The 72,089-nt window shown below is 29.3% G+C and overlaps 2 protein-coding genes and 1 long non-coding RNA gene across 4 annotated transcripts; all 3 read right to left on the bottom strand.

Moving 5' to 3' along the window:
• Positions 1–2,859: 2,859 nt before the first annotated feature.
• On the bottom strand, positions 2,860–10,811 carry LOC107447789 (uncharacterized). The gene is made up of 4 exons (XR_006226685.3): positions 10,542–10,811; positions 5,762–5,863; positions 3,721–3,814; positions 2,860–3,111 (listed from the first exon to the last, which is right to left on the bottom strand). It is a non-coding gene; the product is annotated as an uncharacterized LOC107447789 (long non-coding RNA).
• An 18,788-nt stretch (positions 10,812–29,599) lies between these two features.
• LOC122271932 (uncharacterized) lies at positions 29,600–43,200 on the bottom strand. 2 transcript variants are annotated; one of them, XM_071178116.2, is made up of 7 exons: positions 42,977–43,200; positions 40,305–40,406; positions 38,742–38,843; positions 37,097–37,204; positions 33,995–34,112; positions 33,734–33,820; positions 29,600–29,887 (listed from the first exon to the last, which is right to left on the bottom strand). In XM_071178116.2, the coding sequence occupies exons 1-6, from the start codon at positions 43,098–43,100 to the stop codon at positions 33,766–33,768; spliced, it is 609 nt and encodes a 202-aa protein (XP_071034217.1). In that variant the 5' UTR covers positions 43,101–43,200; the 3' UTR covers positions 29,600–29,887; positions 33,734–33,765. The 2 variants fall into 2 exon arrangements, with proteins under 2 accessions (XP_071034217.1, XP_087011908.1); XM_087155782.1 differs by lacking the exon at positions 29,600–29,887 and adding an exon at positions 30,014–30,430.
• A 7,302-nt stretch (positions 43,201–50,502) lies between these two features.
• On the bottom strand, positions 50,503–61,672 carry LOC147814892 (uncharacterized). Its single transcript, XM_087155780.1, has 6 exons — positions 61,563–61,672; positions 59,399–59,506; positions 57,142–57,249; positions 55,382–55,493; positions 55,125–55,211; positions 50,503–51,244 (listed from the first exon to the last, which is right to left on the bottom strand). Exons 1-5 carry the CDS (start codon positions 61,597–61,599, stop codon positions 55,157–55,159), a joined length of 420 nt encoding a protein of 139 aa, XP_087011906.1. The 5' UTR covers positions 61,600–61,672; the 3' UTR covers positions 50,503–51,244; positions 55,125–55,156.
• Positions 61,673–72,089: the final 10,417 nt, after the last annotated feature.

The raw sequence follows: 72,089 nt of genomic DNA, 5'->3' as shown, positions 1-72,089 counted from the left end.
ATATCTCGCTCTTCCCCTACGCCAGTTTAACCCTACTGTATTTGTTGAAACGTACTATCTTTGGAAAAACCATGGTACCGGAGAGGGAAAAATTGTGTTGAGTGAGAAAAATCTGAGACGTCTGTTCTATTTATAAAGAATACAAATACTTATGACTCACTTAAAAAATGAGTCATGTTGTTTCACTATTTTTTTCAATAACTTAAGGTGTTGTACTGAAAATTTCGTTTAATATTAGAAACTTAGAAATAAATGAAAATTAAAAACATGATGTTATGGGTGTTTACTGTAAATTGCAGTAAGTGTAACTGACAACAAAAGTTACTTTATAATTAATTCTTTTTTGACTAATTTTTTTAATCGAAAGTCAAACGCATTTAAACTTTGCAATTATCACATCCATAACGATGAAATTTTGTTTAAACACAAAATAAATTTAAAAAAAAATTATAAAATTAAAAAAAAAAATTAAAGATAGCAACAAAAAATATCAAATTAGAAATTGAGTTTTATCAAATTCCTCGTCAGTGTGGTCTTGTAAATATTGGGCAACTATAAGTACCTTTAAATTTTGATTTAGGAATTTGTCCGAAATTGGGATATTAAACGATCTTTCATCGTGTTACATGGTTAGAATTCTAATCACATGTTTTAAGTTTCTTACTAAATAATTTAACGCTGCTCTTCATCTATCGACCTTGACTTTTGGGAATCATCCCACGTTCTGAAAAATTCTAATAATTTAGTTAATGATCTTTATAGCATTCTTTCATTTTCCATTGCTTGGAATTACTTTTAATTTAATTTCTGCATTTACTATAGATTTCCCACCCAATCCTCAACCCTTTTTTCTTATCTTCCTTATATTATTATCTGGTTCAAGTTTGTTACTTTCCTTCCACTGGTTTAACTTTTTATTTTTTCCTATATTGCAGCTTTTTTGTCTCATTTCCTATTCAACTGTCATTTTGCGTTTAGACACTGAGATAAGTTTAGAACTTCACTGAGATACCATAGTACTGTTCAAACTCATGATAACTAAGCTAGTTGTAACAGTTAACTTTCTTGTGCGCTGCAAGTAGAATTTTCGTCATCTCATCTCTAAAAGACTGAATATTCTATAATCACTCATTTTAATATATGTTTTTAGGTTCCTTGTCAAAAGTGAAGATAAAATTCTGCATGCAAAAAGGATTAAAAGATTGTGAGGGAAAAAAACATTTCCTAATTCTCGCAAATTAACACAACAGTAGGGGAGAGGGGGGCACATGTGAACAGGGGGCACATGTGAACATGGTATGTTTTACCAATATGATTTGAAATAAAAAATCTCGAAAAATTTTCAATTGATGGCAGTACTAGTCCTGCCTCTCTGAAAAACTTTCAGAACAATGAGTCATTTTGTTGGTCTATTCTGACAATTTCTTTGTATCAGCTGGTGTTGCATATATTATAATCGCCCGCTTCTTCAAGTGAAAGCATAATATAAATCAACCAATAAACTAAAATTAACTATTGCAGATCATTATATGAACATTCAGGTAAGTTTATGACAATTAATCTTTTTTTTTACTCAATTAAAAGTTCTTTATTTTTCAAGTTAGGTTTAAGAAGGATGATGGGGGCACTTGTGAACAAAACATCTGGGGCAGATGTGAACAGTTCACAAGTGCCCCTACATAGTATTAAGATTATTATTCTCATGATATTATCAGTTTAAAAAATATGTATGCATTTAAAATTGTCATTATTTAATTTTCCATAATTAATTTATTAATTTTTGCTTTAAAAAAAAATTTTTTTTATTAAATGGTTGATCGCGCATCACGCATATTAACTGATACACCTGAGAAAATAGAATTGCTAAAGCTACAAATGAAAAGATAGAAAAAATGAAAAAAAAAGCATGAAAGAGTATTAGAGAAGAAAGAAAAAGGCCCATTACAGCACCCGTGGAACATGAAGTTGCGGAAAACCAAATTACGGAAAAATTATTCTACAGCTGAAAAATTATTTTTTTATTGACAGTACTGTTGTACAATTTAAATTCACATAGTAAGCTACAACCACCTCAGTATAATGCATATCTATATCTGTTATATTAAGGATTTTTTTCTTTGAAATATGATGATTGCTTTGTGTTTTTAATCTTGTTCATATGTGCCCCAGGCCTGTTCACATGTGCCCCCAATAGGGGCACATGTGAACAATTGAAGTCATTTTTCTAAAATATTATAAAGTAAAGAAATATTTTATTGAAAAATCTCAAAAAATTCCACAAGTAAAAGAAAAGACTATTTAAACATATGGACTTTTTTACTATGAAAAATTGATGATATTTTTCGAAAAGTGAAGAAATAAAAAAATTTGTTCACATGTGCCCCCCTCTCCCCTATATATTTCATCAGCATGTAGGTACTTTTGGGGCTGATAATAGAAATTAAACCTGTTGTAATTCTACAAAAAAAAAACTAAAGGAGAAGTGAAAAGTGATTATTTGTTACATCTTGCAAGTTATTATATCTGTTAATCAAACTGGTTTTATTTAATATGTTTATCTCATCTTCCAAACTAGTGATTCCAAAGAATAGTATATCATTTTTGTTTCTTCCAGCGATTTTGCTTCATTCAATTGTTTTTTCATTTTTTCCTGAGAGTTTAGGATACTTTTTGAAAACAGAGCATTTTTTCTCTTTCCAATACCATTATTTTCCACTTTCATATTTTGCTTAAAAATTCTGAAACTTTAAACCATCGATTTTATTTCTGTGAACTACAATACAGCATCTAGTATTATAATAAAATATTTCAAATTTGTGTAATAAAGAGTAGCATAATATAATAAATAAAATTGCAACATTTCAACTAAGTGTATTTTATTGCTTTAAATGCATTTTATTACCTTGTACGTAATGAAAGAAGAAAAAAACATTTTTTACGAGAGCTGAAAAAATTACGAATTTCGAAAGAAGACCACATAAAAATTCAATAAATGCTCATTGTGTAATAAATATTCAATATCTTTGATGATTTTTAATTGTCCAGTAATCTTTTCAATGCAAACAATGTAATCTCTTCCATCAAAGCAATCTCTTCGTTTACTATTGCCTGCTAAAAAATAGAAAATGGAATTTGAAACATATTTGCAATATGATATATACTTTATAAAATACATATAATACTATTTTATACATCATTTATTTCTTTGTCTATTTATATGTTCTACCAAATTAAACAAAAAAGTATGTGGACATATTGAGAACTAAATTCGAATTAAAACCCTATAAATAATAGTTTTGATATGAACAAGTTTAAAATTTATTTCCACAAGTTAAACCTTCAATGACTTAGGACAAATGAGTTTCAGGAACATGATTCATTATGGCTCTAAAAATAATCCACTTTAACACGTTGAATACCGTGGGGGTCACCGGTTACCGGCGCTGAGTTTGATCGTAGCGCCACAGGGGTCACAGGTGACCGACAAAGGCAAGATTATTAGAAACACATAATTCGAGTAAATTTTTAATACTTTTAATTTTTTTATATTATTATCGTTACTAAAATTGTTTGAAGAAATTAATGCAATACATATTGAGAAAATCATTTTGGCCAGACGAACAGGATAAAAAAAAAATAAAAAATTAAATAAATAAAAAAAAAAAATTAAATGCTGTTATGAAGTTTATAATCTAGTACTACAGTTAAACTTATGAATACCTTTTGAAAACGAAGAATCCAAATCCTACAAGGGTGATAATGAAAAGTACAATTAGGATGATGCCGCCTGTTCTCCATCCAGCAGAAACAACAACTGGAAACAAAAAAGAAATTTTTAGTGAAATTACTCGTCATAAGATGATTTGAATTTTGAATATATATATATATATATATATATATATATATTGATATATATATATATATATATATATATATATATATATATATATATATATATATATATATATATATATATATATATATATATATATATATATATATATATATATATATATATATATATATATATATATATATATAGAATATATATATATATATATATATATATATATATATATATATATATATATATATATATATATATATATATATATATATATATATATATATATATATATTCTCTTACAATGCTCTTCATTTTTATAGTCCCTTAACGAACTAAATTACAGAGGCTTTGTGTTAAAGTTTCATGCATAATAATTTACACAGAACAATAAAACTATCAGAGTGCTGGGCCTATTTCAGGTTAATATTTTTTTTTCTAGCAGCAGGTACTGACTCTCGTTCTTTAGTCTCGGAAGATGCCGAAAGTGTTACTCATTTAACGTTACCCGGTTGGAACCTTTGTACCTAAGTCAAAGTCATACTTAAATCATATTCTTTGCCTAAGTCACGGAGGTAAGCAGCGTTTTCCACGCCACACTGCCATACATACCCATTCCTGGAGTGGGTCGCATTTACAAATTATACAATACAAAAAAAAAAAAACTCACGCAGAAACATCCATGACCTCAGTTGGGTTTGTACCCGCAATCATTGACTTAGCAATAAGGCAAGCTGACTGCTTGGTCACCTGGCTGACTACTTCAGACTATAAATAAATATACAGAAATTCGAAATATACGGATTAAAGGGGCCATTCTAATATTACGTAAGCACCTTATGGTGGAAGAGATTTGGTGATTTTCTTATTTTTGCTCGCAAGGGGGGGGAGTGTTATAAGCAATGTTTACGCATGGCATTAAAATGCCTTTATTTTCAAAATTTCCTCAATAAACAAAATAAAAAAAAGTAACGAAAAAGTTAGACATTAAAAAATTTCAAATCTGAAATAAATGTTAAGGAATAATGAAAGGAAAAATTTGAGAAAAATAATAAAATAAATAAATTCATCAAGGAGTTTTATAGGTCAGGAGATATGAACACAAAAAATTCATTAAGAATATTCCACTCAAAACGAAATTAAAATTTAAAATTGGTTTTACTCGAAGTTATATATTTTTATTTGAATTTAATCCAAAAACTACTACTGCAAATGTCAAAAATCAATGGTGTGGAAGCAACTGCCTAAGGTAATGGGAAAATGCTTGTGATTTGCTTACTTTTACTGACAAAGGGGGAAGGGTAGTCCAAAAATATCCTTTCCTTAATATACTTTCCTTGAACAGACCGTTATATATATAATATATACGGAAATGCTAAATATATGGATTATAGACATAATATCCTTTTTTTAAAAAATATGTATATTTTCCGAATTAAATTCTGAAAATATTTTTTTAAAATAAAATATTCTTTGCATGGTTTTTACTGTCTAAATGTCAGCTTTGTCTGACGCCATTTCTTTTCTCCTGCAGATAAAGTTGCCTTTGCAAAAACTATTTCTGAAAAAAAAAATTGCAATCGATAGCTTATCATACAAAAATATGAAATTTATAGAAATCTCAATTTTGAATTTTTTGTAGCTTACATTGATTTTTGAATTGCTCGGTAGTGTATTAAGAGAGCGTATATTTGGAAGAGAAAAAATTAATTGGAGTGTGTAAAACCAATTGTATTTTACATCGTTTTACAGAGTTATTTAGAAAGTCGAGGTTTACAAGTTGAGTCGAGGCTAGTGAGTAATTTTAAATAACTCACTAACTATTGACGAGTGAAATAGAATTTAAGATATATCACAACATATTCAAGCATTTGTCAAAATATTTAGAATAGACTATATTGCAAAAACTCCTCTTACCTTCGCATGTGTCTCCCTTTTGAGCTCTACCATCTTCGCAAAGACAAACTTTTTTTTCATTTACCTTGACACATGCTAAGGAGCCAGTTCCACAATCACAATCTGAAAGAAAAATAGATGAAACAAAAATTCAATGTATGTTAATTCATTTCTGAACTAATTTCGTATATAATTAAGGTTAAATATCGCGATCTCCTTTCGCCCGGGGAATAAGAACCCCGGTTTATCAAAAGGACAACTCAGCTTAGTGCCTTAACCACTGTGCCCTTTTGGCTTGACATACGCCTATAGTGATTCATTTTTTGGAGCAATCGGAGGCTTAACTTACACTTTAATTTCCAATGCATTTGCTAACGGTGAATATAATAAAACCAAATGCAAGTTGATAAGTTGATTTTCATAAATTATGAGACTTGCTGTTGTTATTGTTGTTCATTAACGTCGCACTGGAGCTGCACTATGGGCTATTGGCGACGGTCTGGGAAACATCCCTGAGGATGATCCGAAGACATACCATCACAATTTTGATCCTCTGCAGAGGGGATGGCACCCCCGCTTCGGTAGCCCGACGACCTGCACGCGAAGTCGAGTACTTTACGGTAGAACAGTTTAACGAGGACCAATACCGCACACCCTCGGTCCCTACGCAGGCTGATCCATGTGGTCACCCACCCGCACACTGACCGTAGCCAGAGATGCTTGACTTCGGTGATCTGCTGGGAACCGTGTCTTAACGATCAGTTCACTGCGGGACTATGAGACTTGCATGTAGAAAAAAATATAGTTTTGGATTTATAAAATTAGTACAAAAAACACTTATTTCAAAACTTTTAGACCAATCTTCTTAATATGAATTTCACTGGAATTGGCGTACAAATATGTGTTCAAGAATCTAAGAATCAGACGCGTGAAGATATAAAGTCAAAACTTTGTTTCTTAACTTTTGTAAAACATAGGACGTAATAGTTTTTTTATTCTATATAGCAATAGTAATGAGTAAATGGGTCTAAGAAGAAAACTGTATTTTTTATGCATAATTACTTAAACTTTCGAACCATTAATTTTACTGACTTACGTTTGATTTCATTTGATTTTGCGTGAAGAATACACTACTTTACAATAATTGAAGAGACATTTTCAATTTTCAACATTTTTCTAAATTTCTCAAGAAATACTTAGAGAATTTTTTCGTAACTTCAGAGGTGTTTAGTTTAAGAAAAACTTGTTTTGAATTAGGACGTACCAAATGACGAAGTTGATTTGGTTTATTATAAGAGTAATCAAGGACTCAAAGTTTGGTTTATCATAAGCAAATCTCATAATTACATTATGAATAAAATAATGAAATGGATGTACAGAATGACTTTAGAGTATAAGGAAAACACAGGATATTTTTTCAATTAAGAGAAAATTCCAGAAAGGAAATTCCGATCGTGAAGTTTGGTTTTCTGTGCGAAAGCAATTAATAAAATAAATAAATAAATATTAAAATTGTTCTAAATCTTATGTATAACGCCCTCTATTCAGCTGCACTGCCTGATCCAGAACATAATTTCAAATCATAAAATCTGATTTCATGTAAGAAAATCTTAGGGTCTTCTGTGTTCGAAAGTACACGCTATCTTTGACAGTAATGAAAAAGGTTCTTTTATTAAATTAATTTTTTATTTATTAATTTTTTATTTTATTAATTATTTTTTAAATTAAGGTATTTACCCGCTAACTCAATGGTAATGTTCTACCTAAAGGCTGTTTTTCGAAGGCTCCGTCGTAGTACGGAACAATAAATTTTTTGCAAATAATATGCTATTTTTATTAGTGCTGTGAGTTTGCAACTGTTACTCATGACTGTTAGGTCAAGTTTAGCGCCAGCGCTGTCTGCACTTATTTTGAAAATGGCACAAAATGTCAATACGGAGAAAAGACACAGTTTTGTGAAAATGAAAAGCATTTGTGGTCTAATTCTTTTATATTTAAAAACTTACTCCAATGCTGCATTACTTTGGCTCATAACAATTTGCAAAAACTGTGAATGCGGCAGTGATTTTGATGATTTTCATCTAGGTTGAAAAATGTCGCCAAATTGTCGATATTTAAAAAAGTTTATTTACATATTTAAGTTATTTGCCTGTTCTAAAGTCATGATAATTCTTCATGGCAAGATTCTATATTTAATTTAAAATCATCGCATTTTTTTTCAATTTTAAGGAGCTTAAACTATGGCTTTTTTATTTTCTTCGGTGACAGAGTTTCGAAAAACTAAATTAAAGAGATATGTAGAATATATGGAGCTAAAGAACATGTGCATAAGTATTTGAACATTTAACGAAAATACCCAACCGAATTAAGCAATATATCTGATCATACATTTAAGGATGAATGCCCTATTACTTTTTCATTTATAAAGGTACCATTTGCTTCCTTCTATTATGGAGCCTGTTTTTTTTGTAAAAAGAATTTCCCGGTAGACATAAGACCGGGTAGTATAAAATTACGAAAAAAAATTAATTTAAAATCATGCAGGCCACTTTAGAGCTTTTTTGACTTTTTCTAATTAACATAAAGCAAAAGTTCACTGGGCAGCCAATTTTGCAGGCTACTTGAGAAAATTTGTTCTAGTGAAGGCTAAGTTAAGGTTTTGAAGTGCGATTCTTTGTTTTGTAAATTTGATTTAGAGTTATTTCCCCACCGCTACATGCAAATGATTTCAAATTTCAAATGAAACTCCATTTTAAACCAGTCCTTTCGTGGCGAGGCTTTTAAAATTTTAACAAAATTAGCAAAAATTCTGGAAATTTCAATTTTTTACCCTTTGACGAAGAATAATTAACGGTTAGGAAATAGGCTATGAAACACCGGTGTCTCTTTCTGAGTTTAAGGCAAAATCTTCCTAACACTGTTCACTTCCAAATAGCAATTTTTGAAATTTGCAGCCATTTATTTCCTTAATTTACAAAATCAATAATTGGTAACTTTTTGAATATGAATGAATTTTTGAATATGAATTCAAAACTACTTTTTTTGGATTTTATATTTTAGTTCCAATATAAATCCGATAATGTAACAAAAGTACCTGTTAGATTAGTAACTATAAGAAATCAATTATTCATAAATTTTTGAATACGAATAAAAGAAAAATTTAAAACAATTTTTTTTGGATTTTAGATTTTAGTACCAATATAATTCCTATAAAGTAACAGATTTTTTCAGTGTTTGATTAGTAACTGTAAGAAATAAATTATTGTTAAATGTTTGAATATGAATGAAAAAACAACAACTCAAAACTACATTTTTTGGATAATATTTTAGTGCGAATATAACTGATATTCAAGCAGAATTTTTTTAAGTAAATATAGGACAGTATTTGATCATAAAAAAAAGTCAAAATCTATTTTTGCTTGTAATTAGAGAGTCATATATATATATATATATATATATATATATATATATATATATATATATATATATATATATATATATATATATATATATATATATATATATATATATATATATATATATATATATATATATATATATATATATATATAGCATAGTAAATAAACACAAAAAGGACAAAAAGAAAAAAAACTCAAAGAAAAACAATAAGTTTTATTATCATAAGTGCGCATAAACTGCAAGTAAATAGAGCTCATAAAATAAGTTCAAAATGTAGAGAAAATATATAAATAATAAAATTACAGAACAATGAGAAAAGGGGGGAAAATAATAATAAAAATAAAAACAATAAGAAACCGGAAAAAAATATCCGATTTAATTATAATCCGATTAATAATAATCCGAATTTATAAAAATCCGGAAAATAAAAGATGCAATCTTTTCATCAGCTCACACGATTATATCCGCAAAAAGGAGTGCTTTTTTTATACTGTATCAATATAGCCAAAGTAAAATATGTCAATACAATAGTGTGAGGAGCGCTCAACAAAATTTTTACAAAAAAATTATAACAAATAAAATAGAACACATTAAGTAAAAATATCACGTAAGAATAGAAAATGAAATATAAAGAACAAACAGAATAAAACATGAAACGAAATCTATAAAGCGAGTATCGAATTCAAATGAACTTACATGAACAGGAAATATTACAAGAATGATTTAAAGGTTTTATAGTTATTGAGAATGAAAAGCTGTTTCGTCTAAAAGTTTCAGAAATAGCGGTGGCGTCAATGGTAGTAATTTTTTACATGGAAAATAATAACGATTAATGAAAAAAGAAGGAAAATTATTAAAATAAAATATTCAAAAAAAAAGAAAGAAATTAAAAAAATATATACTAAAAAGCAAAAAAGATGAAAAGAAGATAATATCTCAGAGATTATATTTTTTCATTTTTTTGTTTTCCGGCTTCTTAATATATATACTTTTATTTTTTTAAATATTTTATTTTAATAATTTTTCTTCTTCTCTTTTCGTTAATCTTTATTATTTTCCATGATTCCTCTATATTTTTAACTTATTTTATGAGATCTACATACTTGCAGCTTATGTGCAGTAAGTAATACCTTTTAATTTTCTTAATTTAATCAGTTTTTCTCTTTTTCCTTATCTATCTATCTATCTATCTATCTATCTATCTATCTATCTATCTATATATATATATATATATATATATATATATATATATATATATATATATATATATATATATATATATATATATATATATATATATATATATATATAATTTTTGTTTTCAAAAAGCGTAGTAGTTAGCAGCCCTAAAGGCAAGAACAGAAATGATTTCTTTACTTACCGGAAAATATAGTGGGGCTGACTGGATCTAAATTCTGAAATCCCTCAGTGACGGCATTCACAGGAATTTCAGAAACATCAGAATTGATTCCAGATCTTGCAGAAACTAGTAAAAAGAGATTTACACCCAAAAGAAAAACGACGAGAAGACTGCAGGATGTCATGCTTCAATTTTCAAGAGCAACTCTTCAATGATAAATTTTAAGGGAATCTGTAGATATAGTTTTTGCAAGAGAACTCAGTTTATCAATTTTTTATTGCGGGAAAAATAAAATCATTGAATTCGCAGAAAAAAATAAAATAATTGATAAAGCGGTTTCCTTATCATCGCTATTGGTTCATTATTTAGCACAGGTGCAACAAATAGTTTCATATGATAAGAAACACACTGAAAATATTATTTCTTGTGGATTTAGAATCGCATTTAACCTTGGCATTAGTAATATTAATAAACAGGTTAATTGCTAATTTTATTATTTTTTTTCGTTGATGTTACATAGAAATTTTATTAATTCTTTATCGTTTTAATATTTAACTATACTCTCAAGCACAATTGTTTGAAAATACTTAAAAATACGTATTAATTCTATATACTTCCGCAATATAGTAACCCTCAGTATGGATGGTGTTTTCTACACTAGGGAGAGCAGCAGGCTCTTTACCGCCTATACTTCCGGGTTGCGTATTGACAAAACATACCGTAGATTGTAAAGGGGTTGGCGAAAATATCTATCGGCGTTGAAGGAGCGTCTCGCAAATCGCCAAACAGCTGTGTGCTTATGTTTTTGTTTTGTTTTCGGTATCACGTATCTATCATTCACCAAGTTATATATGGGTGTCACATTTCAGAGTTTCAAATAAGCTGATCTTCATTAGATTCTTCTGCATTAAATGAAATATAAAGCGTATTTTTTTGTTATAGCTCCGACATAATCGTTTGTATTTGTTAACATAATTGTGTTTATTAGCGTTTTTTAGAAGATCGTAATAAAACTAAGATAAAAAAAATTATATATTATTACCTCCATAGCCCCCTTCTGTATTTTCATAACTTTCATTAAATGTATACGCGTATTTCGAGTAGTGAACTTCTTTACCTACTCATCCACTTATTAAAATTAATAATTTCACAATAACCTCTAATCCTTAATAATGAAATGATTATTACAATAAAGTTTGTTTACTTAAAAGATTAAAAAAAAATTATTGTTCAGCAGTGACTTTGTTACTAATTCTATATTCATTAATTAAACTTAATGGTTCTGCTCGATAACCATTTACAATTTTTTTTAAATTTTATTTAATTTTCAGTTATTATGGAATTCCTTAAATATTTTTCGACGTAGAGGTTATTTAGCAATAATGCGAAAAGCTGAAATTTATAAATGTATAATATTTGTAAATGTTTAAGAGAATTATTAGCAGCTATTTTGTACTAATTTTTTTAGTTGAAATGTTCATTATACACAGTTTTATAAAAATAATCGTAAAATTCATTGAACGATGGATACATTGACATTTTAAAATTCAAGTAGAATTCAATAATCATTTCATTTTATAACTGTAAAACGGTAGATAAGTAACTTCGTTATCAAGTTTTACATGATACGAGAATATTATGCTATTGCTTTATAATGAAAGAACAACATTTTAAGTTCTAAACTTTTTGTGGAAAAGAAAAAAAAAACGAAATTTTTTTCCTGTCATCGGTGTTAGCGATTAGAGAGTGTTTTATCGTATAAATGTTAAGTCAGTACCGTTCCATTTTAAATAAAAATGCATTTTGTTCCGGAAAAAAAATTACTTGAATTTGTCAATAGAAATTCCCTAATTATTGTAGCAAGAACTTTTAAATTTCTAATCAAACTTTCCTCTATTATAATTTTGTGCAAATAATTATTATTAATAATATAAATGACTATTAAAAGGAATTAATTGAGAATGTTCAATTTTAATAAATTAACTGTTTACGCAATCAGATTAATAACTTTTTTCATAATTTACAAATGGAGAAAAAGTCTTTTACAGTTTAAAAGTAAAAAGAAAAATAAAGTTGAGATTAAATTTATAAAGTAAGCATAACTCGAAGGAGGTTGAAATAAGGGCATTAAAATCTAAATTTCAAAAGAAAAAAAAATCACCTTTTAGTGTACAGTGAGCAATAAACGAAAAATCTAAAACTAACTTTTGATCTAATGATCAGATGTTTACGTTCTAGGACTCAAACTTTAGATTTAGAATTTCCTTAATTCCCTACCACTATTGTAGATATTTACTTTTCACCTAACTTGTAAAATTGTACAGTTTAGAATTTCTTACAGAATCACTCAGACGAAGTGATTGTGTTTTATTTAAATATTATTTAGAAAGAATTTTTCTAAAAGTATTTCTTTTAAAGTTTTTATCAAACTTTTGTTTTTTATTTATCTATAGTTATTGAAAGTTAAGTTGATGATTTTTAAGTTGAAATGAATGCCGCCCTGCTTTGCATATTTCAAATATTATTTCTAAGGAAATGTATAACTTAACATTAAACACCCAGGACCTTACAATTGTAAATCAAACAATCACTACATTTATTTATTAAAAAACACTCTTATGACCTGATAATAAATTGATCTAAAACTTAAATGTGAGTTATATAACATATAATTTATTTAAACTCAGCACATACATCTAACCTCTGTTGTCGCCAATGTCTCAGTTTTAAAATATAGTTTTTCTTTTATAAATTTTCTGATATTTTCATATAAAGGATAGTATTAAGTTCGAGAATTAAAAATTTGTGCCCAAGAAAGTTGCTAAAAATTATAATTATTATTAATATATGACAGCAGGAAGTTTTTAATTGAAGGTTGAAATTTTTTTTAATTATGTTATTTTTTAATTATGTTATTTTTTAATTGTATTTTTAATTACCAAACTCATATAACAGTATTTAGGAATCTATAAATTTATGTTACGTATGATAGTTGCATTATAACCTGTACGCAATGCGTGTAAATAAAATATATTTTTAAAATCGTGCATTTTCTATTAATTGCATTTATTATTCTTATATTGAAAAGGTATCAAGTTATCTATGACCTCCATAATGAAGGAAGTATTTACCGACTTTTATATATATTAAGGAATTGAATCAATTTTTCACAAAGTTTAAAATCTCATCTCATTCCAAAAAAAAAGTTATTTCATAAAATTATGCAAAAAAGTAATTTAATATATATTTTTTTTATAATGAATGCTTCTAGTAATGAAACAAACGCTTTCAAACTTTATTTTAAAAATATTGATTATTTCGTTTACAAGAAACTATTACTTTAAAGCGTGATAACATTTTTGAATACTCTATTTTTTTTCTAGTAAATAATATGTCTTTGTTAATTTCTAAAAAAATAATCTTTATAAAAAAGCTTACATTATTCTTTTATAGAGAATATTGATTTCATAGAAAATATCACTAAAATAAAACAGGTTATGTTTTCTTACAATAAAAGTTAAATAGAATTAATTCTTCGAAATAGCGTTTCAATAAAACATAGTATTAAAATGTTACGTTATTTTTTGTGATTGGTTCATTAATAAATTATTTTCATTTCTTCGCAAACACAATTCTTGTAAAAAAAATTTAAAAATTGAATCTGTTTTATCAAAAAACTAGATCGTTTTATAAAAAATAAATGCGCTTAATAAAATATGAATACAGTGTATTTGTAAAGTGATCCTGACAATAAAAAGGTGTTATTTTCTTTTTTATTTTCTCTGCTAAAAGGAATTAATGAGTTATTTTTATTCATAATGGCTAGTCGAGGAGAAGAAGAAAATATCGAATTACACTGCTTAGGTTAATGTAATTTACGCGTAATCCATCGCCAACTCCACCTGCACTCGCCACGTTTACAATCTACGGTATGTTTTGTCAATACGCTTCCGGGTTACTGTGTCTGGTGTATTTTGAAGTCATTTGGCTCAGAACGGGATCATTGTGTTTTGAGATTCTTTTGAGTAGTAGTTCCTGCAAACGTTGTTTTCGTTTATTTACTACTTGTGTTTACAATGAATTTTAAGTCTAAATAACACATGCAATAAATAATAAAAATGTCGTTATAATAAAAAAAATAGTGAAAACACAGTACTCTTATATTATTTTATTAATGTTAAAATTATGAAGGGTATATAATTTTAACGGGTCGCATTCATTTCATCGACAATCACTTCATCGCCAGGCCATTTCATCGACATCACTTCATTGACAGACCCTTTCATCGACTAGGTCATTTCGTCGACAGGCCGTTTCCTCGACAGGGCCATTTCATCGACAGGGTCATTTCGTCGACAAGTCATTTCGTCGACAGGGTCATTTCGTCGACAGGTTTATTTCGTCGACGGGGACATATCTTTGCGAAGGTTATTACATCGACAACAGGGTCATTTCGTTGACATGGTCGTTTCATCGACAGGGTCATTTCGTCGACAGAGTCATTTCGTCGACAGGGTCATTTCATCGACAAGTCATTTCGTCGTCAGGATTATTTCGTCGACAGGGTCATTTCGTCAACAGGGTCGTTTCGTCGACAGGGTTATTTCGCCGACAGGGGTAATTTTGTCGACAATATTAAGAAAAGGTTATTTCGTTGGCAAAGTCATGCGTAATTTTGAAACTAGTTTTATGATTTTTTACATTAGACATTATGCCTCCTGCACTTCTTCGTAATTTAGTATATTTCTGCTGAAATTTTTTAAACCTAGCCTGATGCAAAATATTAATAGTGTGATGAAGTCGCCAGGAAAGAAGCATTTTATTTGAAATTTGCGTACTCTTTTATTCACACCACGTTGCAAAAATGAAACATTAATTGTATTTTACACGTTTAAGTTGCATATTACACAATTTTTTTCTAGTCATATTTAATACATTTATTTCTAAGATTAATTTTTAATGTACATTATTATAGATTATCATCGCAAAAGCAATTGTAATAACTATTGTGAATGATTCTTGATGTAGGGAGTGAAAGACGGGTGAAATTAGGAAGGAAAAAAAGACAGTATATAATGATTCTGTGAGATAATGAAACCATGTGGTCGATAGGTAATTTCAATGACAAGGTCTTTTCGTTAACTGGTAATTTCAGCTGCAAAAATTCTCTGCGTATAAAAAGAAAATTATACTTATATAATCCCCCTCCCCCTAGTGAGTAATACGCATTAATACATTTTAAAATCTTGTCAAACAAAAGTAAAGGAGCAAACTTGTACAATGATAACAATGGTGGTGATTACAAACAATTTAATCCGAAAAACACAAATTTTTTAGATAGTTAGCTAGTAAAATTACTTCTTGTTTTATAAAAAATTTATATATTCCCTGTGTTTATATATTTATTTTTTCAAGCTCAGTTGATTTTTTTTCATATGCAATCGTTAATTTTGTTACTATTGACATGTTAATAAAATTTCAATATTTATATATTTTCTCTTTAAAAATATCGATATAGGAAAATACAAACTATGAGTGGCTGTTACGAAGGTTGGTGAGCGAAGTGAGAAAGGTGAGGAAATTCCTAGTATTATAAAAATCTTGAAAAATTTGCATGTGGGGAAAAATAAAATGAAAATCCAACTTGGAAAACATGTTGGGAAATATTGTTGATCAAAAATTGTGTTCTGATCCTCTTCCTCGTGTCTTTGTCAGCTGTGCTGCTGAAGACGGAAGTTTCTGACAATTCTTGTGAAATTTAAATGAAATATTACTTGAAACAAAAATCTTGTTCTCACATTTCCAGTTTATTTTATTTCTTATTTAAATGATTATTTATAACGTTTTAATGTTTAATAGTTTAATATGTATTTTATCCTATGTCTTCCCCAAACATTTATAAGTTCTTTTACCTTATAAAATAAACTTCGTTAATGTACAAAAAAAAAGAAGAAAAAACTCGCAATGACTCCACATCCTCGGTATGCGATTCAATAGAAATGATGTAAGAAATGATTCCAAATCAGAGGAGGAGAAGTAACCTGTCTAATTGGTTTTTATGATTTAAAGCATTTGGGGAAAAACGATACTTATTAAAATATAACAGATAAATTGACTTTTGAGTTTATAATTGAGGAGAGTTATCCATATGCATCTGAATTTATTCTCATTAACGTTTAATTAAAATAAGATTAGCAAACTTATATTTTTACTCAAATATTAAAATGTTTTTCTTTTCGATTTGCCAGAGAATAAAACTTTATTTAAATTAATAAAATTTGCAATGAAAGTATAGATTTCAAAGAGTCTAGAGCACTAAGGAAAGTCCTTTAATTAAGTGTAATCGGAAATGGAAATGTTTTTAAACATTATGTTTGATATGTGTACTGAGAAAGAAAAAGAAATGTTAATTTTTCTCACCGAAACGAAAAAATGGAATTTTGAATGTTGATAGAAGTTTATTGGAAATTTTCTCCTTGTTGTTTTTGCGATGTGTGAAAATTTGTATATTTTTTTTTCCTCTTTTGTAGTCTACTGAACAAAGTTGATATTTTAAATATATATACATTTTTTATTTTCATTTTTTCTGCATTTTAGTTTTGAGCCTCGTGGCTTGTTCAGGCCGAAAATAATCAGAATTTTGATTGGCGATAAGTTGTACTAATATTGGTCAGAAAGCGTTTGAAAATTGTGTTTTCATCCTGTACAGAAAATCAGTCAAAAATTTGAGCAATTAAACTAGTCAGAAATTGGTCAAATTTTAGTTGCAAGATTTTTATTTTCTTTTTTGTAGAGTAAGAGTTATTTATTCTTGCGTTTAAATTCCAGGTTTGATTTTTTGTTCATTTTCTTTTAAACAAAATGTGTCTAATTTAAATCGTGCGAATAAAAAATGAATTAATTCGTCATTTATTTACTACTATTATTATTATTATTAAATTATACTATCAGTATTTAATTATAATAATAATAGTATAATTCAATAATAGTATAATTTTATAGTATTAGATTAGAATTTAATAATTAATACTATTATTAAATTCACTATTCATAGAAAAAACATACTTTGTGAAGAGCAAACATGCTTGCAACGTTGCGCTTGTGCTTCTAAACATTTTTGTTAAGGTGAGTAGCACTTTAAATATTGTAAGAGTCTACTACCGCCTCGGTAAATACCTAAACATCATGTTTGCGTTCCTATAGTTTCTCGAACACTCGAATAGTGGTAACTAAGACTAAGTTTGATTGTTCGAATAAGCATATTCCTGTCCTAATGTTAAAGATGCTGAATAAAAAATTTAAAATTGCAATTTAAGTGAACTTCAAGAAATTACTTTTCCACCATAAAAAAAACCTAGATTTTTTTTTACTTATGCAGACATAATTATTAGGTCTATGAATATTTTCATTTCTGTGAGAATTTGATTGAAGTCTATGTTCTTGTTAAAATGTATCTAAAAATGTTGAAAATTTTTACAGCAAAAAATTTAACTTTTCCCTCCTTGAAATAATGCCTAAGTTTTCATTGTAATATATTTGTATTACTTTTAATTCTGAGAATAACTTATTTTATTAATTTGATTTGATATTAAAAATAATTTGATAACGTGACATTATATTAACTGTTACTTACCATAAAGAATTTTACTTTAGTATAAAAATTAAATAATAGCATTTTTCTAATTAATATTAAAAATATTTAGATTAAATCTCTAAAACAGCTTCAGAATTACGCATGACACTATCAACGAAATGACCCTGTCGACGAAATGATTTGTTGATGAAATGACCCTGTCGACGAAATGACCTTGTCGGCGAGATGACCCTGTCGACGAAATGGCCTGTCGACAAAACAACCCTGTTGAGGAAACGGCCTGTCGACGAAATGACCTAGTCGATGAAATGGCCTGTCGATGAACTGATTGTCGATGAAATGAACCAGACCCAATTTTAACATTAAGTGTGAAATAGAATAGTGTTAAGTAGAAGTAACATGTGGTTTGATCTGTAATAAATATGTAAACCTAACATTTGAAAAAAGAATCGTTATAAAACACTTCTCACCTTTTCAATAATATATGCCAACTTTCAAATTTAAATCTGAATTATAATTAATAAACTTAATCTTGCAGTTCGAACAAAATGCTAAGAGTCTACAACCGCCTCGGTAAATATCTAAACATCATGTTTGCATTCCTATAGTTCTTCGAACACTCGAATAGTGGTAATTAAGACTAAGTTTGATTATTCGAATAAGCATATTCCTGTCCTAATGTTTTTGATGCTGAATAAAAAATTTAAAATTGCAATTTAAGTGAGCATTAAGACTTTTCCACCATAAAAAAAACCTAGATTTTTTTTTACTTATGCAGACATAATTATTAGGTCTATGATTATTTTCATTTCTGTAAGAATTCGATTGAGGTCTATGTTTTTGTTAAAATGTATCTAAAAATGCTGAAAATTTTTACAGCAAAAAATTTAGCTTTTCCCTCCTTGAAATAATGCCTAAGTTTTCATTGTAATATATTTTTATCACTTTTAATTATTATTTTTATTGCTAACACTTACGTGTGCACAGCTTGCATCAAAAACAAATAGAAAGAGGTCAAATCAGGACTGCAAAAAAAGCAGTTTTTTAAAATCTAGCAACCATGTCACCTTTTTTAACAATATATGTATAAATAACTAAAACAAATTTTCACTTTGAATTCATCAGAATTATTTAATAACATTAACAGCGTATGAAATACGGCACAGATTTCAGCACAGAAATTATCTAATTTATTTCTTTTATTAAAAACAAAATTATCCGTTTGAAAATATCGCCTTGCAGAATAAGCTGTAGTAAGCAGCTGCAAACTTTCTAACCGGAACTAGAGCAGGTAAGGAGCTCGAGATTGTTATTGTTTACATTTATATTGAAAACACCATCCATAGTAACCTTCCAACAGGCGTGTCTTTTCTACCGCTGTGAATAGTCTTGTCTTTTAATACGAGGGTTGTAAATTAAATAGTTGCAACTTAACCTTGAAACTCACAGAAGGGCGGGCATGCGTAAATAGGGTATGGGTGCGGTGAGGTGGCGCTGTTGTCGATGTGTAGAGTGCAAAAAACAGTCGATTTGCTTAGAAGGGTAGTTGTTGCGTGGCGTTAAAGTGAGGAGTTTCGTTTCCATCGCTCTAAAGCATGTTGTGAAAAGGCTTAATGACGAAAAAAGACGAGATGCTTGAACCCATCGTGCTACTGTCTTATACGGTAAAACATTTGCTCTACAGGCTTCCACTAATCCTCGATAGCATTCTGTTGCATTTTTGCCACGGGAAACCTCGATTGTAAGCCACGACAGCTGATCACCTTTTGCAAACATGCTTTAGAGCGATGGAAACGAAACTCCTAACTTTAACGCCACACAACAACTACCCTTCTAAGCAGATCGATTTTTTTTTGCACTCTACACATCGACAACAGCGCCCCCTCACCTCTCCCATATCCAATTTGCGCATGCCCGCCCTTCTGTGAGTTTCATGGTTAAGTTGCCACTATTTAATTTACAACCCTCGTATATTGTAAACGCTATTGTCAAATGCGATTTTTTAAAAGTGCAGAGATTAAAATCTCGTTTTAATTAGCTAAAGGTTAATTATTATAACTAATCTAACCAGTATTTATCTTATAAAGAAAAAGAAACATTTTAATTAAAGTCCACATTAAGCAATGGCCAATGAATTATTAAAAAGGTTTCGTAAAGAAGGTATCGATATTTCAAATTATTTTCTGATAATGAAAAAGGATAACGGAATTAAAAACTGTTGCGGAAATTTAAATTAAAAAAAAGAAAAATTAGCATTCATTGTTCAATTGTAAAATTGCAATGGATGCACGTGTGTTTAGAGAGTTGCAAGCAATGTAATTCTAAGTGGCGCTATAAGACCACAATCTTTAGTTGATGATACGTTGTTGTTGTTTCTAATGCCACTTTTCAATACCAGAAAGCCTGCTTGCTTAAACCAAGCGAATTTAAGGCAGAGGATGATTTCTTGTTTTCCAGGGGCTCCATCTATGGCCTGGAAAACGGCTTCAGTCACATACACATTGCAGTCCGTTTATAGGGCGGAGCCATTCATACATCCATTTATTCATCTAGAGATCGTAATTTTCACCTGAACCAGAGAATGATCAATCTCCAATCCAGTACCCCCAGGGGTTTTAATTAGTTATGGGGACATTTAGGCTTTGTGACTTGACTAATTTAACGTGCACCAGTCACCATTTACTGCATGGGCAGTCTTTGGCCGGCGGGGACCGATCTCTTGACCTCTTAGACATTAGCCTACCAACCCGGACCAGGCGATGGTATTATATATGAGATCAAAGTGAGGAAGCAGAATAGCTACAAATTCAAAATTAAATTTTGGCCTTGGTAGCCCATGGTTAGAGAATTGGAATCAATAAATCAATCTTAAAAAATGCATTGAAAAGTGTATTTAATTTGCCTATTTATAAGATATTCCAATCCCCCATTTCTCTTAAAAGTGGGAAAACGTGCATAGGAGAGTAGGGGGAGTTTTCAGGCATCAAAACGTAACCATGTTTTTCATAAAAATAAAAAAAACTCACTGGGCATTAAATTTTACTAAAAATAGTCAAATTTTACTGGGCTATTACGGAATATTCATGAACTATAAAACAACTACAGATGATATATAAAATCCATTTCTATGATTTTATAAATACACATTTTCATTTACAAATATAAAATATTTGCTTTTACAAACATGTATTTTCAGTCAAAAAATTTTAATTTGATAGTTGTATATTCCATATAAAAAATACTGGAAAAAATACAAAAATTTATTAAACTGTGTTCTTAAAGTTGACTAAAACAGAGAAAATAATTTTATTTTTGTCAGATCTAAAAAAAGTAAGCAGCTCATTATTTATGTAACGAACTTTGACAACCACCAAAGGTTCCTATCATGTGCCCTATGTTTTTCCATTTAGGTCTGAAAATAAAATTATTTTCTCCTTCTTAATTAATTTGAAAAACTTAGTTAAAAATATATTTTATTTCATTTCATTATTTTTCTTATTAGTTTTGTGTTTGTTAGCTAATGTCGAAATAAGGTTAAAACTTCAATTTTGCAAAACAGTTTGCCTGCTCCATCTAAAAATTCATTGTAACCTTTTTGTCACTAAGCATAGAGCACCAGATGAAAGAAGAGCAGTCTAACTAATCGAAAAGTGGTCGACCACAAATTAGCGCGATAAACTTTAACTATAGCGAACATGAAAAGATCGAAACTTACAGCTTCTCCAGTGCAAAGCTTAATTAAAAATATAATTGTTCTAAATAATCAGATAGTATTGATCAAAATTTAAGTTATGATAAATTTCCATTTGCGATAGTATGGCAACAAAGTTTGCTCTTTAAAGTTGGGAGACGATAAGAATTTGTATTGTCTGTTGAGATTTCTGAGCATTGAATCAATCTTGACTTGAGCAATTAATCGGTTTACAGTCAAAATACCGAGAATCATTCTGTGTGTAGAACTTGAAAATAAATTGAAAATTACATCGTTATCTAGTTGAGATTTGAGTACTCTTGCTCATCGGAAAGTAGTCGAAATTTCGATTGCAAGATTCTGCACTTGAGGCACAAACACAGTTTAATTAGAACCTATTGATGAAATGTGTCTATGATAGTCAGTTTGTAAGATTAATTACGAAACATCTTCACTATTTTGTACAGAAAAATCAAATTTTTCAAGAATGTTTTAAAGGAATATAAATTATTCGTGATTTGATACTCTAAAGGTAAGATTTTAAATCATAATAATTAAAGCAAAATATTTTTGATAAATGTTCTTATTTAAGTCAGGACATAGAGTTAATTTGATTAATTATTCTCAAACTAGCTTCGGCTTTTGTCGAATTATCATCTCATAAGAATAATTTACGATTTGTGGAACAGTAATTTACAAATCGGTAAAATATTCAGCGAATCGTAGTTTTTTGGATTGATTCATTCACTTTCCAACTTCACCGAGTTATTAAGTATTACATGTATCCAGCTAACGCAAGCATTAACAGAAGAACAGGACAAGGAGGTCAAGAACAAAATTACACGAAGAAGACAAATTTTAGAACGTCGGAGAGTTAGCGGATTTTTTGTTCATATTGTTGTTTTATTTTAAGCTGTGTACTAACCCATTACGAGAATTAGAAATGATATATAAACCCCTTTTATTTTTTGTTGGTGTTATAAATAAATATGTTCTTTTTAAAAATACTGTTTCTTCAGTAAAACTTGATTCGGTGCAGAGTGGTCAAATTTTAAACTGGTTTTCTTAGCCAGGTAATTAATGTATTACATGTATCCAATAGGTTTCCATCGTTTCTTGATCATTACAAAAAAGAATTAATCGTCATGTTGTGTGCACAGAATACCTTGTATAAATAAAAGGTATTCGCTAATCAGCATCTTTAATATATAAGCTTTAGATTCCTTGTCAAAAAATTCTACTTTATACACACATTAGGAGAAGCAAATTAATATTTAAGAGATGAAAAGACAAATATTGTGTATATTATTGTGAAGGAAGGGATCACGAGCATCAAAACAAGTTTGTTTGCTGAAAGAAATTCTAAGGTGTTTCTGATAAACGAAGTTCACCAGCTCTCAATTTCCTGCGGCAATGAAACAGTCTTGGATGTTTTTAATTCCGCTTTCCTTAAAAGCGATTCGTCAGGGTTTGAAAACATTTTCGCTTTTTCCTCGTGTAAATATTGCGTTATGTCCCCTAATGTGTATTTTATTTAAAATGAATCTAATGTAAAATATTAAGGGCTTTGATTACGTAACACTCCTTGTATAATTTACAGCCATTCACAATTACTTCGACTTCTTCTTCATTTATACTAACATACACTGATCTGAAATAAAAAAAAAGTAAGAAAATAAAAAAAAGGAAAAAAATAAATTTTTAAATTCACATTTTTGCGTGTTTAAAAGTGAAAAAAATTAAGAATTGCGTCATGGGTAAAATGAAAAATGAGCAACACAGAACTGTTCATAAAAATATTTATCATCAAATTTATGTTCAAACTTTAAAAATAATGCACTTCCCTTTTTTTTATTTCTGGCTAAGAGGATTTAAAATGTTTCTTTCTTTCTTCCTTTTAAAAAATGTTGTTTAAAATTTTTTATTTTGTTTTATACACATTTACTTTATTATTTAAACGAGTATTGGACAAGGTTTACAAAGGTGAGATCGTTACATTTCACTTCTCATAAAGTTTACATTTACGGATTTCTCCCCCCCCCCTGTCATTTACAAAATGAGGTTGTTAAAAAAATATCTTTCACATATTCAACTATAAATAAGCTAACGACTTATAATTTTAATTTTTGACGCAATTTTTTTTGCATTCCATATGCTCTTAAAATATTGAGGAAAAAAAAAGCTTGTTTACAACTTACGAACTCAACCGTTTTTATTAGCGGTTAAAAAAGAGAAGAAAAAAAAAGAAATATATTGTGCAATCAAACGTCAAACTTTATCTCATCCCCGTAGCCTACAAAGGTGACTCAATTTCCTCATCTTTACATTTGATACTGATTTCCTTGACTCGATAAATTTATCGATATTACAAATACAAATAAAAAAAGAGATAATTTTAGATTGGGCGAACTTGAGTTGTGCAGAAAATAATGAATTAAGAAACATAAAACATTAAAAAAAACATTAAAAAAAAACAGAAAGAAGAATAGTTTAAATTTAAGCCGTTATGCAAATTGTTTATCCTTTATTTAATATAAGACTGGGGAACAAATTTTATGTTGCATTTACACAGGCACTTGATTATGCCTAATTTTCAAATCTAAGATTAGTTCTGCTTCTAAAGCTACAGACTGTTGTTTAAAAAGACAATTTTAGTCAATTTTTTGTCGAAATGTGCAAGTTTAAAAACGCTATATTTATAACATGGGTTTCCGTAAATGTTGTAACAAACTTTTTGGGGAGCTTTTGGGTACCTAATAGTTTGCTTATCGCAAGAATTTAAGTCATGGCTTCAATAATTAAAAAATTACTCTGATTGAACATCTTCCCTGATTATCCCGAGTTAATTCGGATGTGTATATATTGCAAATATTTATTATCCCGAGAAAATTCGGGCGTAGCAGAATTTGTCGGGGCGTTTTGTTTTATGGCGTTTTTACTCGGCTGGAAGCAATAATAATAATAATAATCTGCTGAGATTGGAGGTTTGCCAAGTTTTGTTTGTGAGTTTTGCCGTTGCATTGTGGGACTGCACACGCGTTACGTGCATTTGTATGGATGGGTGGCCTAATGTAAACAATAACAAGCGTCCCTAAACCGGAAGAAATTTAGAAAATTTCCGGTGTATCCCTCCGCTTATGTTATGACTACGAGGCGATGCGTGAACAAGCCTAATATTCTATGCAGTTTTGTTATTGTAATTTGGGTTCAAATCTAAACGTAATTGTACCATTCATAAGAGCTTTCAGAAATGTATTGATTCTCGGAGGTCGTAAGGCCAAAAAAAATTTTGGAAAGTTAATATCTCATTGTGAATAATTCTTAAGGTTTACCATGTTTTGTATTTTATCCCTTATTTGGCTACATTTGAATAAAATGTCGCCAAAAATATCTTTAAAAATATCTTTTTAAGTTAGCCTAATTAGAAAATATTCTGATGATTGTAATATTAATATGATAATGCTGAAGTTAAAAGGCTGAAAGAAAGAACTCGGTACATGTGAAATACTGCAAAAGATATGATGTAATAATATGATGGCGCGTTTTTTCAATCTGCGGCGTAAAAATATATCGGAATCAGTAACCCGGAAGTCTTGCGAGAGCAATTTAACCCTTAGCTTTACACGATCACCCATCCATTTACGATGGTTGCTGAATTTACATAGAAAAAAGAGTAATAAAATATGACGTATCATTTCACCGGTGTTTGAAAAGTATCACCTCATGTTGTTCCTTGTTTTAAAAACTATCATACAAAGACTAATATTTAACTTCTTTTCTTTGCCAGAAATAACTCGAGATAGTAAAACTGATGGTAAATTAAATGCGTTTTACACATAAAAAATTAAAACTTAAAACTTGCGTACTATATTTTGTTTTAGTTCCTTGTATTTATTAATGAAATAAAAAAAAAGCTGAATTTTGCATTCCCCCCCCCCAAAGAAAAAAGTTGATAAGGGAAGTGGCTAAAGCGGTGGTTTCCAACTTTTTTTTTTTCTAGAAAAGATTTCTTATCTGAAGAAGTAAAGTTGTTGCTTTAACAATTAAAAAATTCCAGTTCTGCAAAAATGATTCCTATGCATGTAGTTTCCAAAATCTTTTTCTCCTATCAGTTACTTATCACATGAAGTAAAATTGTGACTTTAATAATTAAAAATTCAACTGGGCAAAAAATAAAATCTAAAGCAGTATAATGTAAAAAAATCCAGATCAAATTATGGAAAAATTAATACTTATAAGTCCGTAAAGTCTGTTTGTACCGAATATGCTATGGAACAAAAAATCTGATATACCATTGTTTTCAATGTAATAATTACCACAAAATCACCGAATCACTCTAATTAAATAAATATTATTGTAGAAATGACGGTATAATATTTTACTGTAAAAATGGATTTTGCGGAGTTGTAATTTGATCCGGAATTGTTTACAAAGTAGTTCCCATCTTTTTTATCTAACGGTTGCTTATCAAAAGAATTAAAGAAGTGACATTATTGTAGTAGTGATTTTTACCTAACGGTAACTTATCACAAGTTGTGGCTTTAATAACTTAAGAAAAAAGCTCTAAAAATTATCTAAAACACGAGCGGTTATCTATCGCAAGAGTCAAAGCTAAAATGAAACTATACTATCGGAAAATATACAAGATCAAAGCTACAATTCCTCAACAGCCTGATTGCGTATTTCATAAGAGAAGAAAAAAAAGGAAACTTGCGAGTTTCACATAGTAATTTTTATCCACACACACACAATTCTCCAATCTTTTAAACTTATATTTGCACCTCACGCACACTTTTTAGATAAAAATCATGTATATGCTTCTCAACCTGAAATTATTTAGAGATTTTTTAATTTCAAAATATTTTTTATGCAGTTTTCGCCTTTCTATTCATTTTATCAGCAATCCAAATAATTATTACAATAATTGAAGAGCCGGTGTATGATTTAAGAGAGAGATATTTCAATATACATGAGTACATAAGATATATTGCAAAATTAGGAAAATTGTCTATTGGTCAGTGGCATTTTCATCAACGGCCCCATTAAGGCATGTGTCAGTTTCTTAAATACTGAAAATTTTAAACGAACTATACATAAAAGCTGTTGATAGCAATACAGTATACCCTAAATATCTCAAAGTTGTAGGGAAGCTAAACAAGACGCTTTCGAGATAACAAGATAAGAACTAAATATCTTCTAAGAAGTAGAATTTTTTTCTAAAATATTGAAATAAATACTAGTATCACGAAACATAAAATAATTACTGATAGATGTAATGATAGTTGACTATAAATCTAAATACAGCAATGATAATTTTATTTTTAAATGTAAGGCAAAAATAATTATACAGTAAATAGAAAAGAATTAGTTTTAGATAAACTTACATTGTGATTTTTTTCGAAAAAATATTCATTTTCTATTTAAAAAAAAATTCGACATAACAAGGTTTGGAGAAGAAAATTTTCGCCATAGAGGTATTCAAATTAACGTTAGGTGGACGTATAATGGCCAAGGAGAAAAATGTTTTTTTTTTATATAACAACGTTTTCGAGTTATCGAGAGTATAATGTAATTGTTAGGAATTTCTTTTGAAGCATTGCTCAAAAAAAAAAAGATAAACATAACAAGGTTCATATTTAAAATGGAGAAAAATTTAAAACACAAACGTGAAACAAAGTAATTTTCAGACCATAAATGTTATTAATAATTCCCAATTTAATAAAAGAATAATAATAATATGCACGTGATGTGCTTTTTTGATGAATGAATTGACGATTGGGTGACGACTGGGAAAATATTTTTTTAAACGCCATTTGCTATTTCAAATCGCCTATAGCCAGTGGCGATCGTTAATTTTGTCCAACTGCAAATGAGCATTTAAAGTTTGTACGTAGACAATATAAAATACGCATCATGCATTGATTTGAAATATCTATCAATAATCTTCCAATTAGCGAATCCCTAATACATGTTTGAAAATATTGTTAAAAACATTCGAAATTTTTATTTTTGCATAAATGCATAGTAAGAAAAACAATTTAAAAATACAAATACTTACAGTAAATTATGCAATCTAGTCTTGATTCAATATATTATATTAAACTAAGGAATTATAGAGATTTGCTCATGCTGCAAATATGATTGTACAGAAGTAACAAAAGTATGACGGAAACGCTTAACTATAAACCATAGAGTGTGAGCTAGTCAGATCTATATAATCAACAAACTGTTTCCTTTTAGTGTCGTTAGAGGGGGTAGTTGCCCGTTGGACGAGAAGAAACTTCAAGAAAACCATTGTAATGTCGCAACAATCCATAAATATTATCGTTCATGGAGAAATATTACTGCTCTATATTGAAAAGTGGTTTCTCAAATATTTTTATATGAATTTTATCAATTTTCAATCGTAAGGAAAAATGAAAAAAAAGTTAAAGCCCTAAATGTAAAATATACTATCAGAATATGTTAGCTTCTTAGTACCTCACATGCTTTCAAACAAACTTCCGCAAAAATCACATTATTATATTTTCCTAAATCATAAATATTAACATAAATGTTTTATTTTCCCTATTGTTTTTTTTTTAATTTCATAACTTCTATCATGAAGGCCAAAGACGTCCTTATTAGTCATGAATCATGAGAGACATAGGCAAAGGTCATTGTGGTGGAAGGTGCTTGAACACTTATGCACATTGGACATAGGGTAATTGGGCACACACAGTGATATATGGCTTTCAGGATATGCATCGTATAGAGATATCATTGATCTACGAAGTTACAAGAGTATCTATTATGTAGCGAATTGACCTCCTCTACAAAGTGTAAATCTTCAAATAGTTAATGACTAGTTATGTTTATGCGTAATTTTATATATTTGCATGCATTCAAGTTTTTTTTTTGTATAAGCAATCTGCCCTTAATGGCAACAACATGCGCAAAATCCGATCAGACGTGGTTCACACTGAATAATACTACCCTAGCAACAATTTTACCTTGATCCCAGTAGGGATCAAAATCGGCTGAATATAGGTCCTATACGAATAGCACAGAAGGACAAATTTTGGAATGTCTGGATTTTTTAATATTGGACCTAGAATGACCAATATATGGCCTACATTGGCCACTATAGAGCCTATATTGGCTAAAGAGTGGCTATAAAATATCTGGTAAATCTGAAAATTCTATATAGAACCGATATTGGTTGTAAAGTGGCTGTAAAATATCGGGTGAATCGAAATATCGGGTGAATCTATATTGCGCCACTATCGGAAAAAGAGCGGCCCTTTGAACAATTATTGAACCAAGATTCATGAACATTAACCTAATAATAGCCAAAGTTATTTTGGTGCTAGGGTAATGTTATGGCGGTATTAGATAATTGAAAATTACTGTTTATGTTTGCGGCATCGTATGTCGGAAACTATCAATTTTTGGTCTTAGAGTCAATGGAAACTTCTGATTAGAATGTTTTAAACTACAGCATATTCAATGGGATACCTGCAAGTGACGTAGTGTGGGTAACTCGATGCTGATTGGTTGCTGAAACATGGCATTTATTTTCGTTAGCAACTGTGCTTTCCATTCTATTTTGAATAAACCAAGCCCGTCGAGTATCAATTCTGCTAAGTGGCGCATTCTATACTTTTTAACAAGGATTTCAATTCTTCCGATATATATTTCTTACTTAACTCAAGGACAGGCAAGAAGCCAAGTAAAATATAAACAATTGTGCATCGAAGTTGCGGCTACAATAAAGAGCAGAAAAAATAATAAATATAAATTAAGTGAAAGACATAGACGAGAAAGAATTATATTTCTACAAATTCGATTATCGATTTAGAACTGTATTTAATTAATTATACATTAATTAACATTCTATTTTATGTGGACAAGCTTAGCTCAGCTTTAACACGTCATTTTGTTTTCAAGCGATCAGCTGTTGCTGACGTCATACTTCACGTGTGTGGGTGTTCGTGATCTTCTTCTTCTTCTTGAAATGCAAGTACCCAATTTTTAGCCAATTTGACAGCCTTTTAATTTCCATACGATTTGTGTGGGGTCCTTTGCTGTTAGATTGCATAACTTTAATATAAAATAAATAAAAAATATAATAAATAAAATATACAGTAAATAAAAATGTTATGAATAAAAAATATAATAAATTTAATATTTTCTGACAGATGCTAAGGATAATTAACAGAATTTTCAGTCAGAGCCACAAGGATTTTATTCAGAAGTAGTAATACTTAAGATTTAAAAACAGCGAGGATTATATACAAGTTTGCTTGTGAAACAAACAAGAAATAATCGCATAGCAATTATTAAGGGTCGGCATGTAACAGCAAGCTGTGTAGGAGTAAAACCACTTGCTGTTCTTTAATAGTAACAAATTTATTGAAAGTAATCTTCCGTTACAAGCCATTTTTAAACAAATTTTGCATTCAATGTGTTTCACAATTTTCAAAAATTTCTTGAACTTAATCTTCTTTTTCAATTTTTTTTTTGAATAACTTATAATTCTAATGTCATGTTTCAAATAGTTCAAAAATTCCATGGATTTTTTTTCCCCATTTGAGCTGTTTTCTGAAGCAGATAAAATTATAAATCTAATCCTGAAAGAAACACCTATAGGAAAACAAAATATGTTTTATATTACAATAATTGCATATAAAATGTTTGTTAAGTTCAACCGTTTTAGGAAAATTTAAATTTAAAACTCTTTGTTTGTAAGAGGGTGTTCCATAAAGACCTCCCTTATTGTGCGCTTTTAGAATCTTTATGAAAAATGAAAACATTAAAGTATGCACAATAGGAATCAGAAAGGAAAACTGAACAAAGTAAAAATCAGAAACCTGGCAAGTCACTGTACACAAAGAATCACGTAATAAGCACGATGAAATGGATTGAAGTAGAGAGGAGTTGAAAGACGATTGTTAAGACACATCTTCAGGTTTCAACCTTCACTTTAATCCGGTTTGATGTTTATTACATCCACTTTTCTTTAGTGTAATTTGTCAAATTTCAAATTCAAATTTTTTTTTCATCAACTAAATATTAAATTGTGCTCTTCTTAAAACCATACTAGCTGAAACAAATATAGAAAAATAAAAATTATTGTGCTCTTTTTAAAACCATAATAGTTCAAAAAATATTGAAAAGTAAAAATTACTTAAATTTAAAAACTAGCCTAATTTATTGCATTTTTTTTATAGAATTTTTGTTTTGACCAGAAAAAATGCAAAATATTTACTGATATGCAAGTGCCAGGATAAATTAAAGCAATATCTTATACAAACCAATTATCAGGTTTTAACTTGATAGGCTAATCGGAAGTTGAGAAATCTTGCGTGAAAGGTAAAAAAAATTTGAATTGAGAAACACGGATTTTCAAACAAAACTTTGAATAAATAATTTCAATCAAAATATTCAAGTTAGCAGATGATTTCAGTTCAGAAATATTGTGTGTGTTAATTTTTGTTTTCTGAGAGTTGGTTTCAATATTTTTGCCATAACTTTGGTATTTTTTTTTTAGTATTATCGAATAGTGGATGTCAAATTGTTCAGAATAAAACAGGTCGTAACATATATATTTTTTAAAAAAAATTGAAAATTTGTTAAGAAAAACCCTTTTGACCACCTTAACAGATGCATATATTTTTTTAACTAATTTTTCTAAGAATTGAATTTTTTTTTCTTTTTTTTTAATGTTTAAACTAAATAAATTATTTTTAGTATAACATTTAACCTCTTTATTATAATTTTGTTTAGGTCCTTTCGAAATATTTTTTCTGATCACTAAATTCAGATTTTGTGCTATTGTAATTGAACCTAACTTTTTAATTCTATTCTAATTTGATTGTTTCTTTTTTTAAATTTCTTTTAAAGGATAAATTATGCCAAAAATTTAAATGTTTAAGTTTTTCTTTGTATTAATAGTGCTGCCATCTAACAAGGAAATAGAAGTTTACATAAATGGTAGTGCTATTTTAATAAAATGAACTGAAAGTGGGAAATAATACTAGTCCCAGAAAATAAGTGTTTAAATTTATGAACGTATTAGTGAATTTAGTTTTGTCTTATCGGTTCACTCACCACAGGCTTACGTGAGAAAAATTATAAAATGGCATGACAGGGATGATTTTCTCTGCCTACCCGAAATCCTAGTCTCTCCCTTAATTTGAAACCAGTATGCATAATACTTAATTTAAGAAAATATTGTACTTAAAGCTTATTATGGTTTTTTGCACTAAACCATATATACAGGTTGCTTTGAGTCCCGCAGTGGACTGATCGTTAAGACACGGTTCCCAGCAGATCACCGAAGTCAAGCATCACTGGCTACGGTCAGTGTGCGGGTGGGTGACCACTTGGATCAGTTTGCGTAGGGACCGAGGATGTGCGGTATTGGTCCTCGTTAAACTGTGCTACCGTAAAGTGCTCGACTTCGAGCGCAGGTCGTCGGGCTACCGAAGCGGGGGTGCCATCCCCTCCGCAGAGGATCAAAATTGTGATGGCATGTCTTCGGATCTTCCTCCGGGATGTTTCCCAGACCGTCGCCAATAGCCCACTGTGCAGCTCTAGTGCGACGTAAATTAACAACAACAGGTTGCTTTGAACAATGTCCTTACAAAAAATGAGAGAAAAAGGGGGTCATTTGAGGTCACATGGCTGAAGAAAACATAAGATAGTTGGAAGATGATAATTAGAAACATCTTTAAAAGTTCAACCTGAAACCAAATATATTTCTGATGGTTATCAAATATGTTTTTGTTTTTCGTGTACCCATCTCCCTTTATTATGATTTGTCAGATTTTGAAAAAAAAAATCGTTTTCCTTTCCTCGATAGAAACATTTATTTGCGACAGCTAATGTGTAAAGTAATATGAAACTCGAATTTCACCTAGATTCCAAGTGACGATTGTTTTGTTTTTTGAAACTGCATACATTTGCAGGTTTGTGTGTTCAATTAAGGCTTATAAATCTTTGCCACGTAGAAGAACAGATAGCACAATACAGAGAAAGTCATCACAAGGAATACATCCATGGTTGCAGCTGGATTCGGACCCGCCACCTCCACACTTAACAGAGCATTTTGCGGTCGATACCGATCGACCACGGAGGCTTGTTCCATGAAGTTCTCTAGAAAGCTGTTGCCAATTTTATCCACTGTAAAATTCTAAGGAATCGTTCTTCTTTCTGTCGTACCCCGAAGCGAATTAAGCTGAGGTGAACAGATTAATCAAAAATTTTGAAAATATAATTTATTTGAAACTATTAGCGAAGAGGAATGAATCATCATATAAAAACTTGTCGTAAAATTTGGTTTTATGTTAGGTAGTTCACTTTGCAGATCTAGGTGCCATATTGCCCAATTTTGAACTTGTCTTTGGAATATGGATAAGCTGAGACTGAATAAATAAGATAAATTATGGTTGAGGTGAAAATGGAAAAAATAAAAATAAATAAAAGTTAAAGTGTTTACGAAGAAAATATATTTCTTTATTGTTTAATTTAATTATTTTACTTTGTGGGGAAGGAGTTGTGATATTTTTTATAAATTTATGTCTCTTTTCTAATTCTTTTCACAATAAAAGAATTTGTTTAATTATATTTTAATTCATATTTTACTTAAATTTCAGGAGAATAAATCAATTATTTAATAATTAAAGGATTATTAATTGTATATTGAAATAATATGTTTCTAAACTCATAACTAGTTTAAAGCAGTCTTAAATCTCGGAACTCCAGTGACGCTTCTAAGGAACCCTAGGGTTCTGCTGAATATGTTTTTGGAAACGCTGTTCCAGAAAGTTGAACATTGGACGAAATTGCGATGCTAAGATTCTACTCCCACTAACAAGAAATTGAGTTTAAGGAAACTTTTTAAACTTAATAAACATTTATTTAAAGAAAAATTACTATATTTACCTTCCACAACTCTAGCGCCAAGCTTCCTGAAATCAGATGTTTTCAATCAACCTCGTTTGAGCTTCATCCCGTTTTTTATCACGGCATCTAAATTGTTAAAAAAATGTTTTCTGTAATTTCTCTTCAAAATAAATTGTGCTGGCAAAATTACAATTTAAAAAAATTTAATCCTTTTTGTTAAAAAATCACTTAAAAGTATTTATGAAACAGAGCCTGGTATTTATATACAAAAAAAAATCAGATTTAAATGACCTGATTTACCTTTTGTAACAAAGCATGATAAGGAATCCAGAATTAATCAGACCAAGGACAAAACCAATTACAGAAAAATACATTATTGATGCTAATGCTGATAGTGCTCCATATGGAAGTTTAAGTTCTGAAAAGAAAGAAAATCTGATTGTAGAAAGAGAGTCGCGATGTTATGTGAAAAAGTATTTGGCAACAATCGTTTTGTGAACAATCACAATTTTATTTCAATTGGAACAATACTCTTAGGATAATAAGAATTCCATTATTTTTATATTAATTTATTAAATAAAGCACTCTCACAACACACTGCAAAAAATTTCTGTAAATTTACCGAGAGATAATATATGTTCAGTCACGAAAGTTTATATTCAGATGCAAGTAACCTTGTTTTATAACCGGCGTTGAACAGTCCAATTCTTAGTTCACGTTTATCAATGTTGCCTTGTAGTTTTGAACGCAGTCCAGAGGTCAAAGAAACTTCTGGATCAGTCAAAGGGACAAATTTAGCATTCGTGGAGGACTTTTTGATGGGATTATTCCACATTTGCGTTACACGGAGAGGAAGATCATGAAAACCTCCAAAGGGCCGGACGACAAGAGGATTCTAATCCATAATCCGGTTACTACTGAGAATGCTTTACCTCAGCACTTTGGTTGACGCGAGACGGGAGCAGGATTCGTATCAACCAGTCACCGATGGAATTCGAACCTAGATCACGTAATTGGGAGGCAAACTCTCTATCTCATGAGACACAGCGGCTCATATAACAGAGTTCTTAATTAACAAAGTTACAAAAAATACTAATATAAAATATTTCAAACCATGATTCTTACATCTTCGTTATATATATATATATATATATATATACATTATATATATACAGTGGAACCTGTCTAAATTCACCACCCTCGGGACCAAGTCAAATGGTTACTATATAGAGGTGGTCACTTTATGAAGAGTCTTTAATAAGGACTTTTTAAATAAAACTTGCAGAAAATGGTCACCTTACTCAGATTCTCACTTTAACCAGGTGGTCACTTTTACAGGTTCCACTGTATATATATATATATACATTACATTATATATATATATATATATATATATATATATATATATATATATATATATATATATATATATATATATTCAGCCTTTCATCCCTTCAGTGGGTCGATAAAATGAGTACCAAGCATGCTTGGGAACTAACACTGGGGGTTCCGCGTTCGGCTGACCACCTGACCGGAACATATGCTCCTGCACCCCAGAGCCCAAGGTCAAGAAAACTGAGATGGGCACAGTCGGCCTTGGCCCTCTTAATGGGCTGTCGCGCCACTGAGTTAGTTAGTTAGTTATATATATATATATATATATATATATATATATATATATATATATATATATAGATATATATATATATATATATATATATATATATATATATATATATATATATATATATATATATATATATATATATATATATATATATATATATATATATATATATATATATATATATATATATATATATATATGGGTCATTCTCACAAAAACAGTCATTTTCATGTCCCCAGTATATTTTATGTTTGTTTTACAGCTTACGAAAAAGAAAAATTCAGGGAAAGTGTCCTTCAGAATGCAAGCTAACAAAAGAATAAAAATAAAATTATCAATTTTTAATTTTTATTTATTTTAGGTAATTAAAATATACCAATATGTCATTCCCTCACTTGTCCCCACTGCTGATTTAAAAAAAGAAAAAAAATGTTTCTGAAATAAAAAATTTTATTTTACAAATTCGCATTTTTTATTTCAGAATACTGAAATATAGAATTCAGAAAATCAATTTTAAATTTAATTTCTGATAAAAATATTAACACAGCACTATTTGAAACCTTGTCCCCAGTGTTTCGCATCATTCCCTCACAACAATGTTCTTATCACCTGCAATCTTCTTAGAATAAAAATATTTTAATAAAAACTTCAGAAGTTAACAACTGGCATCATAGAACAAAATTGCAGTATGTTTCCATCTTCAACTTAAAGAAGCTTTGCTGTGGAATAAATTTGAATGAATCAAAACAGGTAAAATTTTTTACATTTGTCATTCCCTCATGTCATTTTTTAGAGTAAAATAAAATACAAGTTCATCGAGAAAGTGGATAATTATATGTTGCTTTCTTGTATGAATATAATTGTATGTGATTGACTTCAGAAATTAATTAGGTCTAACTGTTATTTTTAAATTTTATTGAATTCGTCATTCCCTCTCTAGTGTATAAAGTGAGGGAATGACACTGAAGTGAGGGAATGATTCAAGATGAATATATTATCAGATTTTTTTCTGTTCAATCGTGCCAGCCAATTTTATTTCCCAAACCTGTAAAAACTATTAAATATCTAATACTAAATTATAATAAATATTAGATATACTTAGTATGTTATCATTTTCAAACTTTAGGTAGTTGTAACTTAGATAAAAACATGTATTAAAATAAAATATCATTCCCTCACTATTTGTGTCATTCCCTCACTTTTTAAATAGTGAAAATAATTAATTTACTTATTAATTAATTTAAAAAATAAATTAAAAAATTATCAAATTAATTTATTAAATTAATTAATTAATTTATTTATTTAATTAATTAATTAATTAATTATTAATTATTATAAATTAATTAATTATAAATTAATTATTTAAAAAATTAATTAATTTAAATATTAAGTTATAATTTATAGGATATATACTTTCTTTATAATGCCATTACATATTTCTATTAATATAAAAAGTTTCAGAGCTTTTTATTCACTTTACTTTTTTGGGATTTTATGAACTGAAAAATGACAGTTTTCGTGAGAATGACCCATATATATATCAGATTCCATAATAGTTTAAAAATTAATGTATGTGTCTATTTTTATTATAATAGCTAAAAATTCACTGAGGAAAACGCGGTTTTTAAGACTCTTAATGTTTTTCTTACAATTATCTCATTGATTTTAATAATCATTATAATTATTATTATTTGGGCCTAGTTCAAACATAAAATTATTGTAAACTTAACTTGTAATTAATAATAATTTTATCGACAAAATGTATTTTTACTTACTTTCGCAATTGCCTTCAAGAGGATTGAACGTGTATCCAGAAATACAAGTGCAAAACTTTATAGGACCTATCATATGGCAACTATCTGAATGAGGTCCACAATCACATTCTGTCAAAAATTTAACGTAAAAAAGCATGCACATTAAATGAATAAAGGAAATGCCAAAAATGCAACAGTGGCATGATAAAAGAAAAGGCTATAAATCAAGTTTTTTTCCCCATTACTAGTAATTAAAAGAAAATGTACGTGTTAAGCGCAAAAAAAAAAAAAAAAAAAAAAAAAAAAAAAAAAAAAAACCAGAAGATAAATAAACTTTAGATATTAATTTATCTTTGCTCGTTTTTTTTTCGTTTTCAGTATTTTTATTTGTCTTTGAATGAAATATTATCCTTCACATAAACGTTTTTTCTCGTGCATACTTATCATGGGCACAAAGCATAATTATTTTCGAAATTAAATGTAATCAAAATTTGGGTATTACGTCTTTATATATATATGACTCAAAAATAGTTTTTTATCTAAGTTAAAGAAATTTGTATAAAAAACTAATACAATCTTTGCTTCTACGCTTACAAACGAGGAGTTCTTACATCATTGGCCATACTGCCATTTTGTTTAAAACAGTTTACTTGATTGACATATTTTGCTTATTTAAAAGCATGTAGATTAATGCAAAAATAAACATGAGGGTGAGTCTGATAGCATTGACATAGTATATTTACTTATCATTATTTTATAACATTATTTTGAATAATATTACGATATTTTGAATAATACATAGCCTAATTCGGATACATCATAGGCAATATTTAAGACATGATTAGATCAATTGGAAAACTACGTTTATGTTTTATAAATGCTTAATTCGACCTATCCTACCTTATGTATACTGTTTATATAATTCTTTCAGAAAACTGCTTTGATACGCACTAGCCATATGGCATTAGTGAGGGTAAATCTCATAATTAAATATTCAGTTCATTTTTTTAAAAGAAGCAAGAAAAATGAAACAATTTTTGAATAAAAAATAGAGTTTTGAGTAAATAAAATAAAAAAATCTAATGTAAAATAAAAAGGTTTTCGAAGTGAAAGTTTACTACATAAGAAGTGTTTTTTAATCATTGTTTACTAGAAAAACTATTATTTCGTAGCTAAGTCGAAATTTGTCCACTCAGTTTCACAAATAAGTGACAAATTAAATTAAAGACATTGGTTATTAATATTTTTTTAAAAGAACAGATTTTATAATTACCATGAAAAAATAATGTTATTCCATAAATGATTAATATTTTGTATTAAAAAAAACACTTCATTGTGCTAAAGAGTTGATTTTTCCTTAACTTTCAACACAAAATTAAATGAATTAAAAGAAACGTATGGAAAAAAGTTATAAAATAGTTAAATATTTAAGAAATATGTATTTAACATAATTATCTAGGAAAGTTGAACTAATATAGGATACTCAAGATAATACCAAAACTAGGTAATAATAATCTTTGACCATGGTTATTTAGAAACATTTTTTTGACAAAAATGACTGTACTTTTGCCAACAACATTATAACAAAAAGATAAATTGCTCCCTCCACGGAATATTAGACTTCGCAAAGAATAGTTTCACCTAAACAATTAAATGATGCTTTTACCTTTACAAACGCCATCGTTAAGAGTGTAACCTGATCTGCAAGTACAGAATTTTGTGTCATTTACAAAAGAACATTCTGAAGCTCCACGTCCACAATCACACTCTGAAATATAAATGAATATTTAGTAGATCTCCCAAATTTATCATATAAATTATGCATTGATAAAGTCAATAAATGAAAAAAAACTACAATAAATGTATATTATTTTTCGGTTTTTTAGGGAGTAATTCGCAATCCAAGGTTGTTGCAAGAGGAGATATTTTCGAAACAAATTTATGAACGCAACTATAGAAGAGATAGGGAACTCTCTAATTAAGAACTTCTCTAGTGTTAAATTCGTGAGTCTTTGGATTTTCCTTCTGACTTCAATTGAGTTAAGTTTTCCAAACTTTTATTCGTCCACATTTACAGCTGTAGGCGTCCAAGTTATTATTCATGGCTGGAAGTTATAATTAAGCTATTATTATTTACTTGCAGGCATATATTCCTCGAAACTAAGTAATCATTTGCGTGTTATAAGATTAGCCATAAGCTATAATTTTTCAGTTAAAAGCTGAAATTATTGCTTTTTCGGAGTTTTTCTATAAGTATTTAGGAAAAATCTCCAAATCGCCCCCACATAAAGTCTTTAAGAAGCTGCTCCCAGGAAATATAATAATACCCTTACGCGGGGCACCAATTATTTGAAAATTGTTGGTAACCAGTAAAAATATTAGCACCCTTCCCATTTTTACATGATTTCTAAAATCCCATTTATTAACACAATATTAAAATAAAACTAGGTATCAGAAACTTCAGGGAATGTACGTCGGTGCAAAGGTAAAGAAAACATAGAATTTTTGCTTGCTTCAATAATTGTTGAAAATTCAGACGAGAATAGAGAGAAAAATATCGCTGATGATCAAATCTCCAGTCGAAATTTCTTAGATAAATATTCAGCTACAAAAAAATGTAAATTCATAATTAAAAGCTAAAAATATAGTCGCCAGTCAAAATGTATTGGTCGCCAATGGCAACCGGTAGATCGTATTTCTCGAGCTTTGCCCCTTCACCTGGAGCATAACCCGATCTGCATGTGCAGAGATTTTTGTCGTTTACATGGGAGCATTCTAGAACATACCCGCAGTTGCATAATTAATAAGCTACTTAAAACCTGCTATATAGCTAATTAATTTCTAAAATCAGTGAAATGAAATAAAGTTACAAATGCAGAAAACTTTTTAAGGGTGGGTTCGAACGAATTTGGGATGCTAAACTTTTTAAGAAAGAAGTCTTAGACATTTCCTTTCTAATCTGGGGCCCTTCCGAAATGTGGTTCAATAATGTTTGGATTTTCGTTTTGAAAGTAGATCAGTGAGGTTTATCAAATTTTTATCTGCATCGGCCATTGGCTGCAAGATTTTAGCTTATTCGGTAGTTTTTTAAAAGAGCTTTAATGTAAAAATTGTGAAATACTTTTTTCATAGAGTAAGGAACAATTTAAAATTAGAGTTGACAATACTCGCTAGCCACACATATTTTCACAAAGCTTGGACTAAACCAGAGAATTGAAAAGCTCTTTACCTTCACAAACGTCTTTGTTTACAGCGTACCCTTTTATGCACACACAACGCTTTTCACCATGCATATAACAGCATTCTAAAGTTCCATATCCACAGTCACATTCTAGAATATAAGTACAGGAATGAATTTTTTTTTTACATATATGATTAACAGTAAAATTAAAATAAAACAAATTAAGAACAGTCGAACAAAATTCTTAAAAGGATATTTGTTCTTTTGTGTTCAAACGCCTAGTAAACACTGCAACAAAATTGTGATCGAAATCATAGAAGACACAAATGCCTCTTTAATTGAAAGGGATAATCGTCATATTTAATCAAATATTTCTCACACTTAAAAAACATTTTTTTAAAAAAAGTTTTTAAGTTCTATTTTAATAAACTGTTAAATCATTTTTTCAATCTATTTCATTAGGCAATTTATTTTTTCGAGTTTTTAAGTTCAATTTCATTTTGTTGCACTCTTTTCTTATATAAAAAAACATTTCTTTTTTGGAAAGACGACACGAATAGGCTTTTGTTTGGAAAAGCAATATGCATTATCTAATATATATAATTCTCTTACGTGGCTCCCAAATTTTGGCTGCATTTCTTTTCCGCTGGAGGCAACGTTTGCTTTGGTTTGTTTACGTTACTAGTATTTCTCTTACACGGCGACGAAAAAAGCCTCATTACAACTCCCCGAATGGCAACGCTAGAAAATCGACCAATGATTGCCGCTAAAAATGCCACATGCCAAATCTAGCTGAGGTGGCTCAACATATAGCGCTTTTAAAAACGGAAACAGAAATAACCAGAGAGCATCAGTTGCGGCAATCTCATGCTATTAAGCTAGGCAGAAGTGAGTAGTCTTTGTCGATAGATCTCTATTTTCGTATTTTGTCGAAAGCGCTTTTTTTCACGAATTTATATATTACGAATTATTATCACGAATTATACTATAGCACATTTCTAATACGTTTAACGAATTACATGTCATTTATTTGAGTTCAAATTTATTTTAATGACTTAGTATTTACTAAAAAGATGTAATTTTTTTTAAAAAAAAAGTTTTTATATGGATTTGAATGATTGTTTTGAATTCTTAGAATTTTGTGCATTTGCAATGTACCTAAGTTAGTAGCGAGCGAAGTAAACCATATAAGATTGCGTGGCAATTTTCGGGGGTTGGCGAGTGTTATCGACCAGGGGGCACAGCCCACTAGTTACAATTATAAAGTCGGGCAAAAAATTTTTAATAATCTCAAAAATTCATCAATCAAGCGATGTCCACTACAGTTAGAAAAAATACTTTTAAGGTAGTCATTAATTATAAATTTCAAACAATTCTCGTCAGAAATCTAAAATGAAAAAAATAAGATGTTATCTTAAGCACTTGAAATAGCAGACTTATGGTGAAATTTATTCTTCAAAACAGTATAGTTTATTTCAAATTTTTAATTCAAACTGTTAATTTAACTTTTTTGAGCACACATATTGAAGTATTCCATTTTCATAAACTATGAATTTTTTACAGTTAACAAAGCTCTTCGTTTGCAGTACAAGTAGAATTTAGCAATTAGCAATGTATTCAAGGCGAAAATTGTAATCTTTAATAATTTTTAATTTAATTGTTACTTCAAAATAGACAAAATAAATTATATATATTATTTCTTAAACTAAAATAATATTTGTATGTAGAAATCCAGCCTAATTGGCGAGTTTCACTTTCGATACATTCTTCGTATGTACTTTTATTTAAAAGCTACTTCAAAGTTATTCTAAAAATCTCTTCTTAGTTAACTATTTTACTTGTAGCACGGATTATCTGTCAAATTCAAGAATAAAGAAATAAATGAATTAACAAATAAATTTTTTTGATATTTTTGCTTTATAGAACAAGAATACTGTTCCTCACCAGCAGCAAGGCGACTAAATATACTAACAAATGTCTGCCAGACTTCGGTCGCCACCGTTTTTGTGGAAAATTTGACAACTATAGTCTTTCTGGAATTATTGCAATATTTTACAGAATAATTAGGGAATTATTATGAATATTTCATAGTATTCAAAAAATTACTTTATATCACGCTTTCGTTTTAGAAATTAATCTTTTAATGTTTACTATAGTTTGAGAGATGCTTCCAAAAGATGTCGTTTCTTATAAATATTATCAGATTTTTCGAACATTTAAAATTTTACATTTTTAAAAAAAAGTGGCCATGCCTTTTAAAATATTGCTCCTGTTAAAAGTTGATCAGTGGAAGAAATTCCTAATTTTTGCTCAAGGAAATAATTAAGGGATTAATTATATCGAATGGTGAATAAACAAATGCCTGCTAGTCTACACCAGATCACCATTTTTTCGTCAAAAATGCATCAACTTATTACAGTGTTTTTTTTTTGTAATAATTATGAGTAATTTATCAAATTATTATGGAATAAATAATTATCTTGAATATTGCATAATATTTTAAAAATCACCGCATGCTTGTTTCGTAATTTTTTTTAATACTAGAAAGGAACATTGTAACATTTTGAGAAATGCTTCGAAGGACATGGTATACATTATTAATATAAACTTTTTTTTGCAATTGTTAACTGGCTAAAGTTTAAAATGTTACAATTGACAGCTGGTCAGAAGCAAAAACTGCTAATTTTGCTTCATTATGCGATCTGCATAAATGTACTCACCAACATCGTTAGAGCATTTAGTGGCTATTTCTTCGCTACTGTCACAATCACAATCACTTCCAAACACTGCATAAAACAGATTTACGCACAAAAATAATGTGAGAAATAAAACCTGACCTGCCATCTTTGAATTTTGGCGAGCTATCCCTTATTGATCTCATAGCTTATTAAAGAAAATAAATATTTATAAAGAAATTAATTTTATCTCAACATATGTGTGTGAAAAATCAATACATTTGGCATTTGATTAGAGTGTTTTTTTTTATCTGAGTTATCGTAATAAGTTACAGTCGAGCATACTTAGAGCATTATTTCATTTGTATTATTAAAATCATTTTGATGTTTCATGTGATCATTATCTACAAAAGGATTGCGTATTCAGAGAAAAAATGTATAAATAAATAAAACAGTCATTTTTTACATGGAAATTTTCTTATCAATTCTTTGTCCGATGTGAGTTATATTTTTAATACCAGGCGCAATCGTTAAACAAATAAATCAGCATTATTTAAACACTAAAAATGTTAAATTATAATGAATATTTCGAAAAAATTAGGAAATTTTAGTGCTGACATGTGGCCAGTTGTAAAATTTCTTAACGATTAATACTTTTTCACGAATTGAAAATTTTAAACAACTAAGAATACTCTTGATATTGAGATTTGAAGCATTTCTCAAGGTATGGTAAATATTGCAAGGTTCATATTTAAAATGAAGAAAAATTTTAAGAAAAAAGTGTAAATAAAGTAATTTATCCAAATTTATAAAATATCCACACAAATTCTTTATTTGATTGAAAAAATAGTTACAAAATGCACAGCGGGCACAGTTCAGGTAAAGCCGAGAAAACAATATTTTAATCTCCAAATGTTCCATTTAGTCCCTCCGCAATCACTGGCCACCAATAATTTTGCTTAATGCTGTAGACCTACGATAAACACATAATTCTTCTTTTTCTAGTAGAAAGTATTGAACATTTCTCACTTTTCACACCTTATTTATCTTAAATTTCAATGGTCAGTTATGGTCAGATATAAATTTAAATACACACCTTGTAAACACACACAATTGTACTTTTTTCGATTAAAATAATTTGATAATGAAAATTCGATAGTCATTTAAAATTGAAATTGCCAATTCTGTTAAAGTAAAGTGAGCAAAAGAGAAGAAAAAAAAACGGACCACCCCGATTGACTTTTGATCCAATGGTTGGATCCTCACGTTCGGAATCAATCTTAATGGCTCGATAAGGTGACCTCAAATATGCTAATTAGTAAGTGCAGATGGCATTTTCAGTTACAAAATCAGGCACAAAAACGTACTTTCTCCGAATAAACGTACTTCTTTCGACGGATTCGGATTTTTGATCCCCATATTATAGGAGGTAGCCGCAATCTGGGAAATATTGTCCCAATAATTTGGTCAGGATAGATCTCCAAAGTTTGGGCACATTAATGTTAATTCAATTTTTGCCCCTCTCTCTATACCTCGAGAACTTTTTAAGCAAATTAAAAAAATTTTGCACAAAATATCCAAAGTCAAATTCAGCGAATGAGGAGTTTTATAAAAGCATGCTTCTGATAGAATATGATTATACATCAGATTGTGCTTATATTTAATGTGATTATATTTAATTTTTTAGTTTCTTTTTTCAATAATTGATACAATTTCAATATTATACATATGCATAGTTTTGGAACAATATATTTATAAATTTCTTCAATATATTTTTTATAATTAGTAATACGAATACGTAGTTAAAATTTTTAAGCATCTTAAAATTTCTCAAATCCTATATAACAGCGCGTGTTTTGCAAAACTATTTTACCAACTATTTAAATGAAATTTTAACATTTTTAAAAACTTTATTCCTTATGGTACCACGTATATTATTTTTCAGTAATAGTTCCTTAATAGCCACGTATATTATTTTTTCATTAGTAACGAATCAATTTTTTTAGTACTTTAGGTTTTCATTTAAATTAAAGTTCTTTTTTAAATTATTGTTAAGTTTTGATTAAAATAAAGCTTGCCTGCTAGCTAAGAATAAAATCTTGTTAAAAAATTAAAAACATTCTGCTATTTTAGAATTATTTGATGGAAAATAGCTATTTACTAAGTATGCTATTTTTTCAAAAAATAGAGATAAATTATCGATTATTTTTCCTGGTGACTTCAACATAGATTATCTAAAATAGTTTTGATGTTTTTACAAGTCACTACAAAGAGTATGAAGATACCGAATAAAAAAAGCTGTCGAATATGTAGCCAAAATTTTTAAGTGTCTTAAAATATTTCAATATTCAGTCTTAATATCTTAATTGGGAAATTAAATTTTTAATTACCTGACCGCGTTTGATCCACAGAACTATCCAACAAATTATTTCATTACATCTTTTACTCTTTCTTTATGCTACCGCGTATATTTTTTCCTTGATAATATACTAAACTATTTTGTTTAAATTTTATTAGTACTTAGAGGTTTTCTTTAAATTAACACTCGTTGTAAGTAATAGCTAAGTATTTCATATCAGAACTATAGCCAGTTAGCTGATAATATTTTTAAAAAATTTCTATGTTAAAATTACTCAGTGTAAAACGTCTGACTGATCATAGTAAATAAGTGCACCCTTTTCTCTAAGATTGAACAAACAAATTATTTATTTATTTACTTTATTGTTTTTCATTCGTTTGGCTTGTAAATAATAAATACATATTAGTGCAACTCAAAAACTGCAGCTGTTTGTTTTGTTTTTTTAAATAAAAAAATTTTGACCGCAATTTTATCTTGACGTTTAAACTTATATATTGCACAGTTAATTTTAAGAAAGTTGCTGTTTTAAAAGAGATGTTGAAAAAATTATTTTGTTAAGATTATTTTTCAACTTTAGAATGATTCCTAAGATATTATTATAGCATGTTTTGTAAATAGGAAAATGTCTTACTTTGTTAAACAGCGAATACTAAAAATTGATATTTGTGAAAAGATTCCGAAGGCATGCCAATTTTAGAATAATCATCTAATTTGAAGAAAAAAAGTGCAATACAAAGTACGCATTTTTGAAACTTATTTTGATAAAAAAAATTTAAAAAATACGAGGCGAGAAGGTTAACATACTTTTTACAGAAACTACGAAAACCAATTTTTCCTTTATTGCGTCATAAGAAGATAAGAATGATATTGCTCCAAGGAACACTCAATAATTTCGTTATTTCCAAAATGAAATCTGTTTGATCGAAACATATTATTCCTCGAAAATTAAAACGAAAAAAAATTAGCTTTTGTATTAATCTAAGCTTATTCCATTTATTTAATGAAAGCGGTAACAAGGTTAAGGATATGCGATGGAAGCTCCGTTTACTATTATACTACAAATGCATTAAATCATATAGCTTGAATAATTTATTTCAAGAAAATATTTAATACTTTTAAACAAATAATGGCGTAAACATGAACTCGATCGAAATACACCTAAAATATATTCCAAAATATATGTAGAATAAACTTTGAAATAGGTGAATTAAAAAATACCTTTTCAAACAACTTCAAGTAGGTCGGATACGCTAACTTGTTTGAAATAGCTGTCCTTGTAACTATTTAATTTCGATTTATAGGGCTAGGGGACATTCCATTTTCAGATTCGACTTTTAAAAATTTTAATCGTAAACTGAATTTTTTTTAAATGTTCTCAAGACTTGCAGTAAAAATAATTACTCCACTGATTTTTTTTGGAAAGTAGGGTACTTTGGGATTATTTTTTAAGCAATTAATCGTACAATATTCAACATACTATTTCAATATGTTATTCTTAAACATAGCATATTTAAATGTTTTTTAATGCCATTTAACATTTGTCAATTCCTTCAGTTATAGAAAAAAAAATATCGTAATTTGTACAAAGCCTTGTGAATATGCGTTAGAATTACTATACAATCTACAGTTTATCTTTAAGGCACTTTTTTGTTTTTGTTTTTCAAACTTTCTTGCCCAGAAGACTCGATTATAACTGAAAAAAGGATTACCCCTAAAATTTTGCATATAGTTATAAATTATGTAAATTTGATTTTAGTATGAAATCCTCGTAATAATGAAATAAATATTTTAACAGTAAATTAAAGGTCAGATAGAGAAATGGGCATGCTCCAAAATCCTTATAAAGCTCTAATGTATATATTTTTTTAAAAATTCGGCTTTAGTTGGCTGCTACTGACAAATATGTATAAACTCTAATGTTGAAGGGTTATGAAATAAGTTCCAAATATACTTAGATAGGTATAAAATATTTCATTGATATATTTGGTGGTGATATATTTGGTTCGCTTAATTTAGGTAATATATGCTTATTGAAATAAAATAAATTAACTATGCATTAGAACGCAAAAGTAATGGAGTAAAAGATATTTATCTAGAAGAACCATAAGATATCATCATACTATCATTAACGACATTGATGCTTGATTAATGTTTGTAATATGTTAACTGATTTAAAATAAATTAACTTACTAAAAAGCAAAAATAATAGAGACTATTCATTTTGGGGAACCGTAAAAAATCACGATATTATTATTGACACTAATGCTTAATTACTACTTATATTATGAATGAAGCAAAACAAGCTATGCGCTAAAAAGCGAATTTAAAGGGGGAAAAATTTAATAGGAAATTTGTTTAGGAAATCCGTAGAAAATCGTCATTTGCGGATGACGTTTACTTATTGTGCACTACTGACGTTAATATGTTCTACTGGTATTATGGTAATTGGTGCAGTTTTGATAACAATTCTGCGACGGGTTTTTCATAATTTCAGAAATTACTTTTTTCAGTAGTAGCAAAGATAGTGTATTAATATTTTAATGAATTAGAATATAAAGAATTTCGCTTCTTTACTGCTTATATATATTTTAGTACAGTAAATTAAAGGTCAGATAGAGAAATGCCCAAACTTCAAAAATCTTATCAAGTTCTAATAAGAATTCTATTTCGGCTTTAGACGGCTGCCACTGATAAATGTATTTTAACAAAACTTAAATGTTGAAGAGTTATGTAATATGTTCCAAATATATTAAAAGGTATAAAATATCATATTAATATATTTGGTGAATATTAAGAAGGCACCAATACTTAATATTACATACTGATACTTTGGAAATAAGCGTTTTACGGTCCTCGAAAGGGATATGCACATTAGAAAAGTACTTGATAGTGCAATAGCATCATGAGAAGTGATACTAAATACATTTTATCTTTGTTCTAATGGGGTTTAATCTTTCTCAAAAAACGGGTTTTGCTTACTTCAGTAACGCAAAGCCACCAAAAAAGGCAACAAATAATACTAAATAAAATTTTTTAATTATTTCAACTATATTAATTGAAAAATTTAGTGGAAGAACCAGGCAAGTTACATTTTCAGATCTAAAAAAAAGTTGCATCCTAACTTTTTTATTACCAATTTGTTAGAAAGAGGGACAAATATTTCTTAGTTATTATTAATTTGCCCCTGAATAGTTTGAAATAAAAATCATGCAAGCATATTGAAAAATGATGTAATCAGTTATGTTAAGATTTGAGCGAAGGCAAAAACAGTTCTGTAACATTAAACTTACCGGTATTTATACAACCACTTTTTTTATTTTCCCTGATTCGTTAATTCCCCTAAAAGTTTCACTTACCTGGCTCTTCCACCAAGTTCTTTAATTGGATCGGTATATGATTTTCAGTTTTGAGCATGACTTCGTTGTGTTTCTCAATACTCATTTATTTTTTACTCTCCTTGTGCGAAGAACGGGTATTCAGCTAGTATGTAGTAAAAAAAATAATAATATGAACGTGAGGTTCGTTTTTGAAGAATGAATTCACGATTGGCTGACGCCATTTGTTATTTTAAGTTGCCCTGTGGCCAGTGGCGATTATTAATTTTTTTAAATTTCAAAATTAATAAAAAAAATTTTTAAATTTCAAAATTTCCATCATGAAGGCCAACGACTTCCTTATTAGTCGTTACGAACGAAGAATCTTAAATAAAACTCGATTTATAGTACCACACAGAAGAATTGAATACATAAATAATAACATCCCTACCACTAAGTTGCTTTTGTCTATTAAGTGTTTATTTACGCAATAGTAGATTATTGTTGCTGTAGTTGTTGTAATTCATTTACGTCGCACTAGAGCTGCACAATGGGCTATTGGCGACGGTCAGGAAACATCCCTGAGGAAGATCCGAAGACATGTCGTCACAATTTTGATCCTCTGCTGAGGGGATGGCGCCCCCGCTTCGGTAGCCCGGCGACCGCAAGCGAAGTCAAGCACTTTACGGTAGGACAGTTTAACGAGGACCAATACCACACACCCTAGGTTCCTACGCAGACTGATCCAAGTGGTCACCCATCCGCATACTGACCGCAGTCAGTGATGCTTGACTTCAGTGATCTGCTGGGAACCGTGTCTTAACGTTCAGTCCACTGCGGACTAATAATAGTAGATTAAAGGAATCCACACAGATTGTATAGAAATTGAATTTCTGCCAAATATGCTGAAAATTTTATACGTTGAAGTTCAAAATAATATTAGCAAACGTTCTCGTTGACACTAAGTCCAAAAATCGATAGTTTCCGAGATACGGATCATTAAACATAAAAGATATAGGCAACGGTCACTGTGCTGAAAGGTGCTTGAACACTTATGCACATTGGACTTAAGGTACTTGCGCACACACGCAAGTGATATCTGGTTTGTAGGATATGCATGGTATAGAGATATCGTTAAGTATCCATTTACGAAGTTAGCGAATCGGCTCTCCCTACAAAATGTAAATAATTTTCAAATAATTAATGACTAGATATGTTTATGCGTAATTGAATACATTTGTATGCATCCAAGTATTCTTTTTGTTTAAGCAATTTGTCCTTAATGGCTATAACATGAGCAAAATCTGATTCGACGTGGCGCACGTGGATTAATGCTAATGTCATGGCGGTATTAGAGAATTGAGAATTACTATTTATGTTTGAGGCATCGTATGTCGGAAAATATATATTTTTGAACTTAGTGTCAATGGGAATCTCTGATTAGAATAATTTGAACAACAACATATTCAATGGGATACCTGCAAGCAACGTAGTGTGGATATCTCGATATCGATTGATTGTTGAAACATAGCATTTATTTACGTTAGCAACTGTGCTTTACATTATATTTTGAATAAACCAAACCCGTCAAGTATCAATTCTAGCAAGTGGTACATTCAATACTAATTTCAATTCTTTCACTATATATTTCTTACTTAACACAAAGACAGGTACAAAGCTATATTGAACATAAACAAACTAATTATGCATTGAAGTTGCCAGGTACACAAAACAAAAATATACCATGTCTACAATAAAATACAAAAACAAATAATAAATATAAGTTAAGAAAAAGGGGTAGACGAGAAAGAATTATATTTCTACGAATTCGATGAGCGATACAGATTTGTATTTAATTAACTTTACATTAATTAACATTCTATTTTCTGTTGACAAGCTTAGTTCAGCTTTAACACGTCATTTTGTTTTTCAACAATCAGCTCTTGCTGACATCATAGTTCACCTGTGTGGGTGTTCGTGATATTCTTTTTCTTCTTGAAAGGCAAGTACCCAATTTTCAGCCAATTCGACAACGTTTTAATTTCCATACGATTTGTATGGGGTTCTTTTTCTTTAGATTGCATATTTTTAATATAAAATAAATAAAAAATATAATAAATAAAAAATGTAATGAATAAAAATTTAATAAATAAAAAATATAATAAATAAAAATATAATAAATTTAATATTTTCTGGTAGATGCTAAAGATAATCAACAGAATTTTCAGACAGAGCCACAAGGATTTTATTCAGAAGTTGTTATCCTCAAGATTTTAAAACAGCCAGAATTATATACAAGTCTGTTTGTGAAACAAACAATAAATCATTGCATAGCAATTAGTAAGGGTCGGCACGAAACAGAAAGCTGTGAAGTGGGATAGCCCCTTGCTGTTCTTTAATGCTGAAAGGTTTTTGAAAGTAATCTTCTTTTACAAATAATTTTCAAACAAATTCTGCATTCAATGTGTTTCACAATTTTCAAAAATTTCCTGAACTTAATCTTCTTTTTCAATTTTTTAAAAATAACTTATAATTCCAATGTCGTGTTTCAAATAGTTCAAAAATTCCATGGATCTTTTATTCCATTTGAGCTGCTTTCTGAAGTAGATAAAATTATAAATCTAATCCCGAAAGAAACACCTATAGGAAAACAAAATATGTTTTATATTACAATAATTCCATGTAAAATATTTATTTACATGGTTTAAGGAAAATTTAAAGTTAAGACTGTTTGGAAAAAACTCAGGCTGTTCTGACCCATAGTTTTTACCCTTGCTTGTTTACATTGAGGGTGTTCCCTAAAGATCTTCCTTATTGTTCACTTCTAAAATCCATATAAAAAATGAAAGCATTAAAGTATGCACAATAGGAATCACAAAAAAAATTGAACGAAATCAGAAATCTGACAAGTCACAGTACTTAAAGATTCGCCTAATAAATAACAAGAATTGGATTGATGTAGAGAGGAGTTGAAAGACGATTGTCAGAAACATCCTCAGGTTTCAACCTCCAATTAAACTTTGTTTGATGTTTATTACACTCACTTTTCTGGATTGTAATTTGTCAGATTTCAATGACAATTTTGTTTTTTTCATCGACTAAATATTAATTTGGGTCCCCCGTAAGTATATTTCCTTCTTTTCATTTGAGAAAAATATTCTAAAAATGTCCATAAAGGGTGATCTTAATGGAGCACCCTGTATAACTACATTACATACAACTGCATTAGCTACAAATTATATCATACATATAAGTTATTAAAAGAACACAGAAATAACGTTCCCTAGTTCAGCGTAAAAGGGTCTAGGTGGTTTTGGATTCGTAGAGAAAGCATCAATGTACATTTTTTTCCGATTTACTAAAAAATACTTGAGTTTTAGATTGAAAAATAGATTGAGATTAATTTAGGCCTATGAAGGACTTACTTAGGACTATTAAGGACTTACAGGAACACAAGTGCAGAAATTATTTAAAGCAAACACTTTTTTGTAACATTTTTGTAATGTAAACACTTTTTTGGGCTGGTGTTGCAGGTGTTGTTCGGTATGCAGCAATAAGGGTACGCAAACAACGTTTATAATTTAGTTTTCTTTAGAGCTGAAATTCGAAGGGGAAAAAAGATACTATGACGTCCTGAGCACACGATAAAATCCATGAAAAATAATATAAATAATATAAATAATTGTAAAAGCTGTGCTCTTTTTAAAACCATACTAGCTTAAAAAATATTGAATAATAAAAATTATTGCGTTCTTTTTAAAACTATAATAGCCAAAACATATTGAAAAATAAAAATTATTTAAATTTAAAAAGGTACCTAATTTATTGCATTTCTGTAGAATTTTTATTTTGAAAAGAACACGTATGAAATATTTACAGACATTTAAGTTCCCGGATGAACTAAAGCATCATCTTATATTCAAACCAATTACCAGGTTTTAACTTAAATAGGTTTATTGAAAGTTCAGATATTTTGCGAACAGGGTAAAAAAAAAATTGAATGGAGAAAAATGGATTTTGAAGCAAAACTTTGAGTAAATAATTTTAATAAAAATACTCGAGTTCGAAGATGATTCCAGTTTAGAAATGCTGTGTGTGTTACTGTTTGTTTTCTGAGAGTTGGTTCCAATATTTTTGCTATAACTTTAGCATTTTCTTTTTTTTTTTTGGTCTTATCTTACAGTTGATGTCAAATTGCTCAGAACGAAACAGGTCACAACATATAATTATTTTTAAAAGAAGATGGAAATTTTTTTTAAGAAAAACACTTTAGACCCACTTAACAGATGCATATATATATTTTTTTCTAATTTTTCTAAGAAATGAATTTTCTTTTTTTATCTTCTTCTTTTCTTTAATTTTTAAATTAGATAAATTATTTTTAGTATAAGTTTTAACCAGCTTATTAGAATTTTGTTTATGTCTATGTGAATTAATTTTTCAGATCACTAAATTTAGATTTTGTGCGATTGTAATTGAACCTAACTTTTTAATTCTATTCTAATTTGATTGTTTTTTAAAATTTCTTTTAAAAGATAAATTATGTCAAAAATTTAATTGTTAAAGTTTTTCTTTGTGTTACTAATGCTGCCATCTAACAACGGAATAAGGATTCACATAAGCGGTATAACTACTTTAATATGATGAACTTAAATTAAAAACTCCGTAAGTGAATGAATGGAGTATAATTGGGTCCTCTCTGTAAAACAGGTTGTGCCGTGTGTGTGGCTGAAATCGTATTCTTGGCCATAGATGGCGCCACAGGAAAAAGCAGGAAATTCTGCCTTTGAATTGAAAATTCGCTTGATTTCCCAGGCAGGCTCGCTGGTATTGGTATGTGGCATAAGTAACAGCAACAACATAACTGTTGTGGGGAACGGTACGGAGATATGACGAAGAAACACCGCAGAAAACCTGACTATCTCCCAAGTACTCGCATATATATCGTTGAGCACTCGAAAGTTCTGCTGACCTTCGATAATGTCTAGAAAGATGTTAGAAACCTTAAGAACTGTCTTTCTACTTGGAAAAAATCTTAAAATAGTTCCCAAATAATGCGTATAAAATTCAGATTTTATGAGATGACAAAAGTACAAAAACAATTTAGTGAACTTCAGAGGTGTCAAGGAAGTTAAAAAACTTGAAAATCTCCGGCAGCGGGTTAGAAACTTTTCGGCACTGCTTCAGGAGCGTCGAAACTGTCTGACCACTTATAAGGGCCACCACAAACAAGTACAGAAGTAATATACATAAAATTCAGCTTTTATAAAATGGCGTTAGTGCAATCTCATTTCATTACCTTTTGAGGTTGTCTGGCAGGTGGGGTTTCGCTTGCTAACTGGTTGCTTCAAAAACACCTTAAAATAGTTGCTCAAATCACTTATATAAAATAGAGCTTTCATAAAATGGCGTAGTAAGGTCCGATTTTCCTAACCATTTGAGGCTGTCCGTCTACTGCAAAAACATCTTAAAATAGTTATTCAAATAGCATATTAAAAATTCAGTTTTTGTAAAGTATCGTAAATAGGGCCCCATTTTGTGGACATTTGTAATCTGTTACCGGTAATGCCAATACAATATCAACAGTAGTCTACCGCTCTTTTACTCGCCCTAGTGAACTTGCGTAGAACAGGTTTTAGCCTTCATAATATGACGTAGATCTGGTGTACACGGGATCATGTTCCGTGAAGTTTTCTAGAAAGCTGTTGCCAATTTTTTCCACTATACAATTCGAATGGATCGTTCTTATTTCGGATGGAATCTGAAAGGAACTGCACTGAAGTGAACATATAAAAAATTTAATAATCAAAGATTTTGAAAATATAATTTATTTGAAAATATTTAGCGTAGAAGAATGAATCATCATGCCAATAGTTTCTTCAAAATTTGGTTTTATGTCAGGTAGTTCACTTCGGAGATATGAGTGTCATATTGCACAATTTTGAACTTGTTTTTGGAATATGGATAAGCTGAGACTGAATAAAATAAAATAAATTATGGTTGAGGTGAAAATGAAGAAAAAATTAAAATGGTTATAGAGAAACTATATTTTTTTATTGTTTAGTTTAATTATTTTACTTTAAGGGGAAGTTATGTTTTTTATTTTTTTATATTTCCATTTTTTTATTTTTTTTTAGTTTTTATAAATGCATGTCTCTTTCGTAATTTATTTATATAATAAAAGAATTTGTTTAATTATTTTTTAGATTCTATTTTACTTATATTTCATGAAAATAATTAAATTATTAAATAATTAATGGATTATTAATTAGATATTGATATAATTTGCTTCTAAACTCATTACTAATTTAGATACTGTCTTAAATCTAAGAATCCTTGAGACGCTTCTGCGGAACCCTGGGATTCCGCTGAATACGTTGTGGGAAAAGCTGTTCCAGAAAGTTGAACATTGGACAAAATTCCGATTTTAAGATTCCAATCTCTCAAACACGAAATTGAGTTTAAGAAAATTTTTTAAAATTAACAAACACTTATTTACAAAAATATATATATATATTACCTTCCACAACTCTAGTGCCAAACTTCCTGAAATCAGACGTTTTCATTCACCCTCGTTTCAGCTTCATCCCGTTTTTTATCACGGCATCTAAATAGTTAAAAAAAAATGTTTCCTGCAATTTTTCTTCAAGATAAATAATGCGCTCAAAATTACAATTTAAGAAATGTTATGCTTTTTGTTAAAAAAGTCCCTTAAAAGTATTTATGGAACAGAGTTTGGTATTTATATATATAAAAATTTCATTTAAATGAAAATACCTTTTGCAAAAAAGCTTGATAAGGAATCTATAATTAATTAGACCAAGGACGAAACCAACTGGAGAGAAATACATTACTGATTCTAATGCTGATAGTCCATCACATGGAAGTTCTGAAAAGAAAGAAAATCTGATTGGAGAAAGAGTGCCGCAATGTTATGTGAAAAAGTATTTGGCAACAATCGTTTCGTGAACAATCACAATTTTATTTCTATTACTACTAGTCTTAGGATAATTACAATTCCATTATTTTTATATTAATTAATTAAATAAAGCACTATTACAATAGTACAAAGCAAAACATTTCTGTAAAATTACCGAAAGAAAATAATATCTGTTCAGTCATGAAAGTTTATATTCAAATACCGAGTTTTACAACCGGCGTTGAACAGCGGACCCAAATCTTAGTTCACGTTTATCAATGTTACCTTGTAGTTTTGAACCCATCCCAGAAGACAAGGAACCTTCTGGATCAAGCAAAGAGACAAATTAGCATTCGTGGGGGACTTTTTGATGGGATTATTCCGCATTTGCGTTACACGGAGAGGAAGATCATGAAAACCTCCAAAGGGCCGGACGACAAGAGGATTCAAACCCATGATCGCTTAGCACTGAGAATATTTTACTTCAGTACTGTGGTTGACGCGAGAATTCGTATCAATCAGTCACCGATGGAATTCGAACCTGGATCACCTGATTGGGAGGCAAACGCTCTATCTCATATAACCGCGGCTCATATAACAGGGTTTTTAATTAACAAAGTTACAGAAAATACTAATATAAAATATTTCAAACCATGATTCTTAAATCTTTGACCTGAAACGTCATTTTGTTGCACTTAGTTTTTAATTGAGTAGTTTTCTGTGTGGTGACCGGGTGTGAAGGAAAAGTCCTAATGAAGCTCATGCATGTTGTAAAAGGTGACTAAAATTAGTACCCAGCGTCCGGGGGTATAGCCGGCACCCAGTCCCTGGGGATCATATAAGGGGACTGGTCCTTCAGGTTGGGGGTTGGACGTGGGACCAATTACTCCACCCTGTAAAAGACCCCAGTTCAGAAATCTCAACAATGTGCGTATACAGGCTCCGTTTTACCCATACGACTCGGCAAGGAAAGGGACTGGAAATTTAATACATGGAACCTCCGTATCCTCTATAGGGGTGGCTCACTCAAGGACTTGAAATTGGACGGTAGTTGCCATGGATAGGAGGCGTTGGCGTTTGTCTGCTACTGAGGCTGCCAGGGCCTGCAAGGGGCTGTTGCGCTGACAAAGAAGTAGAAGTTTTCTTTAGTTATTAATCGTTGAAAAGAGTACAGGCGTCTCAAGATAACGCTATGTCAACACTCTCTACACTTTTCTCCACAGTTCTAGTATTCTCAAAAACTTGTTTTTTTACTCTTTTAACCGTAACGTATTGTCGAGGTGAAAACGCATAATTTTTAGTAATCATGGTAATGGAGGGGGAAAAATGTGTAGAGTGGGAAAATCGTGAAACCCTGAAACTCCTATTTTATGTATATAGCGTATAAGATTCAATACTAATTTAAAAATTAGTATACCTGTCTTTTTTATTATAAGAGCTAAAAATATTCTGAGAAAAACACGATTTTTAAGACACTTAATGTTTTTCTCAAAATTATCTCATTGATTTTAATAATTATTATAATTATTATTATTTTGGCCTAGTTCAAACACAAAATTATTATAAAATTGAATAGTAATTAATAAGCACTTTATTGACAAAATGTGTTTTTACTTACTTTCGCAATTAAATTTACGAGGATTGAACGTGTATCCAGAAATACAAGTGCAAAACTTCAGAGAATTTATCATCGTGCAACTATCTGAATTAGGTCCACAATCACATTCTGTCAAAAATTTTAAGTAAAAAAACATGCACATTAAATAAATAGTTAAATGAATAAAGGAAATGACAAAAATGCAACAGCAGCAGTATCTTTCGCGCATGATAAAAGAAAAAAACTATAAATTTCTTCACCCTTAGTTACAGGCAAAAAACGATAAGAAAATTTTTTAAACTTCAGATAAAAAAAATTTTTGGATATTTTTTTCCTTTTTCGGTATTTTTATTTGTTTTTGAATGAAATATTCTCCTTAACACAAACGTCTTTTCGAGTGTACTTATCATGGACACAAAGCGCAATTATTTTCGAAATTAAATGTAATCAAAATTTAGATATTACGTCTATGTATACATAGCTCTAAAATAATTTTTTCTCCAATTTAAAACAAATTGTATTAAAAAATATTACAATTTTTGCGTCTGCTCTTACAAAAAAGGAGTTCTTACGTCATTGGCCATACTGCCATTTTGTTTAAAAACAATTTACTTGATTGACTTATTTTGTTTATTTAAAAGCATGTAGATTAATGCAAAAATAAACTTAAGGGTGAGGCTGATAGCATTGACATAGTATTTACTTATCATTATTTTATAACATTATTTTGAATAATATTACGTTACTTTGAATAATACATAGCCTAATTCGGATACATCTTAGGAAATATTTAAGACCGGATTAGATCAGTCGGAAAACTACGTTAATGTTTCATAAATGCTTAATTTGACCTATTCTAATTTATGTATATTTTTTATATTATCCCTTCAAAAAACTGCTTTGATACTGCTTTGCTAGCCACAATGGCATTAGTGTTGATAAAAGTGTTCATATAAATAAGTATTCAATTCATTTTTAAGGATAAAAAGCCAGAAAAAAATTAAAATGAAACAATTTTTGTTAAACAAAATACAGTTTTGAGTAAATAATCATATGTAAAACAAAGAAAAGTGTTCAAAATGAAAATTATTGTGTCAAAAGTGCTTTTTTAACATTTGATTAATAGAAAAAATATTATTTTCCAATTATGTCAAAATCTGTCCAAACAGTTTGACGTATTAATATATTCAATTACAAATTGAAATCAGAGGTAATAATATATTTTCAAAGAACAGATTTTACGAACAGCTACGAAATATTACAAAGAATCAAAAGGTTACGAGAAAAATAGTGTTATTCCACAAATAATTAATATTTTGAATTAAACAAAAACTTGATTGTGTTAAAGCAGTAATTTTTCCTTAACACGATCAACACAATATTAAATGAATTAAAAGAAATATGCGGAATAAAGTTATAAACTAGTTAAATACTTAAAAATATGTATTTAACTCAATAAATACCATGATAACTTATATGTTAGTAAGTAAATGAGATTATCATCAATGAAAGCTCATTATTGTAATTCCCAAAGTAGCCTCACAGCTATGTTGTTACACAGTTGAATTGGCGTCATTGTTGGAGCGATGGATTGCCACCGTAATAAAATTCAAATCAAAAAATATTATAAGAATATTAAATAAGCACATATTAACCCTTTTAAAAAGCAATTTTAACCACATAATCTATTTAATTGAAAAAAACAAACTAATGATTTAAATTTTTCCCATATAAGCATTGGTTTTTAATTTACTGTTTAGGAATTAAGTATGTTTTCATACAAATAAAAGTGTAACATCCCTAGCAGAAAATTAACTTGGGCCCTCATTAAACCAAAATTCACGAATCTTGGCTCATTAAATGTTCAGAAGGCCAATATTTTCTGTTAAAGGCCCTATATAATCCGTGAATTGTCCGATTTACCCAATATTTTACAACCACCTTATAACCAATATCGGCCTTATATAGAATTATAAAATTCATCTTATATTTTATGATATAATCGTTATTCAGCCACTATAGACTATATATAGGCCGATATTGGCCCTATATAGGATCGATATTAAACAATCCATACATTCCAATATTGGTTCTTCGGTGCATGTGTATATAGGACCCATATTGTAAGCCCAACCGGGGCCAATTGTTCCTATGGATGTGCATATAAAGTGTTGATGATTCACCAAAATTTTTTAGAGGCACGTAACTTGCACCTTTAAAATTACAGAACACCAGACTAACAGTATATTAAAAATCATAAAATTGTGTTCTTACTTACTTTCGCATTGATCTGTGCCAGGGTTGTACATGTAATCAAAATTACAAGTGCAGAGTTTGAAAGAACCCATCATCTCGCAGCTTTTTGAATTATTTCCACAATCACACTCTGTTGAAAATTCAACATATCATAAAATAACATAAAAAATAACTAATGAAAGGTTCATGAACTTGAACTCATGTTCAGCAAATTCATCGACTCATAAAATTTTATTCGTTAAATGGGGGTTATTCGAAATATAAGACTTGTTCCTGCAATTTTCTTATAGAATAGTCCTAATATAACAATAATTTGAAATGGTATTCATTTTATCCAATAGTAAAAATGTTAGTAAATTTTTAGCATTTAACCTCCTAAAAATTGGCTTTTTTTAATCTTTTGTCCGTCTATTGTATTAATTATTCTAATAAGCAACTTTCTGTTTATTATTTTTGAAAAAGAAACTGATACGAAAAGCAAATATTAGTGACCGATGCACGCGTTTAAATTTTCAGAAAAATATACTGCTTTAATTTTTTTAAGTTGCTAATAGAGAGATGAGCGAATTTTGAGAAGGCCATTAAAGAAAAAGAAGATTTTGGGTGTATACCTTTTATAGAATCCTTTAAAAAACTGCTTTGATACACACTAGCTATATAGCATTAGTGAGGATAATTTATATAATTAAGTATTTAATCCTTTTTCACAAATAAAAAGCAAGAAAAATGAAGCAATTTTTATTAAGAAATACAATTTTGAGTAAATTATCTTATGTAAAACAAAAAGGTGTGCGAAATGAAAGTTTACTACATCAGAAGTGTTTTTTAATATTTCTTTTCTAGAAAAAATATTATTTTGTAATTAACTCAAAATTTGTCCAATCTGTTTGACAAATTCAATGACAAATGAGCGGAAGATTTATTAAAATATTTTAGAATAGCTACGAAAAATATTTTTTTTTCATAAGTAATTAATATTTTGAATTTAAAATAAAATTTAGCTGCATCAAAGCATTACTTTTTCTTTCACTTTCAACACAAAATTAAACGAATTAAAAGAAATATGTGGAAAAGTTATAAACCAGTTAAATACTTTGAAAAAGAAAACATGTATTTACTTAATAAATACTTTGATAACCTATGTGTTAGTAAATAAATGAGAATATTATCAATGAAAGCTGAAAATTGGAAATCTCAAATTAGCCACGCAGGTATGGGTTACATAGTTGGAGTTGGTGTCATTGTTGAAAAGATGGATAGTCTTCTTTATGACATTATTTGTTAATTAAAAAAAGGCAAATCAAAAATTATTATAAGAATATTAAACAAGCATATAAAACGTTTTAAAAAACAATTCCAATCACTCAATCTATATAATTGAGAGACAAACTATTGATTCACTTTTCTACCATATAAACATTGAATCTTAATTTGCAGTTTAGGAATTAAGTGTGTTTTCATGATCATTAAAGTGTAACATCTTTAGCTGCAAAATAACTATTGCCCTCATCGAACCAATATTAACTAATTTAGGTTCAATAAGGGTTCAAAGGGCAGTAATTTACTGGTATTGGCCATACAAAGAATTATCAGATTTACCCGATATTTCATAATATGTTCGTTATTCAGCCACTATAGACTATATATTAGTCTTATATAGGCCGATATTGGCCCTATATAGGACCAATATTAAAATCTCTAGACATCTCAATATTAGTCCCTTGGTGCATGTTCATGTAGGACCCATAATGTGCCCATTTTGAGCCCAATAGGGGCCAAGGTAAAATTGTTGCTAAGGATGCACATGTAAAGTGTTGCCGATGCAACAAAATTTTCGGAGGTACTTAAAAACTAACACCTTTAAAATAACAGAACACCTATTATTTTAAAGGTGTTATTTTGCAAGTTTTATATGTGCTAATTTACGCCTGAAAAAAAAAACAGAAAAATTTCCCCTGTTTTTAGCAACCTCATGTTCTAATGATCCTCCTCTCTTGTACGCGTGTTTTCTTTTTTTTAAAATTTTTTTTAATGTAAATCTGAAATTTTCCGAAAAAACATTGCTTTTTTTAAGAGTATGACTATATTAAAAGTATTGAAATTTTCAGAATTTCAAACAAATGATTTCCTTAAAAGTAAGAACTAATAAAAAATTACTTTATCCTTAACATTGTGTTCATACTTACTTTCGCTTACGCATTCATTCCTGTCAGCGTTGTACATATATCCAGGATAACAAAAGCATAATTTATCAATAAATATCAGCTGGCAGCTTTTTGAATTATTTCCACAATCACATTCTGTCGAAAATTCAATGTATTATAAAAGAAAATAAAAAGTCGATAGAATATAAGAAATAAAGGAAATGTTGATGAAGTTGGACCCCGATTTAATGAATTCATCGAGAAAGAAGGTTTTATTTGAAATTTAAGGGTTGTTTTCGCAATTTTCTAGTAGAATAGCCCCAATATGCAACTACCCAAAACTGCCAATAACTAGAAATTGTATTCTTTTGATTCAGCAACAAAAATATCAGTAAACTTTTAACCTCCAAAAAATAGGCTTTTCTTAATTTTCAATGACGTTCCGTTCAATGACGTATTAATTACACAAGCCTGCGAAATTGAACTTTTTGAAAAATACAAGAGAAGTTATTGTTGATTTATATGTTATTTGATGTACGGGTTTCGAAAATGACCTTCATTTTTCCCAATCACATCAGGATTTTTTATAAAATCGATATTAATGTTATTACTAAAATCCTATTTGGAAAGGAATTCTCACAAACAATTTTACATGTACTTTCCGATAACTTTTTTCTTCATTCATTTTGATCTATGTAAAATTTAATCTTGTGAAATAAAATTGATTTTTGAGCTATCAGCTAATTTTTTATAGGTTAAAATGAATAAAAAAACTGTTACCAGACCGCAGAAGTCACCTCTGGTCGAGAGAAAGACAATAAGTTCCTTATGTTCAAACTTTTTACATCAGTTTCTAGAAGAAAATCACCAACATACTATTTTAATTTGTTTTTATTGAGATAACTTACGTGAAATTGACGATTAACCAAGAATAATAAATATTGTGTATGTGTATATGAAAGTTTGAAACAAAAAACAAAAGAAACAAAACAAAAGAGAAAAGTTTCTATTTAAGTATATACTCGTTTTCCTCTGAAACTCATTTTTGATGATCTTCTTTTATGCTTAATCTCAGCTTTATCCCGAGCTTTCATCCAACAGTAGTCAACGAACATGTTCGTGTCCCATCTTCCTTGATATTTACGCTTCATATCTCTGATATCTTGATGGAACCTTTCCTCTTGTTCTTCGTTGATTGCTCCTAAATTTTCAGGGGAAAAGTCCACATGTGAGTGAAGGAAATGTATTCTTACATTCATGGAGCAACCCAACGTTTTAAATTTGTCCAGCATTTTCATTACAATTTCCTTATAATCAGGATCCTTGTAATTACCCAGAAATTTACTGATGACATCTTTGAGAGCAACCCAAGCTCCTTTTTCCGTTTCTGTCATGTTAGTCTTAAACTCTTTATCCTTCATGAGTTTGCAGATATCTGGACCAACAAATATTCCTTCTTTCAACTTAGCTTGGGATAAACCGGGAAACTTTTTGCCCAGGTATTTGAAACAATTGTCATCTTTTGGAACAGCCTTGACAAACTGCTTCATTAGACCTAATTTTATATGTAGCGCAGGTAAAAAACTTTTTTCGGATCAACTAAGCTGTTTCGATTAACATTCATGGTGATTTTGTCTTTTCAGCCATTCTTTTTTGACCCCATGTTGAGTCTTGTCACGGCTGTACCACTCACAAATGAAACATGGGTACTTTATAAATCCCCTTGTTGACCAAAAAGCGTGGAGATAACTTTCAAGTCACCACAAATGGTCCAACTGTGGTCGATATATATTATTTTGTTCAGGACGAGAGCCAGGTTTTCGTAGCATTCTTTTAAATATACTGGGTGTCCAACTGGTACTGATGCATACTGGCTCCTATGATGAAGAAGAACAGCTTTGAGACTTCCTTTAGATGAATCTATAAACAGCCTCCACTCATCTTTATTGTAGATGATATTAAATTTGCTCATCAATCCAGGAACATCAGAACAATAGACCAAGTTCTCCTCTTCATCAAAGCACTTAGCAAATTCCTTTTCACGATTCCTGTACCAATAAAAAGATGCTCCTTTGGTCAATAAGTTTTTTTCTTTCAGTCGGGAGCCTAACAAATCAGCTGCCTCTTACGAAAGTCCAAGATCTCTGGTCAGATAATTAAGCTCAACTTGAGAGGAGGGCTGAGGTAAACCGGCTAGAGATGGTTTTCGTTCCATATCGGAGCCTTGAACTTCTGGATGTTCCGAGTCTGAAGACTCTGAAGATATGATTGGATTCAGAATTCAGTTGGAGGCAAAGGCACAGGCACATCAGTTCCATGAGGAACGGACGTATGGCCGATGGAATGCTGGATGGAATGATGGATGGAGGATAAGATATTAGTCTTTGATTTTTCTGGTTATATGCACGAACATGGCGGGAACAAAAATAACAATCATCAAAGTGGTTTTGGGGCTCTCTCTCCACTTCATAGGAATTCCAAATCGTAAAGCAGTCTTCTTTCCTTGATGTTATAAGCGTAGATCATTGAGACACAGCACACAAACTTTATGAGGTGCCCAATATTTGTCCTGGTCTCCGAGCTTCATGCCAAAATATGCGAGATAAAAATGTCTTACATGGTTTGTAATGCCTCTCATGCAATTTTTAACAACACTATATTTGCCGTATGTATAACAAAAGTCATCTGGGAAATTTTCGCAATGTCTTGAACTCAAAGCCATGTTTTACGAAACGCACAGAAAAAAGAAAACTTTAAAACGACTCCCTATTACGTTTGCTATTGTTTTTGAAAGGTCAGCGCACCTAGATAAGGATTCTCGCGAAGCTGTTGGTGGAGAGAGGTTGTTACAGAGAGAGGGACGGTGACAGGAAGTAGTGATAGAAGGGTACTTTTGTAGATTTGACCAAAGTAGAATGCTGGCCAGTCAAGAAGGGAAGAAATTCAAACACGAAATTTTTTTTATGGTAAATGTTCATAAAAATTCCAGTAAAATTGAATTTTTCTAAAAAATGTGACGCGATTGACATTTTTTATTATTATTTTCCATTTCAGCAACAAAAAATACATTAAGTTCAGCTATCAGACCCCTTGTATTTTTTTCATCGCAGGCCTGTGAATTATTTTAATAAGGAACTTTCTATTTATTGTTTTTGTGTGTGAATTATACGAAATACAAATATTAATAACTGAAGCACGTGTGTATAGTTTACAGAAAAAATACTATTTTAAGTTTTTTTTTAAATTGCTAATAGAGAAATGTGCAGAGTATAGATAAATAAAAAAAGAATTTCTTTGTGTACCTTTTTAAGATGATCATAAACCATTAAAATGTCTCAAAAAAATTAGCTTCTAGTTTAAAAAAGAAATCTTTTTCAATTAATGAAATAGTTCATCAATTCGGATCCTTATAATTCATTAAATAGAGCATTTTATTATAATTTAATCAGAGAAAAATAGAAATTTGTGAAATAGTGGAATTCGCCAAATCGAGGTTCTGTTTCATCGGGGTCTGACTGCATTTTAACTAAAAACAAGCTTTTGTGCATGGTTGAAGAAACTTTTAACTCATAGGATTATCTAGGGAAGGAGGAAAATTAGTATAAATGAACCATGCGTGTAATATTTACGGGCAGAAACAAAAATATTTATGTTCTTATTTCTTCTCAGTCCAATCTTACTTTTTATTTCTTGTTTATGAATTGAATTTTCCCACCACTTCACAAATGTTTTCGAAATTAAATTAAAGAATAATTAGGCTACTACGTCAATGTTATGAAATGTGTTAAATAAATCATTATCCTATGCAACCTGCACAAAACTCAAAAAGTTTCCCGATATGAAAAATATCATGAAGTTCCCTTTAATTCCTATTTTATTTCTCGGCAGTGAAGTGTAAATTTTCGACTCGAGCTGTTAAGTATGAGTTACTGCCCTCTAGAGCCGTACACAAAAATGATTGTATTTTTTCCAAAAGCATTATAATAAAAATTACAAATTGTTCCCTCCATAGAGTATTAGAAAGACTGGTTTCACCTAAACAAACAAATGCTGGTTTACCTTTACAAACGCCATCATCAAGAATGTAACCTGATCTGCAAGTACAGAATTTCGTGCCATTTACAAGGGAACATTCTGAAGCTCCATATCCACAATCACACTCTGGAATATAGCTGATTATTTAACAAATCTCTTAAATTTATCATATAAATTATGCACTGATAAATTCAATAAAGTAAGAAGAAAAAACTACAATAAATGCATATTATTTTTCGGTTTTTTAGGGAGGTATTTGCAATCCTAGGTTGCTGCAAGTGGAGCTATTTTCGAAACAAATTTATGAACGTAGCTATAGAAAAAATAATTAGGAACTCTGTAATTAAGGCCTTCACTGGTGTTAAATTCGTTAGTCTTTTTATTTTCATTCTGACTTCAATAGAGTTAGGCTTTCCAAACATTGATTCGTTCACATTCATAGCTATAGCCATCAAAATTATTATTCATGGGTGGAAGTTATAAGTAAGCTATTATTATTTACTTACTCCTTATTCCTCGCAACATAGTAATAAGTTACGTGTTATAAGATTAGTTATAAGCTAAAATTTTTCAGTTCTAATTGCTTTTTCGGTAGTTTTTCTATAAGCAGTTTAGGGAAATTCACAAATCGTCAAAACATAAAATCTTTAAGAAGCTGTTCCCAGGAAATATAACAATACCCTGACGCAGGGCACCAATTATTTATAAGTGTTGGTAGCCAGTAAAAATATTAGTACCTTTCTCATTTCTAATTTTTCTTCTTACAAATTAGAAATTTTGTTCAATACATCCATATTAAATAATCAATATACATTTGGAATGCTTTGTAAAAATGAAAAAAGTATTTATTACAGACACATAAAATATTTATTATAAAATATTAGGTAAAATATTTATTTATTATGAATATTTATTACTTTTTATGATTTCATTTAATAATGGTCATAAAAATTTTGAATTTTAAGGTACATAATTTTTTGTATCATTTTAAAGAATATAATTTTACCAGGCAAAATGCAAAATTTGAGCAAAATGGGTTGATTTGATCCTGAGAAATTAAATTTCAAGAAAACAATTATTTAAAATTCGATTTCTCAGGAACTATTCGGCCGATTTGGCTTTGCAAAATTTTATTGTTTAAAATGATGCAAAAAAATATGCAACATACAATCCAAAATTTCTTCGACCATTATTAAATAAAAGGATAATAAATAAAAAATATTTACAAAAGAATTATTTATTGCGTGCAATCACCTTCGACAAACTAATTTTATAATTGTGTAAAAAATTATTTTAATTAGCTGAAAAGTGTTTCGAGTTATATTAAAATATTCAAAATGTAAAATTAACAGTAAAGGGTTCAAACTTTGGAGTACTCTCCTGACCATTCTATTGGTTTCGTATTTTCCAGATCGCGGCAAACTTCTACAGTTAGGAGGTTAGAAATACGAATCCGTCGAAAATTTAATCAAAATATTCATTCATTATGTAGAATATATCATTCCTGAAAATTCATATTTTCATTACTTTTTTTTATGAAGGATTATTTTCTAGAAAAAATGTAAAATCACCCGATCTAACCCAACTGATCTTTGCAACTGATTTTAAATTGACTCAAATTTTAACAAACCATGGAAATTTTAAGAGATATTTATTTCGTCTCCATCTGCAGACCAGTGGAATTTGTGCTTGCGGTGATGCTGATGAAGATGCTGAACATATTCTTCTTCATTGTAGTCTGTATGCGAGTGCCCGAATGAATTTAAAGACTGATTTGAGACGTCTTTCTATTTGTTGGCCACCTGTCTTATCAGAACTGGTCAAAAGTATTGAAAGTCTTGCGGCCTTGCGGAATTTTGTTTTTAATGTAAATTTGTAAATTTTTCTTCTTTTTGTTTTCTACTTACAACTGTAAGCCTCATGCTATACTTTGTGGTGCATGAGGAGTTTTAAGTCGTTTAAATAAAAAAAAAAAATAACCCAACTGATAGGGTAAGATTGGGTAAACATGTTAACTCGATAGAAAATTTGAAAAATACTGGAATTTCAGTGAAAAGGTAGCAGGTATTTCTATTTTAAATAAAAATTTAAAAAAAAATATGCATGTAATTTACTTCAGACATAGTCGTGGCCGAGCTTAAGGGGAGGGGCACAGACGGACCGGAATTTCGGATTGATTACGGGCCGAAGAAAATTTTTCAAAAAAATATTGTTTTTATTAATTGGTTTTTCTAAAGAAAATTACAAAGAATTTCTTCGTTTCCATACGAAAACTGCATCTTTGCATACTTCAAAAATATAAAACAATGCTTTTTGTGGTTTGAATAAGTGGCCCGTAATAAAATTTCGCTTCCGAACCGAAGCTTCTTTTTCAGCCATGGATGTAATCATCTACTTTCTCTGTAGACAGAAGGCTTGGTGTTCACATCAGGAATTTACCTGCAGTGCTATTCAAAAATAAAAAATAAAAAAATTAACAAATCTGACGATTCTGCGAATGGTGAGCTAATATAGGATAGACAAGATAGTACCAAAACTAGATCATAATAATCTTTGACCATGGTTATTTACAAAATTTTTTTTGACAAAAATGACTGTACTTTTTCCAAAAGCATTATAATGAAAATTATAAATTGTTCTCTCCATAGAGTACTAAATTTCGCAAGGACTGGTTTCACCTAAACAATTAAATGCTGGTTTTACCTTTACAAACTCCATCGTCAAGAGTGTAACCTGATCTGCAAGTACAAAATTTTGTGCCATTCACAAAGGAACATTCTGAAGCTCCATGCCCACAATCACACTCTGGAATATAAATGAATATTTAATAAATCTCTTAAATTTATCATATAAATTATGTATTGCAAAATCAATAACGAAAAAAAACTGCAATAAACGTATATTATTTTTAGGTTTTTCAGGGAGGTATTTGCAATCCTAGATTGCTGCAAGTAGAGCTATTTTTGCAGCAAGTTTATGAACGAAACCATAGAAGAGATAATTAGGAATTCTCTAATTAAGAAGCTCTCTGGTGTTAAATTTGTGAGTCTTTGGATATTCCTTCTGACTTCAATAGAGTTAGGCTTTTCAAACTTTTATTCGTCGACATTTACAGCAATAGGCGTTTAAGTTATTATTCATGGCTGGAAGTTATAATTGAGCTATTATTATTTACTTGCAGGTATATACTCCTTATTCCTCACAACATAGTGATGAGTTACGTGTTATAAGATTGGTTATGAGCTATAATTTTTCAGTTATAAGCAGAAATTATTGTTTTTTGTGTTGTTTTTCTATAAGCATTTAGGGAAAATCCGAAAATCGCCCAACATGAAATCTTTAAGAAGCTGCTAGCAGGAAATATAATAATACCCTTACGCAGGGCACCAATTATTTAAAAAATGTTGGTAGCCAAAATAAATATTAGTACCTTTCCCATTTCTATTTTTTTCCTTCTAAATTTGAAATTTTGTTCAATACATCCAAGTATAAAAATCAATAACTTACATTGGTAATGCTTATAGTAAAAATGAATAAAATATTTATTGCAATATAAAATACACATAAAGCATTTATAATAAAATATTACATAATGTATTTTGTTTAAATATTTATTGTTTTTTATGATTTCATTTAATAATGGTCATAAAAATTTTGAACTTTAGTGTACATAATTTCTTGCATCATTTTAAAGCACATAACATAGCAAGACAAAATGCAAAATTTGTGCAAAATCTGCTCAATAGTTCCTGAGAAATTAAATTTAAAAAAAAAATTGTTTAAAATTCGATTTCTCAGGAACTATTCGACCGATTTTGCTCAAATATTGAATTTTGCATTGTAATATTGTTTAGAATGATGCAAAAAAATATATACCCTACATTTCAAAAATTTTCTGACCATTTTTAAATGAAATGATAATAAAAAAACGGTGTTTCCACGCAAAAAATATTTTTTTGCATGGAATCACCTTTAGACAAAGGAATTTTATAATTGTGTGAATTTTTTTTAAATTAGTTATATTAAAATATGCAAAAAGTAAGATTAACATTAAGGGGCATTTAAATGCTAATATAAATGATAACCTAATTGCACGATAACCTAAACATTTAAATGCTGCTTTTACCTTTACAAACGTCATCGTCAAGAGTGTAACCTGATCTGCAAGTACAGAATTTCGTGCCATTTACAAAAGAACATTTTGACGCTCTATGCCCACAATCACACTCTGGAATATAAACAAATATTTTTTAAATATCTTAAATTTATCATGTAAATTATGTATTGCAAAACTCAATAAAGAAAAAAAAACTGCAATAAACGTATATTATTTTTAGGTTTCTTAGGGAAGTATTTGCAATCCTAGATTGCTGCAAGTAGAGCTATTTTTGCAGCAAGTTTATGAACAAAGCCATAGAAGAGATAACTAGGAACTCCTAAATTAAGAATCTCTCCAGTGTTAAATTCTTGAGTTTTTTGAATTTTCTCTCTGACTTCATTATAATTAGGCTTTCCAAGCTTTTATTCGATCATATTTACAGTTATATGCGTATATGTTATTGTTTATTGCTGGAAGCAACTAATAAGGTATAAGTATTTACATGCAGACTCCTTATTCCTCGCACCTAAGTGATAAGTTGCGTATTATAAGATTAGTTATAAGCTATAATTTAGTTATAAGCTGTTCAGTTATAAAATTTAGGTTAAATGGGATTACATTTCCATATTTATTTCCTATTGTTAAATTTCATAAAAGTCCAGTAAAATTTAGGTTTATTGCGTTTGGTACTAACTGCTACAATTCTGATATTAGTAAAAAGTTTATAATTTTCTAAGAATTTGTACACAAGTATTCCACATGCACAGATTATTGAAATTTTTAGCTGCATTTTTGATAAGTACTTATTTAATAAGAAAATAGATAAATCTTATTGGTTGTATTTATGTAGGCTTAATCTTTTTGAGAATGAACTTTTTAATGGTTCAGATTTTTATAAACAAACTATTGGAATTCCACAAGGTAATTCCTTTTCTGGTGCTTTTGCTAATATTCTTTTAAATTTTTTTGATGCTAAATTTCTTGAGTATAATGAATTTAATGCTTTTAGATATATTGATGATTTGATTTTGTTTAATTGTGATAATTATAATTTTATTTATAGTATTTATTCTGAAGAATTGGCTTTGAAGAAAACTAATAAGAATTTCTTAAATGTTGAATATTTAGATTTTAAAGTTGATATTTAACGGTTTAGATTTTTATAAACAAACTATTGGAATTCCACAAGGTAATTCGTTTTCTGGTGCTTTTGCTAATATCTTTTAAAATTTTTTTGAAGCTAAATTTCTTGAATATAATGATTGATATTGTTGATAAAATAATTAAAATTGGTGTTTTTGATAAAAGAAAAGCTTTTAAATTTAAAGTTATTTTTTTCTGCAACTTTAATATTAATCTGTGTAATAAAATTTTCAAAAATTCAGTTTTTTCACAATTGGTTAGGATTAAAAATATTTGCAATAACGTTGAAAGTTTTCAGGAGGCTGTGAATAATTTTTTGAATAATTTGAATAAGAATGATTTTCCTTTTAATTATTGTAATATTAATTTTTTGATTAAGAAAATGATTGAAGAATTCTAGTTTATTATTTCTTTTAACGGGGCGTGATTCAAGTCTTAACTGAGCAGCCTCAGTTAAGCATTATACTAATTTGTTACGTAATCTTTTCTTTTACTATTCTTCTTTTTTATTCTGCACATTTCAATAGAGGGCCTTGTTTTCTTTTGTTTTAGAGTTTCCTCTGCATATAGTTTGTTTGTGAAATCACTGTTTGACCGGTTTAATGTAAGTTTTTATTTTCTCAAGATTTTGTTGAAATTCCTTTTCTGATTTGGTTTTATGTATTACACTAATTTGCTTTATATTACACGTAATTCTTCCTGGACTTCTACAAAACCTCCGGGTACTGAGAGAGTTAATTTTGGCAATTGTCCTTTCTCTCAATAGAAAAAGGTTTTGTTTTATGGCTTCCGAGGCCGGTACCCCCTGTAGACATCGGCTTCGGTGATCATATTTTTATTTTTATTTCCATTGTTTTCTTTATTGCTTCAATTATTCTTTCATTTGAAAATTCTGCAGCATTTAAGCGCGTTTCTTTCAAAGATAGTTTTGTCATTTTAGAATTTAATATTTTGTATTCTTTTACGAATATTAAAATATAATAAATTTTTGAAAGAAATTTCAAAGTACTAAAAATGAGCAAAGTATAATGATTTTACTATTAAACATGTACATTATCTGAGAATTTGCGATTGCGCGTAAAAAGTTCTATTACAGCGGATTTTTATGTACATTTTTAAATTGGGTCGCAACTTATTGAAGCTTCCGAGCGCAGGGATCCCGAAGAATTTAGAGGGAAAATTCCAAAAACACGAACGTCGCAGAAAAATTAAAAACTTCATTTGAATAAAAACATTTGCTTCTTATTACTTTGCTAAAATTATAATCGTTTGCGTTTATTCATTGTTTAAAG

Source organism: Parasteatoda tepidariorum, chromosome 2 (assembly GCF_982258835.1).
Source record: "Parasteatoda tepidariorum strain Cologne lab strain chromosome 2, Ptep-v5.0, whole genome shotgun sequence".
NCBI lineage: Eukaryota > Metazoa > Arthropoda > Arachnida > Araneae > Theridiidae > Parasteatoda > Parasteatoda tepidariorum.
The sequence above is the reverse complement of the archived record's forward strand: the minus strand, read 5'-3'. Positions and strand labels throughout refer to the sequence as shown.

Coding starts and splice junctions, on each gene's coding strand:
- LOC122271932 (XM_071178116.2), bottom strand. CDS start 43,100: ATGGCAGGTCAGGTTTTATTTCTCACATTATTTTTGTGCGTAAATCTG. Junction 37,205..38,741: donor TAACGATGGCGTTTGTAAAG/GTAAAAGCATCA, acceptor AATTTTTGACAG/AATGTGATTGTGGACCTCAT. Junction 34,113..37,096: donor TCTTGAAGGCAATTGCGAAA/GTAAGTAAAAAT, acceptor CTTTCTTTTCAG/AACTTAAACTTCCATATGGA.
- LOC147814892 (XM_087155780.1), bottom strand. CDS start 61,599: ATGTACAACGCTGACAGGAATGAATGCGTAAGCGAAA. Junction 59,507..61,562: donor GAATGAATGCGTAAGCGAAA/GTAAGTATGAAC, acceptor AATTTTCAACAG/AGTGTGATTGTGGAAATAAT. Junction 55,494..57,141: donor TCGTAAATTTAATTGCGAAA/GTAAGTAAAAAC, acceptor CTTTCTTTTCAG/AACTTCCATGTGATGGACTA.